Source organism: Heterodontus francisci, chromosome 29, assembly GCF_036365525.1.
Source record: "Heterodontus francisci isolate sHetFra1 chromosome 29, sHetFra1.hap1, whole genome shotgun sequence".
Lineage (NCBI taxonomy): Eukaryota > Metazoa > Chordata > Chondrichthyes > Heterodontiformes > Heterodontidae > Heterodontus > Heterodontus francisci.
The window spans coordinates 30822011-30882958 of NC_090399.1; the positions used below are offsets into that span (position 1 = coordinate 30822011).

Consider the following 60948-nt stretch of genomic DNA (forward strand, 5'->3'; position numbering starts at 1 on the left):
TCTTGCTTAGCCTGTTTGTGTTGTGCGTTTGTCATAAATTGCAGTTTGCGCATCTGAAATGGAAGTAAAATGCATTCTTATTTGCCCAATATACATCAAAAACTGAGTGTATAACTGTTAATTGTGCAATACTTTTCTCTCATACTGCATTACTTACTATATTTGCATAAATTTTTTCTATCACAAGGTATAGAAGCATTTAAAATAAATGGAATTTAATGCACAATTGAATTTAAGTGTGTTAAGCATTGTGCTGACGAAAGAAATTGTCCTGAGAACGCACTGGGCAGGAAACCCACGGGATGAGGTGGAACACTGGTTTTACTCCCCACCCAATATTAGTCTCCACTGACTCGGTCAGTTTCCTGATGAGTCATTTAGGTTAATTTTCCCTCATTTCCAGTGCATATTCATTTGAGGCAAGTAGTTATTTATTTATTTTATTTACAGATACAGCACTGAAACAGGTCCTTCGGCCCACCGAGTCTGTGCCGACCAACAGCCACCCATTTATACTAACCCTACAGTAATCCCATATTCCCTTCCACCTACCTACACTAGGGGCAATTTTATAATGGCTAATTTACCTATCAACCTGCAAGTCTTTGGCTGTGGGAGGAAACCGGAGCACCCGACAAAAACCCACGCGGTCACAGGTAGAACTTGTAAACTCCACACAGGCAGTAACCAGAATCGAACCCGGGTCCCTGGAGCTGTGGAGCTGCAGTGCTAACCACTGTGCCACCCTTGTTATTGTACTGTTAAAGACTGTAGCCTGAGATGGAAGCCTCCTGAAGATTTGAAACAATGTAACTTTTACTGTTACTGTGAACAACAGCATTCCTAATTAGATTGTGCTTGTGTGAGCCAATTACCTTGTTAAGACCAGGTGAGAAAGGGGTCTATGGGTTCCCTCTCAGCCTTTGTCTGGTTTAACTATAACAGGGTTTAATTTTAAAAACACCGTGTTTTAGCTCCCCCTCAGTGAATCCTTGTTCACTGCTTTCCAATTGTAAGGCAAAGAAATCAATCAGACAGGTTTTCTCAGATTTAAATAAGAAAGGTGGAATTTTATTAATCTTAAACTCTAATTTGGTTAACGACTATGAATGCATGCTGCTAGCATGCATACGCGATAAACACACATGCAGATAGAGACAGAAAGAGTAGAAAAGAATAAAGGGGAAAAGGTTGAGGCAATAGCTGGGTTGTAATTACTGTCCTTTGAGTTCAATGTGGAGTCTTTGGTTGTCAGTAAGTCTTGCCATTCGTCGGGGCCCAGTGCACGCTTTAATTTGTTTTGATGTCGGAGTCTTTTCTCTCTTGAGGTTTAAGTGACTTCAGTCCAGAGGTTTGTGAGAGAGCGAGAGAGAGCCAACCAGAAGAGAGGCTCACTTGTTCCAGGTTCAGTTGCAATCTGCAGTCTATCTTCAAACTGTCCTGTGAGCACAATTCAAACTCCAAGTTGGGCAGGAGGTTAGTCATGTGACTAACGCCTTATTTGGGAACAATCACTCCTGTGGTTTGTGGGGGGGATGTAGTGCTGTCTCTTATGCCGACAAGATGTGGATCACCATTGCCCAGCCCAATCTCTGTTAATTCAATCAGTGAGCAGTTCTTTTGTCTCTCCAAGCACTGTCTCTTAGCATGCAAATGTTCTCCAGCCAAATGTCCGGTGATCTCTTTAAACAAGTCATTTCTTCACTCCATCAATATGCCTCATTCTTGGCAGGTGGGGTTCTTCATGCTAACCTGGACTGAATGTGATTTAAATGGGCAGAAAAGGGATGTGTCAATAGGTGTTAGGTGCTGAGAAGGTGGTGAGATAGAAATTTGTCCTGGGTGGCAGTGTAAAATGGATGATATTGAATCGGTTGCCGGTTATATATCCCAGCTCATTTTCCTTACCAATGACTTCGATGGAACTGAATACCTGCAGAGGTGTAGAACAGCCTGCTTGTACAATACTGCCCGTTTAACGTTTCCACCCCCCCCAAGTCAAATTTCTACCCGGTATCTGAGTTTGTGATGATTGAGTAATGCAGGGATGGCTCGCGACTAAGGCCAAATTATTTATGTATTCTCCAGGCTTCAAAAGCTGCAGGCGGGATAGAGGGGGATGTAAAAGGGGTGGGGTAGTTGCATGACTGGTTAAGGAGAATATCACAGCTGTACTGCGCGAGGACACCTCAGAGGGGTCATGCAGCGAGGCAATATGAGTGAAGCTCAGGAATAGGAAGGGTGCAGTCATGATGTTGGGGGTTTACTACAGGCCTCCCAACAGCCAGCGGGAGATAGAGGAGCAGATATGTAGACAGATTTTGGAAAGATGTAAAGGTAACAGGCTTGTGGTGGTGGGTGATTTTAACTTCCCCTATATTGACTGGGACTCACTTAGTGCTAGGGGCTTGGATGGGGCAGAATTTGTGAGGAGCATCCAGGAGGGCTTCTTGAAACAGTATGTAGCTAGTCCAACTAAGGATGGGGCCATTCTGGACCTGGTATTGGGGAATGAGCCCGGCCAGGTGGTTAAAGTTTCAGTGGGGGAGCATTTCGGGAGCAGTGATCATAATTCCATAAGTTTTAAGGTACTTGTGGATAAGGATAAGAGTAGTCCTCGGGTGAAGGTGCTAAATTGGGGGAAGGCTAATTATAACAATATTAGGCAGGAACTGAAGAATTTAGATTGGGGGCGGCTGTTTGAGGGTAAATCAACATCTGACATGGAGTCTTTCAAATGTCAGCTGATTAGAATCCAGGACCAGCATGTTCCTGTGAGGAAGAAAGACAAGTTTGGCAAGTTTCGGGAAGCTTGGATAACACGGGATATTGTGAGCCTAGTCAAAAAGAAAAAGGAAGCATTTGTAAGGGCTGGAAGGCTAGGAACAGATGAAGCACTTGAGGAATATAAAGACAGTAGGAAGGAACTTAAGCAAGGAGTTAGGAGGGCTAAAAGGGGTCATGAGAAGTCATTGGCAAACAGGATTAAGGAAAATCCCAAGGCTTTTTATACGTATATAAAGAGCAAGAGGGTAACCAGGGAAAGGGTTGGCCCACTCAAGGACAGAGATGGGAATCTATGTGTGGAGCCAGAGGAAATGGGCGAGGTGCTAAATGAGTACTTTGCATCAGTATTCACCAAAGAGAAAGACTTGGTGGATGATGAGCCTAGGGAAGGGAGTGCAGATAGTCTCATTCATCTCATTATCAAAAAGGAGGAGGTGTTGGGTGTCTTGCAAAGCATTAAGGTAGATAGGTCCCCTGGGCCTGATGGGATCTACCCCAGAATACTGAGGGAGGCAAGGGAAGAAATTGCTGGGGCCTTGACAGAAATCTTTGCATCCTCATTGGCGACAGGTGAGGTCCCAGAGGACTGGAGAATAGCCAATGATGTTCCTTTGTTTAAGAAGGGTGGCAAGGATAATCCAGGAAATTATAGGCCGGTGAGCCTTACGTCAGTGGTAGGGAAACTATTAGAGAGGATTATTCGGGACAGGATTTACTCCCATTTGGAAACAAACAAACTTATTAGCAAGAGACAGCATGGTTTTGTGAAGGGGAGGTTTTTTGAGGAAGTGACGAAGGTGATTGATAAAGGAAGGGCAGTGGATGTTATCTATATGGACTTTAGTAAAGGCTTTGACAAGGTCCTGCATGGCAGACTGGTACAAGAGGTGAAGTCACACGGGGTCAGAGGTGAGCTGGCAAGATGGATACAGAACTGGCTCGGTCATAGAAGACAGAGGGTATCAGTGGATGGGTGTTTTTCTGAATGGAGGGATGTGACTAGTGGTGTTCCGCAGGGATCAGTGCTGGGACCTTTGCTGTTTGTAGTATATATAAATGATTTGGAGGAAAATGTAGCTGGTCTGATTAGTAAGTTTGCGGACGACACAAAGGTTGGTTGAGTTGTGGATAATGATGAGGATTGTCAGAGGATACAGCAGGATATAGATTGATAGGAGACTTGGGCGGAGAAATGGCAGATGGAATTTAATCCGGACATATGTGAGCTAATGTATTTTGGAAGGTCTAATGCAGGTGGGAGGTACACAGTAAATGACAGAACCCTTAGAAGTATTGACAGGCAGAGATATCTGGGCGTACAGGTCCACAGGTCACTGAAAGTGGCAACGCAGGGGGATAAGGTAGTCAAGAAGGCATCTGGCATGCTTGCCTTCATCGGTCGGGGCATAGAGTATAAAAATTGGCAAGTCATGCTGCAGCTGTACAGAACCTTAGTTAGGCCACACTTAGAATATTGCGTGCAATTCTGGTCGCCACACTACCAGAAGGACATGGAAGCTTTGGAGAGGGTACAGAGGAGGTTTACCAGGATGTTGCCTGGTCTGGAGGGCATTAGCTATGAGGAGAGGTTGGATAAACTCGGATTGTTTTCACTGGAACGACGGAGGTGGAGGGGCGACATGATAGAGGTTTACAAAGTTATGAGCGGCATGGACAGAGTGGATAGTCAGAAGCTTTTTCCCAGGGTGGGAGAGTCAGTTACTAGGGGACATAGGTTTAAGGTGAGAGGGGCAAAGTTTAGAGGGGATGTGCGAGGCAAGTTTTTTACACAGAGGGTGGTGAGTGCTTGGAACTTGCTGCCAGGGGAGGTGGTGGAAGCAGATACGATAGCGACGTTTAAGAGACATCTTGACAAATACATGAATAGGATGGGAATAGAGGGATATGGGCCCCGGAAGTGCAGACGGTTTTAGTTTAGGCAGGCATCAAGATCGGCGCAGGCTTCGAGGGCCGAATGGTCTGTTCCTGTGCTGTACTGTTCTTTGTTAGTATAGATAGGGCTGGGGTAGCCACAGATGGTTAGGGTGGGTCTAGGGTAAGATGAATTCTGGCTCACACATACATGTTCCCTGGGTCAGTTAATTTATGCCCAATCGGTCCGTGATGCTGTAACTGAAATTTATTGGCTGAAACGTCTCCACGAGTGTGATTATTTCTGCTGTCCAATGTCAATGATTCCACAAACAGGCACTAATTTCATCAAGAGATACGAGTAATCTCACATTGAGAGCATTAGACAGGGCTGTTTGCGCACATCTCAGGATGGATTTTATTTTTTTAAATTTTATTTAGAGATACAGCACTGAAACAGGCCCTTCAGCCCACCGAGTCTGTGCCGACCAACAACCACCCATTTATACTAACCCTACAGTAATCTCATATCCCCTGACACCTACCTACACTGGGGGCAATTTACAAAGGCCAATCTACCTATCACCTGCAAGTCTTTGGCTGTGGGAGGAAACTGGAACACCCGGCGAAAACCCACGCGGTCACAGGGAGAACTTGCAAACTCCACATAGGCAGTACCCAGAATTGAACCCGGGTCCCTGGAGCTGTGAGGGTGCGGTGCAAACACTGCGCCGCTGTGCCGCCCCTAATTGTGTCTATCCATTTAACCTCAATCCATCTTGAAAAGTCATCGACTACAATTAGATAGGATTTTCCATCAAAGTTGAATACATCCATCACCAAACGTTCCCATGGGCTGGTTGGGAATGAGGTTGAGATAAAAGGTTCTCTTTGATCCTGTCTGTGAACTGCACATGCATGACAATTTGAAATCAGTTCTTCTATATTTTTCGATATTCTTGGCCACCACACAGATGCCTGAGGCCCTGCTCTACGTTTAGTTATGCTGATACGAGTGCTTCCATCTTTTTTGTTAAATTATGGCGATTTGTGTGTTAAAACTGAAAAAATGATTCCATAGATGCTGGAACTTTGTGTTTTTGAGAAAGAGGTCACAGGAGTTCAATGCATTGGGGCCAGATCTCCATTATACAAACTTTCCCTCATCCCCTCACCCCAATATTCATTTCCAAGGATCCTGCCACTCTCCCGCTGGAGCTTGGATGGGAGACCCGGAGAACTCCTGCAGAATTTTGGGGCCACTGTATTTGCTGAGCGAGGTTGAAAGACATTCACAGAATGGGGCAACACCAGAAAGGCTGGCCCTTTAGGGAGGCTGAGAGTAGGTTCACTATCAGTGAAATGTTTCACATATGACTCTTATACACAACAAATGCAAGGTTCTTCACTTCTCTTAATAATACGCCTGAAATTGAAAGTAAAATTATCACATTCACCGAGAGAAGTGAGGAGAATGGCTGCTTTGAGAAGTGGAAATCTCACACTGACAGGTGTCAACTGCGACTCAGTTGCACTCTCGCCTCTGAATCAGAAGGTTGCAGATTTAAGTTCCCACTCCAGAGACTTGAGCACAAACATCTAGGCTGACACTCCCAGTGCAATACTGATGGAGTGCTACACTATTGGAGGTGCCGTCTTTCAGATGAGGTATCTGCCTTCTTAGGCAGACTTAAGAGATCCCACAGCACTATTTTGAAGAGCAGAGCAGCTCTCCCTGGTGTCCGGGCCAACATTTAATCCTCAGCCAAATAGATTATCTGGTCATTTTTTCACTGCTGTTTGTGGGGCCTTGCTGTGCACCAATTGGTTGCAGTGTTTCCGACAAAACAATGGTGACTACACATCATGGGCGACAAAGCACTTTGGGATGTCCTGGGGTGCTAGAAATAATACAAGTTTTCTTTTATCAATATTGGCCCGGATTTTCGGTTGCAAAAGCAGCAAGCATTGTTTCAGAAACTTCCGGCCTGTGCACATACGTATGCTAACTCCAAATTCCAGAAATTGCTGTAGCAGAGAATTCACTCCTCCGGAGTCGCTACTGTTTTGCAGATTTGCAGTTTAAAATGGCAGGGATCTGTAACCTGGCGAATTTCGGCGAATTGCCCACAAATTGAGCTGATTTTTTTGTTGTTGTTTTTGTTAGGGGTGCTTTTATCAGGCATACAGCCAGCTCCCACATTCCAGGGAGGTACCGGCATGAGCAGAGAGGAAACTTCAGAAGTGAGTGCAGGCATTTTAAATGTTATTTGTTAATTGTATATAATTTTTAAGCATGGCTTATCAGTCTTTTAAAATGGCTTTTATTTATCTGATTTTTTAAAAAAAGATTAAAGTGGCTTTTAAAGGATCTTTACATATACACATGGCTTTTTAATCAAGATTTATCTGACTTTTAAAATATTTGTACGAATTTTTAAAATCCCACTTACATGTACATTGTTACAAAGATTTTTTGTGTACTAAAACTTAGGATTCTGTGTTTTTTAAAACTGAAAAGGATTTCAGTGGACAATGAGTCACCTGCAAATAGTTAAACTTTATGGATGTTTTGAAAGGAAGTTCAACAAAAGCTGAACTGGTAAACAAGGACTGGAATGCAGGTAATTTCAAGGAAACCAGCAGGGGGTGACCTCAGAGCTACCCTCTGTAATGACAAGACAGAATTTCTAACTGGGCATGTGACCTGTTTCAGAAAAGTTTTGGTTTCTTTTTGGAACTTTAAAAAGCCAGTGAGTTTGGACAAAAATCAGGCATTTGAAATTTGATTTTGACCTGCCTGGAGATCAGAAGATGACCCAGAGAAAAGTATTACCTCTCTGCCAAGGAATCCTGCATCTTATGAGAAGAAACCCCATATTTCAAGTATGGCAGATTCCTATTGCCTCCTGTCTCTAAAGAATCCCTGCATCAAGTGTGTTCCTGTTGCCTCCTGGGTTTAAGAAGTCCTGAATATTGGAGGAAACGTTTTACTGATATACTGCTGCTGTAAGACCTAAGAAGATGCTTGTTGCTGCACACCTGATGGAAGACCTATGTGAAGCCTTCTGCTGTTGAAGTTCTTTGAACGCCTACCCATCACAGACTGTTCATCAACCTCATCTGGAAAGACTTCAAGTGGCATTCGACTATTTGACTTTGGGACACCTCGCCAAACCAAAGAACTGCCTTCTAGATCATGGCAGTCAAAGTTTCTTCCTATGAAACAGTTGTAAACCAAAATCTTGTTTTCTTCTCAGTTCTATGGACATGTGCATGAGGGCTAGGGAAAATAAGGGGCTTTAATATCTCAATTCATATATAGATTTACTTCATTATTATTTAAGATTTGGTTTTTATCATAAACAGTTACTTTTGTTGTTGATTTAAGAAACCTGGTTGGTGTGCTTTATTCAGGGACACATGGAGTATCTAATTAGCTGTTTCAGTAAGTGGGAAAAATGTATTGATATGCTGTGACCCGTGGAGAAGTGGGACTGAATTAACAGTGCACTCTCTGCCTCAGTTGTAACAATATGACATTGTAAGAATGATTTCAAAATAAGTAAGAGTGGCAAAATCCCCCTCCCCCCAGGAAATCAGACAAAATAACAGTTCAGATCAAAAAGGAAACAAGCGACCGTTTATTTTTGCAGCAAATGCTCACTGCAAGACTTTTGCAGTTGTTATTACATAATAATGCAAACCTGAGGTGCTTAGTGCAAGACTTTCAATGCAACTTGTATTAAATAGCTATTTTTCTACTTTGTAAACTGTTGTAACATTAAAATGGTTCATGTGTATAAAATTATTTTGTACAGTTTAAAATGACTACAGGCTAATGTGTAAATACAACAATAGAATAAATTGAAAAAACAATAATTTATAAATGTAACTCAATAAACACAACACCCATGTTTGTCCAAAATGAAACAACAACAAAAATCCCCCCTCATAGTGCCTTAGGGTCGCGATCACAAACAACTGTGAGTAAAAGAAGTTTGCTCTACAAGAACTTGCACCTCACTGCCTTCTGCTTCCTCCCTGTCGCTGTGACCTGACCCCTTTTGTGCCAAAGACTTTTTTTCTATAAAAATATAATTTATTCATAAAATTTGTAAAAATACATTGCATAACAGTTCAAATTTGACATTACATAAAGTGCAAAAGAGTTCAGTTTCTTTCAATGCAGTACATGAGGTGCCTCACTACACTTGCTATTACAGATTATACTTACTGTCATGCAGGCCCCCACCTGCCAAGAATGAGGCACATTAATTTCGCCACATGGACATTAAATTTCAAATTGTTGCTGGGAAGATAAGGAGGCCTATTACAAGGGGTTGCCAAGCCCCCAGCTGGAAGGACATTTTTGCATATTAACAGACACTGCCTGGAACAAAGGACCATTCCCTGACCCATCCAATACATAAAGCCAGAAGTGGTTATACCAGTCACGTGACTACCCTGCTGACCAACTTGGGGAGTTTTAAATTGTAGAGACAGTGTTTGAACTGGCAGAAAGCTCTGTGCTCCTGAATTGATAAGACCTCCTCTCCTCCTGTCTGCTCCCATTTCTTTCTCATGGAATTGAAATCCATTGAAGACACATGAACCCCAAGAGAGAAAAGTCTCCTACAGTGAACAACGTTTAAGAAGAATACTGGGCCTCAACGCAAAGGAAGATCAACCTACAAAAGGACTCTACAGTGAGCTCAAAGAACCATAACAAACTCTTCAGATATTGCCTCAAAACTTTTCCACTTTATTTTTCTTCAGCTCTTTTCTGTCTCTAGTTGCATGTGTGTATCACGTATGCATGCTAACGTGGGTGCGTCGTGTATCCGTAGGCGTCAACAGAATTAGAGTTTAAGTTTAAGTTTTAACAAATTTCACCTTTCTTCTTTAAACCTAAGAAAGCCTGCTTGTGCTCATTTCTTTGCCTTATAGTTGGAAAACGGTGAACAAGGATTCACCAAGAGGGAGCTCAAAACACGGTGCATTTAAAATTAAACCCTGTTATGGTAAGACCACGTGGAGGCTGAAAGGGATGCCGAGACACCTTTCTCACCTGGTCATAACATTTACAATATACATTTACATTTAATACCGAACATTCTCTGGTGCATACATACCGAGGGGTTTTACACGGGTTCCAGCCCCACAGTTCACTATGGCGGGAGGGCCTTACACAGTGGCCTTTCCCCATTGAGCCTTTGCAGTGGCTGCTCCAAGCTTTCGTGCGTCCCTCAGCATGTAGTCCTGGACCTTGGAATGTGCCAGTCTGCAACACTTGGTCATGGACAACTCTTTGCACTGGAAGACCAGCAAGTTTCAGGCAGAGCAAAAAACGTCTTTCACTGAGCTGATGGTCCTTCAGCAACAGTTGATGTTTATCTGGGTGTGCGTCCCTGAGCACTGAGTCCTGAGTTATGGAGCTACTCAGGATGACCCTCGACAAAAACCACTGCACCTTTTTCCAGACTTGTTTTGCAAAGGCACATTCCAGAAGGAGGTAGGCAACGATATCTTCTCCCTGCAGCTTAAGAGAGCGCTGAAAAAATGTGGCTGCCTTTCAGCTGCAGACTGACAATGGGTGTGTCTGCAGCTCTCAACAGCATCAGTGAGAACTTTCTACTCTGTCAAATTGTGCTTTTATTTCCAACATTGACATTAAAAAAAAAGCAGCTCTAACAATGTGTAACAATATGTTCAAGATGGTCTGTGTGCCTACTAATCCCTCTGACATCAATCATAGACACCAGACTGGAAGAATGCTTCTTCAGATGAACTTCCAACTATAATATGTAAATGTACACAATCACTTTTCCCCGTCTTACAATTTCCAGGGACAATCACATTGTCCAATGTGGGTAAGCCTTAAAATCACAGGACGGTGCTTAACTCAAACCGGGACTGGCCACTTCAATACCATCAAGCCCAGGCTACTAGTTTTGCAATGTTTGAAACCTGATATACGCGTCTGATACAATAGCAATCACGATACCCAGGGGTGAGCTATAAATCAGTCCTTGCCTCCATGTAACCTTCTTTAGTGAATTTTTTTTTTTGTTAGTGGATGTGGGCGTCGCTGGCAAGGCTAGCATTTGTTGCCCATCTCTAATTGCGTTTGAACTGAGTGGCTTGCTCTGCCATTTCCAAGGGCATTTTAAGAGTCAACCACATTGCTGGTGGGTCTGGAGTAGGCAAGACCAGGTAAGGGCAGCAGATTTCCTTTCCTAAAGGACATTCGTGAACCAGATGGGTTTTTAACAACAATCGACCATTAGATTAGCTTTTAATTCCAAATTTATGAATTGAATTCAAATTGCACCATCTGCCATGGTGGGATTTGAACCCATGTCCCCAGAGCATTAGCCTGGGCTCTGAATTACTAGTCAATTGACATTACCACTATGCCACTGCCTTCCCAGAATTCTGGGGGATGGGGTTGATACCTGCAAATTTCAAATTGAGGTTTTAGACTGCCTCTCATGTAAAAATGCTGCTAATGGTCTCAAGTATGGCTCAGCAATGTTGAGTTTAGGTTCTAACTAACTCACGAAGCAATAGTTTAACAGATTCTTTATTGGACAAAGTCCATGACAAACTAACCATTTCATCACTAGACAGTGAACAAGAGTCTATCAGACCTATTGTAACACAGGCCGAGATTAATCAGCTGACTACATGCTCATGCTTGGGACACTTGGCTGGATTCAAATGATGTTTCTTGTTGCCCCAAAATGACACACAGCAAGTCTTCTTTCTCCCTTTTATAGTCATTTGATTTGCCATATAACGTCTTACTTCGCCAGCTACAGGAGAAATGCCGCGAACAACGGATGCCCCTTTACATTGCTTTCATAGATCTCACCAAAGCCTTTGACCTCGTCAGCAGACGTGGTCTCTTCAGACGACTAGAAAAGATCGGATGTCCACCAAAGCTACTAAGTATCATCACCTCATTCCATGACAATATGAAAGGCACAATTCAGCATAGCGGTGCCTCATCAGACCCCTTTCCTATCCTGAGTGGCGTGAAACAGGGCTGTGTTCTCGCACCTACACTGTTTGGGATTTTCTTCTCCCTGCTGCTCTCACTTGCGTTCAAGTCTTCAGAAGAAGGAATTTTCCTCCACACAAGATTAGATGGCAGGTTGTTCAACCTTGCCCGTCTTAGAGCGAAGACTAACGTACAGAAAGTCCTCATCAGGGAATTCCTCTTTGCTGATGATGCTGCATTAACATCTCACACAGAAGATTGTCTGCAAAGACTCATCGACAGGATTGCAGCTGCCTGCAACGAATTTGGCCTAACCATCAGCCTCAAGAAAATGAACATCATGGGACAGGACATCAGAAATGCTCCATCCATCAATATCGGTGACCACACTCTGGAAGTGGTTCAAGAGTTCACCTACCTAGGCTCAACTATCACCAGTAACCTGTCTCTCGATGCAGAAATCAACAAGAGCATGGGAAAGGCGTCCACTGCTATGTCCAGACTGGCCAAAAGAGTGTGGGAAAATGGCGCACTGACACGGAACACAAAAGTTCGAGTGTTTCAAGCCTGTGTCCTCAGTACCTTGCTCTACGGCAGCGAGGCCTGGACAACGTATGTCAGCCAAGAGCAATGTCTCAACTCATTCCATCTTTGCTGCCTCCGTAGAATCCTTGGCATCAGGTGGCATGACCGTATCACCAACGCAGAAGTTCTCGAGGTGGCCAACATCCCCAGCATATACACCCTACTGAGCCAGCGGCGCTTGAGATGGCTTGGCCATGTGAGCCGCATGGAAGATGGCAGGATCCCCAAGGACGCATTGTACAGCGAGCTCGTCACTGGTATCAGACCCACCAGCCATCCAAGTCTCTGCTTTAAAGACGTCTGCAAACGCAACATGAAGTCTGGTGACATTGATCACAAGTCGTGGGAGTCAGTTGCCAGTGATCGCCAGAGCTGGCGGGCAGCCATAAAGGCAGGGCTAAAGTGTGGCGAGTCGAAGAGACTTAGCAGTTGGCAGGAAAAAAGACAGAAGCGCAAGGGGAGAGCCAACTGTGTAACAGCCCCGACAACCAATTTTATCTGCAGCGCCTGTGGAAGAGTCTGTCACTCTAGAATTGGCCTTTTTCGCCACTCCAGGCACTGCTTCACAAACCACTGACAACTTCTATGCACTTACCCATTGTCTCTCGAGACAAGGAGGCCAAAGAAAGAAAGATAATGTCCTGTTTTTAGCTTTTGCAATTCAACACTTGGGTCATTTTGTTTTAACCTGTGATCTTTAGGTTTCTGGGAGTTCTTTGACTCAGTGTGACAATGTGAAAAGGGTGATATTGGAGGCATTATCTGTTAGACACCTGTCACAATTTTCATTTCCACTGGGAGAGGTGTCTAATGAGTGGCTGATTTGTTCTCCCTCATTTTACATCATCACCCAATGTCAGAATGTACCCATTGAGTTTAACATCTTTGCTTGTCTTATGCATATGTCTCTCCTCTTGTCCGTTCCAAAATAGCTTCTTGCACAGATTGTAAAGTGAATGATTTAAAAAATAATAAACTTCTACGTTTGCCTCTGTTCAGGATGGTTTGCTTTTCTGGTTACGCCTGACTTTGCTAAAATGCTTTACTTTGAGGCGTTACCCAGGGGTCTGCGACTTTACCCATAATGCCTTGTCTCCAGCCCTGTTCTGCCTTTTATCTTCATTTCATATAAACTGTAAAACCCCTCTCAAAGCTAAACCTTTATACATACACACATATACATCCACACATGCAGATACACATACACACATTTCCACACATACTGCTACATGCACACACAGGGCTGAATTTAGTCGAGTGAACAGGAGTCCCGGCACCAGGCTGAAAAGGTGAGAGGAACTCTACCTAAACCCTTCAGAGCGCACTCCCCCTGAACCCCAGAGAATTTCAGCGAGGGGGGTGTTCACGGAGGGCCATCTTTGTATTCGAGGCCCGCTGTGGGCCACAGATTGCCCACAGAGGAAGGACACTCCAGCACACCCGCAGGGAAGCCGCCTGGTTTCACTAGGCAATCTCCCAGCTTGGCAGAAGTCCCCCCCGCAACCCCCCCACCACTGGCTGCCACAGTTTTAATTCCAGAGGCAGCGGGAGGAGGCCCTTAAGTGGATACTGATTGGGCACTTTAGGGCCTCAGTTGGCCTCTGGGTGGGAAGGCCGTCTTTGGTCTTTCCTGCCTTGGACTTAATCACGCTGCAACAGGAAGGTGGCAGGCCCTTTGCACCTCCCCACCCCCACCCCCTGCCTCCTAATGCAATTCTATGGGCTCCCCCCGCACCTCCTAGCTCATCTTCTGGGGGCCCATTAAATTCTGCCCACAGAGAAAGACACACATATGCACATGGACACACACAGGAAAACACATATAAACACACACACACACAAACCCACACATGCACACATCAGACCCATAGGGGAGAAGGAATACAGTGACTGTAAAGAAATGAAGTGGAAAATAGGATTCATAGAAACATAGAAAACAGGAGCAGGAGTAGGCCATTCGGCCCTTTGGGCCTGCTCCCCCATTCAAAAAAGATCACGGCTGATCGTCTAATTCACCCTGTTCCCGCTTTCTCCCCATATCCCTTGATCCCTTTGGCATTAAGAAATATATCTATCTCCTTCTTGAATATATTTAATGACTTGGCCTCCACTGCCTTCTGCGGTAGAGAATTTCACAGGTTCACCGCCCTCTGAGTGAAGAAATTTCTCCTCATCTCGGTTCTGAATGGCATACCCCATATCCTGAGACTGTGACTCCTGCTTCTGGACTCCCCAGCCATCGGGAACATCCTCTCTGCATCTAGCCTGTCTAGTCCTGTTAGAATTTCATAGGTTTCCACAAGATTCCCTCTCATTCTTCTAAACTCGAGTGAATATAGGCCTAGTGGACTCAATCTCTCCTCATACGTCAATCCTACCATCCCAGGAATCAGCCTAGTAAACCTTCTTTGCACTCCCTCCATGGTAAGAACATCCTTCCTCAGATAAGGAGACCAAAACTGCACACAATGCTCCAGATGTGGGCTCACCAAGGCCCTGTATAACTGCAGTAAGACATCTTTGCTCCTGTACTCCAAGTCAAATGTCAGAATTTATATAAACAAGAGATGTAATGAGAGAAAGCAAAGATACATACAAGACACCTCTAGCGTATCCTTCCAATGGTATAACCCATACTGGGCAGAGGAAATGCAGGTTAATGGCACTACCACACTGCTACCTTGTGTAGGTGAAAGCTAGATCAATGAGACTGCCATCCATTGTTTAAAGCCTAGCACAACATGGTTGTTCCACTAAACTGCAGGACACCCTTCCTGGCCCCGGTGTTAGCTCATATTGTTAACTGTTCCCTCTCCTCTGATACTGTATCCCTCACCTCCAAACCTGCTGACATCACCCATCTCCTCAAAAAAATCCACCCCTGACTCCTTTGTCCTTGTAAACTACCGTTCAATCTCTAACCTTCCTTTCCTCTCTAATGCCCTGAAAAATGTTGTCACCTCCGAAATCCACGCCCATCTTTCTCACAACTCCACATTTCAACCTCTCCAGGTTTCTGCCCCTTATCAGAATCACTATGTGACTGTGACCGTGGTAAACTTTCCCTCCTCCTCCTCCTCGACCTGTCTGCAGCCTTTGACATGGTTGACCACACCATCCTCCTCTAACACCTCAGCTCCTGGGTGGGACTGCACTCACCTGGTTCCATTCCTATCTATCCCGTTGGATGTCGAGAATCTCCTGCGACGGCTTCTCTTCCCACTCCCGCACTGTTACCTCTAGAATCCCCTAATGACCTATCCTTGGACCCCTTCTAATCCTCGTCTATATGTTGCCCTATCATCCAAAAACAAAATGTCAGTTTCCACATGTATACTGATGCCACCCAATGTTACCTCACCACCACCTCGTTTGACCTCTCCACTGTTCTCACACTGCTTGTCCAACATCTAGTACTGGACGAGCAGAATTTCCCTCCAATTAAATATTGAGAAGACTGAAACCATTGCTTTCAGCCCATGCCCCAACTCTGTTCCCACGCCATCAATTCCACCCCTCTCTCTGGCCACTGTCTAATTACGGACCAGATTGCTCACAACCTTGGCGTCCTATTTGTCCCTGCGCCGTGCTTCCGACCTCATACCCTCTCCATCACCAAGACCACCTACTTCCACCTCCGTAACATCACATGACTCCACCCCAGCCTCTGCACGTCCGCTGCTGAAGCCCTCACCCGTACCTCACTACCTCTGGACTTGACTCTTCCAATGCTCTCTTGGCTGGTCTTCGAATTTCCAAACTCTATAAACTTGAGCTTATCTAAAACTCTTCCCTCCATACCCTATCTTACACCAACTCCCGCTCACCCATCACCCCTCTGCTCACTGACCTACATCGGCTCTTGGTTAAGGGACACCTCGAAGTTAAAATTCTGATTCTTGTATTGAAATTCCTCGTACCCCTCTCCTTCCCTGGGCTGAATTGTCGGGCCCCACCGAGGGCGGGAACGGAGATGGACGGGGTGCCCGAAGGCCAGCCAGCATGTTGGCTTCCCAACCCTGTTCCTGATGTTGGCAATTTTGGCTGAGGTGGGTTCGAGGCCCAGGAAGGACACGCGCCACCAAGAGGTGGGCAGGCAATTAGGATCGGTAAGAACCTTGTTAACCAAGGGCTGAGGAGGCCCATTGGGATTTTCCAGTCAGCCTCCACGCTCCTGATGTGATGGGAGGCAGATCCTTGCTCCAGACAGGCCTACAGGCACTCCCTGCCTACCTGGGTAGGGATGCTGCCAAAGGCCGCCCAGTGGAGTGTGTGAGGGTGGCTGTGGAGTGTGCATTGTCTCATTGACCCTGCTATCTCAGTGGGTAGCAGTAAACTCTGTGACTTCCCCCATTCTCAGTACAGCTTTCACACTCTCCGCCAGCTGTAAACAGGATGCTCGGAGGGAATCTGAAGTTCAGCTCTGTGACTTCCTTCAAACTCAGCACCTCAGCCTCGCAACACAAAAATCAGCGGCTGGCCCAAAGACACGGAGCGGATCACACTGGAACACCCAAATTAGAGTGACAAAACTTTATGTCGTCATTGTCGACAGGAATAGTGCCGGAAGACTGGAGGATAGCAAATGTTGTCCCCTTGTTCAAGAAGGGGAGTAGAGACAGCTCTGGTAATTATAGACCTGTGAGCCTTACTTCGGTTGTGGGTAAAATGTTGGAAAAGGTTATAAGAGACAGGATTTATAATCATCTTGAAAAGAATAAGTTCATTAGCGATAGTCAGCACGGTTTTGTGAAGGGTAGGTCGTGCCTCACAAACCTTATTGAGTTTTTCGAGAAGGTGACCAAACAGGTGGATGAGGGTAAAGCAGTGGATGTGGTGTATATGGATTTCAGTAAGGCGTTTGATAAGGTTCCCCACGGTAGGCTATTGCAGAAAATACGGAAGTGTGGGGTTGAAGGTGATTTAGAGCTTTGGATCAGAAATTGGCTAGCTGAAAGAAGACAGAGGGTGGTGGTTGATGGCAAATGTTCATCCTGGAGTTTAGTTACTAGTGGTGTACCGCAAGGATCTGTTTTGGGGCCACTGCTGTTTGTCATTTTTATAAATGACCTGGAAGAGGGTGTAGAAGGGTGGGTTAGTAAATTGCGGATGACACTAAGGTCGGTGGAGTTGTGGATAGTGCCGAAGGATGTTGTAGGGTACAGAGGGACATAGATAGGCTGCAGAGCTGGGCTGAGAGATGGCAAATGGAGTTTAATGCGGAAAAGTGTGAGGTGATTCACTTTGGAAGGAGTAACAGGAATGCAGAGTACTGGGCTAATGGGAAGATTCTTGGTAGTGTAGATGAACAGAGAGATCTTGGTGTCCAGGTACATAAATCCCTGAAAGTTGCTACCCAGGTTAATAGGGCTGTTAAGAAGGCATATGTTGTGTTAGCTTTTATTAGTAGGGGGATCGAGTTTCGGAGCCACGAGGTCATGCTGCAGCTGTACAAAACTCTGGTGAGACCGCACCTGGAGTATTGCGTGCAGTTCTGGTCACCGCATTATAGGAAGGATGTGGAAGCTTTGGAAAGGGTGCAGAGGAGATTTACTAGGATGTTGCCTGGTATGGAGGGAAGGTCTTACGAGGAAAGGCTGAGGGACTTGAGGTTGTTTTCGTTAGAGAGAAGGAGGAGGAGAGGTGACTTAATAGAGACATATAAGATAATCAGAGGGTTAGATAGGGTGGATAGTGAGAGTCTTTTTCCTCGGATGGTGATGGCAAACACGAGGGGACATAGCTTTAAGTTGAGGGGTGATAGATATAGGACAGATGTCAGAGGTAGTTTCTTTACTCAGAGAGTAGTAGGGGCGTGGAACGCCCTGCCTGCAGCAGTAGTAGACTCGCCAACTTTAAGGGCATTTAAGTGGTCATTGGATAGACATATGGATAAAAATGGAATAGTGTTGGTCAGATGGTTTCACAGGTCGGCGCAACATTGAGGGCCGAAGGGCCTGTACTGCGCTGTAATGTTCTAATTCTAATTCTAAAAACCCAGTGCGTTTGTACAATATCCCTCGCTGAAAAAAGAGTGAATCATCGAATCATTGACTGTCACTGCACAGAAGGAGGCCATTCAGCCAATCGTCCTGTGCTATCTCTTTGAAAGAGCTATCCAATTAGTCCCACTCCCCTGCTTATTGCCCACAGCCCTGTAATTTTTCCACTTCAAAGATTTTGTCGAATTCTCTGATGGAAGTTATTACTGAATCTGCTTCCACCTTTCAGACAGTGCATTCCAGATCACAAAAACTCAGTGTAAAAAAGGTTTCCTCATCTCCCCACCCCGATTCTTTTGTCAGTCACCTTCAATCTGTGTCCTCTGGTTACTGACCCTGCTGCCACTGGAAATAGTTTCTAATTATTTACTCTATCAGAACCTTAGTTATTTTGAACAGCTCTATTCAATCTTCCCCCTTTCCCTTCTCTCGCTAAGGAGAACAATCCCAGCTTCTCCAGTCTCTCCACATAAATGAAGACCCTTAACTCCAGGCCCATTCTAGTAAATCTCCTCTGCACCCTCTCCAAGGCCCTGACATCCTTCCTATAAATTGCAGCCCCAAATTGAACACAATTCTCCAGATGAGATCTAGCCAGTGTGTTACAGAGGTTTAGCATAACTTCCTTACTGCTCTGTTCTATTCCTCTATCAAAAGAGCCAAAATGACTCTCCCAGTCTATATCAGGATAATTGAAATCCTCCATTATCACTAGGCGGTAGTGCAGAGGAAGAAAGAAAAAGAGAGCGGAAAGAGAGAGAGTCATGCATTTATATAGGACCTTTCACAACCTCAGGACATCCTAAAGCTCTTTGCAGCCAATCAAGTACTTTTGAAGTGAAGTCACTGGTGTAATGAAGGAAACACAGCAACCAATTTGCACACAGCAAGATCCCACAAACAATGGGGAAATAAATGACCAGATAATCAGTTCTAGGTGTTTGTGGAGGGATCAGATTGAGGGACACGAATGGATTTAGGCTCCACCTTGTATCTCCAAGTACCTGGTTACCAGGTTAGACGGGATGGAGGGAGGGCCATGTCAGTGGCCTGAAAATAAGACTGTGCGCCAACTCCTTTAGCTCCGCGTGTGAGGGAAAAAGGAGAAAAACATTTGCTGAAAACTAAGATTGAAGAAAGAGTCAGTACTTTCAGGATTGGAGGGAACGGGAACAAGTGGGGAACTGCACTCTTCAGGGATAAGGTATACCACTGCCATCTGCTGTAATGAGACTGTACTGCAGTTCTGATGAAAGCTCATTGACCTGAAACATTGGGCTGAGTTTAGTCAGCCCTCTGTGGACCGGAAATGGCCGGCATTCCCAATTGTCACATGGATGGCCGCCCAACCGCGATCACGCAGCGGGGCAGCTGTTTTACATACTGGAGGCCCGGGGCCACCCCCAACTATGTGGCAGGGGCGGGAGGCGAGACCCCGAATGCGGCATCAGGTGACCCCTGAGCAGGTGCTGGCGCCATATTTAAAGGCCTGCATTCACTCCCCGCCTGCTTACAAGAGTGACGCTTGCTACCCCAGGACCCCTTCTGCTGCCTGATTGTCAAGGAGCTGTGCCTGAGACTGCAGTGACCACGGCAGAGGCAAAACACAGGGTGGCCCAACGGTTTAGCGTGGCTTCCTTCAAGACTCTTCCAGGCTGCAAAGGAAAGGCGGGAGGCCCTCATCCCCAGCCATGGCAGGAAGAGGTCCTGCCGCCTGGCCAAGCGAGCCTGGATGGAGTTTGCCGAGGAGGTCAGTCGCCATGGGGGCTCACTCCCCCAGACATGGGTTCAGGGCCGCAAGATGTTCAATGATCTCCTTCATTCCACCAAGGTGATTGCTGCATACCTCCCTCCTTTTTTAGGGATGGCATGACACCATGCAGGAGGAAGCAGGACATGGGAAGGGAGGCACCACAAAAGCGCGGTCAAAGGGGGTTAAGCATCACCTTCTCCTGCCAGATGAATGGCAGGAATCGGACTCAGGCTACCCTCTTTCACCGTTCACCCCCATTTACTCTCCTGAGAGCGAACGGGAGGATGAGTTATTTAGGAAACCCCAGTAGGGGACGAGGGGCTGCCACTAGCAGAACTGTCATGTTGATCTCTCTGCAATGTGTGACTATCTCCCTCTATCCACCTACAGGACAAGAAGGCCCATAACAGCAGGGAGACTTCCCGAACTGGCTCCCAGACATCAGGCCTCTTTTCATGGATGAGGAGGAGGCACTGGAACTAGCGGGCACCCAGAGCGGCCACTCAATAGTGGATGGTGAGACTGGAGTCTCCGCACAAGAGAGTGAGGATTGTCTTCTATTGACGTACAGTTCACCTCTGGAGACCCCCTGACTCATGGTTGGCATGACGAGATCTGCACAGCCTTACTCACACATGTTTGTGTTCTCTCGTGCAGGTCGGTGTCTGTAGGGGACATAATTCCACCTCTGAGGAGGATTCGCAGCCAGAGGATGCACCATCCCATGACTGTCCTGCATCTTCCACCAGTGCAGATACATTCACCTTGGTGGGTTTCCGCTCGGCTGTACAATCAGGGTCACAAGCTGGTGAGAGCACCACACACGCACCCGAGCAGCTGGCTGAGGCTGAGACAGCCGAGGCCTCTAGACAGTCGGAGGATGGAGAGTCAGTCCTGCGGGTGGCCATGCCCATGCTGAGCCCCCAGGCTCATGACAAGCCTCTGGTGTTGACAGCACAGGGCATGCTGGAGCTGCAGAGAGAGGGAAGGCAACATCTGGCAGAGATGCCAGAGGCCATGTGCAGCAATGTGCAGACGATGGAGGAGTCCATTCATGACGTGACTACTGCCATGTCTCAGATGTGTGAGCGCATAGCTTTCTCCATCGAGAGGTTGGCAACCCTCATGAAGCACCAGATCCCACCAATGCGCAGAGACCTGCACACCATCGCCTTGGCCATGAGCTCTACGCAGTACTGGCAATGCCAGAGAAGGACAAGGCCGCTGGAGTCTTCTCCCACTCCTCGTCCTTCTCTGGTAAACAGGGAGGTTCAGGTGAGTCTTGAAAGGGAGGAGGAGAGGCTGTCCTCCACAGTTGGGCGTCCCCCTCAGGGTGCTCTGAGTGTGGACAGTGGCTCCTCAGCCCCTCCACCAGTGAGCCCAGCTCCAGCAGCCGAGATGCCTGAGAAGAGTCCTGCACCAATGCAGGGCTCAGGCAGCCTCAGCCTTCCAGGCCTCAGGCAGCCAGAGAACAGCTGCCGAAATCATCCCAGGCCAAAGGGGCAGCCTGATCAGCAGCCTGTCTCCAGCCCAGCTGCTGGCGCTGGGATCACACCTCGTAGGAGGGCCCGCAAATGTATAAAGAAAAACACCTAGCCACACGTGGGGAGATACTGGCCTCTGGCTGCCAGCTTCAAACCCAGCCCTGGCTGATGGATGGAACATTAGTCTTCCTGTCGAGCTGTAAGTCTACGGATAAAGTATCTGCTGTTGATTCAATCTGACTCTAAACTCAGCACCCAGTCAGTGCCGCAGGGGAAAAGAGAAATGCCGGTGAGGAAACTATGGCCCGGATTTTGGGGTTCCCAATAGCAGCGAACACGGAGACATTCGCTGCTATTGAGGGTCACAACGACACAACTTCCAGCGTGCGCACATGCACAAGTGTGCGGCAAAAACTGGAAGTTGCGGTAGGTGAGAATACGCTCCGGGTGAGCTTCTGCTGGGTCCCGCCGACCTGCTCCGTAAAGCAGCAGGGATCCGTACTTTGTCCATTTGGGCTAATTGCCCACAACTAACACTGACTTTTACATGGAGAGCTGCTGTTATCAGGTGCAGAGCCTGCTCGGCAGGGGTTACTGTTGTTTTCAGTGGCGCCACAATTCCAGGAGGACCCCAGCAGCAGCACGTAAGTGCAGAGACTTTAAATGTTGAACTTCATTTATTAATTGTTAATATAACTTTTTAGCATGGCTTATCAGACTTCTTAAATGGATGTGATTTATCCGACTTTCTTTTTACAAGATTCAAGTGACTTTTAAAAATGTTTAAATCCTGCTTATAGAGGAACATAGGACTTAGGAGTAGGATTGTAGGCCATTCAGTCCTTCAAGCCTGCTCCACCATTCGATAAAATCATGGCTGATCTGATCGTGGTCTCAACTCCACTTTCCTGTCTGCCCCCCCACAACCCTTGACTCCCTTGTCTAGCAAAAATCTATCTGACTCAGCCTCTATCAACAATCTATCCAACTCAGTATAAGTGCATATGACATTGTAACATGACTTCAAAAGACCGAGACCACCTTTCCAATAGGCACTGCAATACCTTAAAGATTAAGCCTTGTGAGGGAGGGCAAAACATGCCTTTTCCACTGTGAGCACCCATTTCATGTGGTTTCTGGTTTACGACAACTCAATACAGTGATCGACAAAGAGTCAGGTACCGTGTCCATAGACTGATCTGGAAGCAAAGGAGTGACTCTCCACCCACAGACAAGATTGTACCAGAAATGGGTGAAATGGCCGATGCCAACATGGATGTCACTGGAGCCACATCTCCCAGTCCACCTGAGGAAGTTCCGGCTGCACCCGCCAGGGCGGCTAGCCAGTAGCTGGTGGCTGATGGATTTGAACATTGAGAGTGGCAAAATCCCTCTTCCTGCCCCAGGTAATCAGACAACAGAACAGTGTAATAAAAAACAGAAAGTGCTGGAAATACTCAGCAGGTCTGGCAGCATCTGTGGAGCGAGAAGCAGAGTTAACGTTTCAGGTCTGTGAGCTTTCATCAGAACTCCAGGAAGGATTAAATTCTAAATCTAACCCTCAATAATCTAAATCTAAACCCTCACTGCCTGACCGTCTCTTCATACTCATTAAGATCCTTCAGGAAGGTCAAATCGTCCCCCATCAATGAAAGCACCCAGGCATTATATTCTGAACGGACTTGCAAAATAACAGAACAGTGGAGCTGGAAAGTGAAAAATTGACATTTTATTTTAGTGACAATGACTCGTTGCGAGATACTTGAGGTAGCTATTGCTGAACTTTCTGTAAACTTCAGGTGCTGAGTGCAAGACTGGTTAATTAGCTGATTTTTTTTACTTTGAAAACTGTTGTAATGTTAAAATGGTTCTTGTTATTAGAATAATTTTTAATACATTAGAATGACTACAGGCTAATGTGTCAAAAAAACGGTAGATTCAAACAGTACGCAAGCAGCAATTTAAAAGCTAACTCTCAATAATAAACACAACACTGCCTGGCCATCTCTTCATACTCATTAAGATCCTTCAGGAATATCACAGCATCCCCCATCAGTGAAGGCCCCCAGGCATTATGCTCTGATCAGACATGCAAAATAAATATGACCTTGTGCTTCTTTGTAGGTTTGGGTAAGACTTGTTGTGTGGTTTGGAGACAGTTTCACTCTTCCACACTGTGGGCTGCAGGTAAGAGATATTTGCATCACTCAGGAAGTCTTGTCTCCAAAGGCAACAGAATTTTACTTTACCTCATCTAACTCCGATCAGCCCACCCACACACAAAATCTTCGCTTCATAATCTTTTAAATCTTAAATGAAAAAAAATCCAACAACTTGACAAACACAGGCGAGATCGTGTTAAACATTTGATTTCCTCCATAATCCGTGGAGCATTGCTGTTAGCAGACATTTTTTAAAATTCTTTTCATTGGGATGTGGGCGTCGTCGGCCAGGCCAGCATTTATTGCCCATCCCTAATTGCCCTTGAGAAAGAGGCGGTGAGCTGCCTTCTTGAACCGCTGCAGTCCATCTGGTGCGGGTACACCCACAGTGCTGTTAGGAAGAGAGTTGCAGGATTTTGACCCAGCGTCTGGACGGTGTGTGGCTTGGAGGGGAACTTGCAGGTGGTGGTGTTCCCATGTGTTTGTGTCCTTGTTCTTCTAGGTGGTGGAGGTCGCAGGTTTGGCAGGTGCTCTCGCAGGAGTGTTGACGAGTTGCTGCGGTGGTTCTTGTAGATGGTACACCCGGCTGCCGCTCTGCGCCAGTGGTGGAGGGAGTGAATGTTTAAGGTGGGTGGTTGGGGTGCCGATCAAGTGGCCTGCTTTGTCCTGGATGGCGTCGAGTTTCCTGAGTGTTGTTGGAGCTGCCATCAGTCTAGCTGAGTGTGAATTTTTCAGCGTGGTCAATAGTGAAAACCGGCACTTGGCCACTGACTGCAAAACTAAAACCACTGTTTTTTTTTTCAGACACGCTTTGCTGCCTTTCTCAAAATCATTTGCATTGTCTCTATTTGCATAAGTTCTGTAACCACAACCAAATACTGTACAGAATGCGTCTCACACTGACACTTCCCAGGCATTCAGCTTCAATTTCTTGATTTAAATTCTCATTTTATTTCACATTTATCTTTCTATGTTTCCAGAAAAAGATGATTCCTGCTGGGTACAGTATCACTGTCCCCTGCTGGGGTACAGTATTACTGACACCTGCTGGGATACAGTCTCACTGACTGCTGCTGGTGTACAGTATCAGTAACTTTTTGGGATATGGTATTACTGACTCCTGCTGGGGTATAGTCTCACTGACTACTGCTGGGGTATGGTATCACTGGCTCCTGCTGGGATACAGTATCAGTGATTCCTCCTGGGTACAGTATCAGTGACTCCTGCTAGGATACAGCAGCGCTGACTCCTTCTAGGATACAATATCACTGCTTCCTGCTGGGGCACAGTATCACTGACTTCTGCTGGGATACGGTATCACTGACTTCTGCTGGGATACAGTATCACTGACTCCTGCTGGAGTACGGGATCACTGACTCCTGCTGGGATACAGTGTCAGTGATTCCTCCTGGAACAGTGTCAGTGATTCCTGCTGGGATACCGTAGCGCTGACTCCTGCTAGGATGCAGTATCACTGACTCCTGCTGGGGCATGGTATCACTGACTTCTGCTGGGATACAGTGTTCTGAAAATGGAAATTACTTTCATTATGTGCCTGTTTTGGTTTAATTAAATCAAATCTGAAGGAATGGCAGGCAGCCTCATGGGTTAGAAACACAAAAATTTAATCCTGTGGAATTGAGCCCAACAGCCCCTCGAGGACTCTCCGCTCCTGCTGTTCTGACCTCTTGTGCATCCCCAATATTCTTCACTCCACGATTGGTGGCCATGCCTTCAACTGCCTGAGCCCTAAGCTCTGGAATTCCCTCCCTAAACTTCTCCTTAAAACCTACATCTTCACCTGTCCTTATATCTCCTTATGTGGCTCAATGTCAAATTTAAAAGCAAAATTCTGCAAATGTTGGAAATCTGAAATCGGAAGCAGAAAATGCTGGAAATACTCAGCAGGTCTGGCAGTACCTGTGGAGAGACAAACAGAGTTCACCTTTCAGGTCAATGACCCTTTTCACTGAAGATTAGTGGAAATCTAGAACTCTCTTCTAAAAGTTTGTGATGCTGGGGAATCAATTAAAATTACCAAGACCGAGATCGATATATTTTTGTTGGGTATGGGTAGGAAGAGATGTGGTGAAAAGGCGGGTAAATGGATTTGAGGTGCAGATTGGCCATGGTATCGTTAAATGACAGAACAGACTCGAAGGGGCTGAATGGCCTCCTCCTTTTCCTATCTCTTTAATGGAACTAGAAAGGGAGGCGGGAATGGGGGGGGAGAGAGTTTAAAACAAGGCAGTGAGCGAGCCTCTGGGAGTAAAACTATAAAATAAACAGCCAGCAGATGCTACTGCAAGGAGAATAACTGAACGCTGAGATCTGTTCAGCTGATGGAATAGACTGACCATCCCATTACAGTAAATGTTGACACAATTTGGGAGTTCAGAAGCAAATTGCTCAGAGTCCTCACTCATCAAGATGTCAGTTTAGGAACGCGCACAATGGTGGATAAAATCCATCCATTCAGCTTCGAGAATGGGAGCCATTTAGGTCAAGGAAAGGCACCTGTCCCATTCCCACCTTGTTTTCATTTGGAGTCAATCCTTAGATATTTTTGGCAAAGGAGAAAGTCTTCCACCCTGCCTCAACAAGCACCTCCTGGCAGTTATAGTGCTCAGAAATGTTCTTCTCTCTGGACTTAGGTGGGATCTGCTTAAGTCTCCATGACCTGGATTTTGACATCAAGGCAGCATTTGACTCAGTATGTCATCTCGGGGCCCTAACAAAACTGGCGTCAATGGGAATCAGGAGGAAAACTCTCCGCTGGTTGGAGTCGTACCTAGCGCAAAGGAAGATGGTTGTTGGAGGTCAATTATCTCCAGGACATCACTGCAGGAGTTCCTCAGGGTAGTGTCCTAGGCCCAACCATCTTCAGCTACTTCATCAATGACCTTCCTTCAATCATAAGGTCAGAAGTGGGGATGTTCGCTGATGATTGCACAATATTCAGCACCATTCGTGACTCCTCAGATACTGAAGCAATCTGTGTAGAAATGCAGCAAGACCTGGACAATATCCAGGCTTGGGCTGATAAGTGGCAAGTAACATTCATGCCACACAAGTACCAGGCAATGACCATCTCCAGCAAGAGAGAATCTCACCATCTTCCCTTGACATTCAATGGCATTGCGATTGCTGAAACCCCCACTATCAATATCCTGATGGTTTACCATTGACCAGAAACTGGAGTAGCCATATAAATACCGTGGCTACAAGAGAAGGTCAGAGGCTGACAATTCTGCGGCGAGTAACTCACCTCCTGACTCCCTAATGCCTGTCCACCATCTACAAGGCACAAGCCAGGAGTGTGATGGAATACTCTCCACTTGCCGGGATGGATGCAATTCCAACAACACTCAAGAAGCTCGACACCATCCAGGACAATGCAGCCCACTTGATTGGCACCCCATCTACAAACATTCACTCCCTCCACCACTGATGCACAGTGCAGCAGTATGTACCATCTACAAGATGCACTGCAGCAACGCACCAAGGTTCCTTCAACAGCACCTTCCAAACCCGCGACCTCTACCACCTAGAAGGACAAGGACAGCAAATACATGGGAACACCACTTCCCCTCCAAACACCATCCTGACTTGGAACTATATCGCCATTCCTTCATTGTCGCTGGGTCAAAATCCTGAAGCACTGTGGGTGTTCCTACCCCACATGGACTGCAGTGGTTCAAGAAGGCAGCTCACCACCACCTTCTGAAGGGCAATTAGGGATGGGCAATAAATGCTGGCCTAGCCAGCAACGCCCACATCCCAGGAGCGAATAAAAAAAAACTTCTTCTTACAGCATGTCTTGCCGACAGGTTCCTTCAGCAGAGCATAACTCTGGTGAAATCATGCTCACTGATAATGTCAAGAGCTGCAGACACACCCTTTACAGTCAGTCTGCAGCTGAAAGGCAGTCAATTCTTTTACTAGTACTCTCTCAAGCTTTTAAAAACTTTTGAAGTAATTTTAAAAGTTTGTGAAGCCTTTGAATTAATTTAATAAACCTGTGAAAACTTTAAAAACTTTAAAATAAATGGGAAAGTGCATTGGACAGTCTGTAAAATGTTGAGTTAAGTAAAATTAACAGTTTTTTTGAAAAGCATTTAGAAACTTGCTTCCAGAACAGAAGATGCCAGTGTAACAGGCAGATGAGAGGAAGTGCTGTTGTAACTTTATTGATGAAGGCTTCAACAAACTTCTCAAATAGGTGGAGCTGCAACTTCACTGGCTTATCAGTAACAATAAGCCCAGAAAAGTTCACATCTTGGTGTGGAAGGAGGCTGCAGAGGCTGTGACTGTGATCAGCACCATTCCAGGGACCACGGAGAAAGGTGGCAAGAATTTCACTGATTTAACGCAATCTGCCAGGGTTTGTAGAGATGTTGGAAAATTTTCTATTTGTGATTTGAAAGGTTATGAAGCGAAGATTGCTTGTGAGTGAAGTGTTCAAGGGTTTGATGAGGTCAAGTGAACATAAAATTCAGTTGCCTTTGGTGAAAGGCTCACTTATCTGCATCCAATAGAGCTGAGGTGTGAGTTTACTTTCAGTGAATGATAACTGTATCCAACCACCCAACAAATCTTACCCAAACTGACAAAGAAGCACAAAGTAAAGTATTTATTCTGTATGTCTGTTTAGGGTGAGATGACTCAAAATGCCTGGGAGAGTTCATTGACTGGGGATGATGTGGCCTTTCTAAAGGAAATGAACGAGTATGGAGAGTGCCAGGCAGCTGCTGGACATGTCTTTGCCTCATCGCTAGAACATCCAAACAAGTTAGTGGCTAGGCTGGTGGCTGATTTATAAATAGATTTAATAAATCCAGCTGAATTTATCAGTGAGTATTTTATACGTAAGACCTTAGGTTTTGTTTAGAGATACAGCACTGAAACCGGCCCTTCGGCTCACCGAGTCTGTGCCGACCATCAACCACCCATTTATACTAATCCTACACTAATCCCATATTCCTACCACATCCCCACCTGTCCCTATATTTCCCTACCACCTACCTATACTAGGGGCAATTTATAATGGCCAATTTACCTACCAACCTGCAAGTCTTTTGGCTTGTGGGAGGAAACCGGAGCACCCGGAGAAAACCCACGCAGACACAGGGAGAACTTGCAAACTCCACACAGGCAGTACCCAGAATTGAACCCGGGTCGCTGGAGCTGTGAGGCTGCGGTGCTAACCACTGCGTCACTGTGCTGCCCTGTAGTGTAGTGAGGCACCTCATGTACTGTATTGAAAGAAACTGCTCTGTATTACACTTTATGTAATGTCCAATTTGAACTGTTATGCATTGTATTTTTACAAACTTTATGAATATATTTTTGGAGAAAAAAAGTCTTTGGCACACAAGGAGTCAGGTCACAGGGACAGGGAGGAAGCAGAAGGCAGTGGGATACAAATTCTTGTAGAGTAGACTTCTTTTACTCACAGCTTTTTGTGATAGTGACCCTCAGGCAAGATGAGAGGGGATTTTTTTTGGTATTTCATTTTGCAGGAACATGGGTGTTGTGTTTATTGAGTTATATTTATAAATTATTATTTTTTTCTATTTGATTCTGTTGTGGACTACATCAGCCTGGAGTCATTTTAAAATAACTTTATTAACATGAACTATTTTAATGTTACAACAGTTTACAAAGTAGAAAAATAGCTATAGAACACAAGTTGCATTGAAAGTCTTGCACTAAGCACCCCAGGTTTGCATTATTCAGCAATAATGACCTCAAAAGTCTTTCGATGAGCATTTGCTGCTAAAAATCAAAGGTCACTTGCTACATTTTCGATCTTGACTGTTATTTTATATGGTTTCCTGGGGGAAGGGGGATTTTGCCACTGTCAAGTACCTCATTTATTTTGAAATCATTCTGACAATGTCATATGCATGTAAGCAAGATTTTAAAACCTCATACAAAAATTTTAAATGTTAGATAAATCTTGATTAAAAAGTCATGTGTACATATAAAGATCCTTTAAAAGCCACTTTAATCTTGATAAAAGAGTCAGATAAATAAAAGCCATTTTAAAAGTCTGACAAGCCATGCTTAAAAATTACATACAATTAACAAATTGCATTTAACATGTCTGCACTCGCTTCTGAAAGTTCCTCTCTGCTCATGCCGGTGCCTCCCTGGAATGTGGGAGCTGGCTGTATGCCTGATAAAAGCAGCCCTAACAAAAACAACAACAAAAAAATCAGCTCAATTTGTGGGCGATTCGCCAAAATACGCCAGGTTTCACATCCCTGCCATTTTAAACTGCAGATCGGCAAAACAGTGGTGACTCCGGAGGAGTGAATTCTCTGCTACAGCAACCTCTGGATTTTGGAGTTAGCATACGCATGTGCGCATGCCGGAAGTTTCTGTAACAATGCTCGCTGCTTTTGCAACCGAAAATCTGGGCCAATATTGATAAAAGAAAACTTGTATTATTTCTAGCACCCCAGGACATCCCAAAGTGCTTTGTCGTCCATGATGTGTAGTCACCATTGTTTCGTCGGAAGCACTGCAGCCAATTGGTGTACAGCAAGATCCCACAAACAGTAATGAAAAATGACCAGATAATCTATTTTTGCTGTGGTGTTGGCTGAGGATTAAATATTGGCCCGGACACCAGGGAGAGCTGCCCTGCTCTTGAAAATAGTGTTGTGGGATCTCTTAACATCAGCCTAAGTAGGCAGATACCTCATCTGAAAGACGACACCCCCGACAGTATAGCACCCCATCAATACCGCACTGGGAGTGTCAGCCTAGATGTTTGTGCTCAAGTCTCTGGAGTGGGAACTTAAATCTGCAACCTTCTGATTCAGAGGCGAGAGTGCGACTGAGTTGCAGTTGACACCTGTCAGTGTGAGATTTCCACTTCCCAAAGCAGCCATTCTCCTCACTTCTCTTAGTGAATGTGATAATTTTACTTTCAAACCAGGCGTATTATTAAGAGAAGTGAAGAACCTTGCATTTGTTGTGTATAAGAGTCATATGTGAAACATTTCACTGATAGTGAGCCTACTCTCAGCCTCCCTGAAGGGCCAGCCTTTCTGGTGTTGCCCCATTCTGTGAATGTCTTTCAACCTCGCTCAGCAAATACAGTGGCCCCAAAATTCTGCGGGAGTTCTCCGGGTCTCCCGTCCGAGCTCCAGCGGGAGAGTGGCAGGATCCTTGGAAATGAATATCGGGGTGAGGGGGTGATGGGGGTTTATATAATGGAGATCTGGCCCCAATGCATTGAAAATCCATCCTGAGATGTCCTCTTACAGCCCCGTCTAATGCTCATCATGTGAGATTACTCTGACCTTTTGATGAAATTAGTGCCTGTTTGTGGAACATTGGACAGCAGAAATAATCACACTCGCAGAGACTTTACAGTCAATAAAATTCAGTTACAGCATCACGGACCGATTGGGCATAAATTAACTGACCCAGGGAACATGTATGTGTGAGCCAGAATTCACCTTACCTGAGACCCACCCTAACCATCTGTGGCTACCCCAGCCCTATCTATACTTACATTGAAGAAAACATAAATGATCTGGCATTAGTCGAGGTTAACCCAAGAGCCATCCCTGCATTCCTCAATCCTCACAAACTCAGATACCAGGGTAGAAATTCAGCTGTGGGAGGAAACGTTAAACGGGCAGTATCGTATGGACAGACTGTTCTACACCTCAGCTGATACTCAGTTCCATAGAAGTCATTGATAAGGAAAATCGGCTGGCGTATATAATACATTGACACATTTTTCTTCTTGCCACCCCCCACCCCCCCCCCCCCCCACTGCCTTTCACTTGCTCAAAGCCCATTACATTTCTAACTTTTTCCAGTTCTGATGAAAGGTCACAGACCTGAAACGTTAACTCTGTTTCTCTCTCCACAGATGCTGCCAGACCTGCTGAGTATTTCCAGCACTTTCCCATTGGATCCCTGTCCGGTGAGTTAGGTTAAAATTCACTTTGTGTCTGTTTCTGCCGCAGACGGACTTGCTGGGGGTAATTTAAAATTAGGGATGATAGTGTAAAGTGGGCCATATTGAATGGACCGTCTATTATCCACATCGCCTGACCTTTCCTTCTATTGACTTCCTTTGATATCTAATTTGTTATCATTCATTTTAACCTATCGCCCACGGTTAAAATTACCCCAGGTGCATTTCCAACATTTTGATTTTTGTTGGAAATATATTTATTGACAAAGATTACAGACAGCACTCCATTTGTACTGTGCTGTTACTGGGAGGGGACTGATGATATTAATCTGTTCTGAATATTAAGTAATTGAGCCAGTCTCTCAGCCTGTCTAAGCTCTCAGCACAAGCAGTGATTTTTGGATAATGACTCTATACATGTAAGGCGGTTAGTTTTAGTGATCCCCCTTTGCAAGCAGTCCAGAAGAAAGGGCAGAGTTTCTCAGTGAAGGTGTCAGTGAAGGTGTAAAGGTGGGACATGTCGCCAGCGTCACACAGAGACACCTGCCCTGCCGCGTAGTCCAGGTAAACGCCCAGCTTCCTGGGTCTGACTTTCAGGAGGAGATGGGTGGGAGGCGAGGTCAGAGCTTGGTACCTCCAGAACAACAGCTCCAGGGCCCAGAAACCGTTCTGGGGTTTCAGCGTGAGATCCTTCTTCCTCTGGATCGACTCTTTGGCAACACCCACGATCCAGGCTGTGTTGTCGCCCACCTCCACCTCCCAGTAGTGTCTCCCGGTTGTGAATATCTCCGCACCCAGGGCACAGAGGCAGGTACTGAATCTCTCCATGTTGTCCAGGACATCCCGTTGCTTCTCCGCCAGTCTCACCTCGGTCCGGTCGTCAGACACTTCCAGGAAGGGATTGGCCGTTCTCGGATCCAGGGTCAGGGAAGCTGGGACTGAAACAGAAGGAAAAAAATGAAAGCGTTGTGTTCTAGTTTTTTGTTTCAGCCGTTTGAGCTCATTCACATCAACAACTGGCAGCAACGAAGAGCATCAGGGGATATGGAACAAAGGCGGGTAAATGGGGCTGAGATGCAGATCAGCCGTGATCTAATTGAATGGAGGCACAGGACAGGCTGGAGGGGCTGAATGGCCTCCTCCTGTTCTGAATGATCCTATGCAGCAGTTGCGAGTGTGCACATGTGGGAGTGACCTGTCACGGTGTGACTGATTCACCCGTGACGCTAAATGGTAATCAATGTCTCATTTACTGATAGTTAAATCAAACATGTAAAAGGGTCAAGAAATGCGGCAATTATAATAATCGAGAGACTGGGACAACATTAGACACCTTCACCAATATAAGTGATGAAAGCCGGATAATCCAGTTTGATCTCAGGGCAGATGTCACAATCAGGCTGGTGGAGTGAATGCTTCAAGTTTTCCGACAGCTAGGCAGTCTGCAGCTAGTTGGGTGTTCTTCAAATAGCTGGCTGCTCTTGTCTCTGACCTCTGCCCTGAGCTTATAAAATGCTGGGTCTTTCTGCTCCCACTCCCCAGCATCCCACTGCCACCCTCTCCATCTGGGCAGATTCCTCACACCATATCTGGGGTTGTTATTGACAAGACCTTTATTAATAATTCATTTTCTAATGAATTCAAGCTTACTTTCATAGAATTATAGAATGGTTACAGCACAGAAGGAGGCCATTTGGCCCAGTGTGTCCATGCTGGCCCTTTGCAAAAGCAACTCTGCTGGCGCAACTCCCCTACCCTTTCCCCATAGCCCTGCAAATGTTCGACTGTTCCATCTGTGTGACAGTTTGAAAGGTTATTTCTCAAGGTTGCTAGACTGTCTGACAGCACTTGTCCAGCTCTCTCATCTCTGTCCTGCTTTTATGGCTGTTTTTAGATTATTGTTCTGCTTTTGGGGCACCTGTTCCTCTTTTATCATGTAACTGCTTTGACACACAGTGAGGGTAAAGGTCAGTCACAGGCTAACAATTTGAAATTCAGCAAAATAGGCCAGGCAAGTGGCAATGACCATCTCCAACTCGAGACAGTCTAACCATCTTCCCTTGATATTCAACGGCATTATTATCATCGAGTCCTGCACCATCAGCATCCTGGGAGGTTACCATTGAGCAGAAACTGAACTGAAGCAGCCACAAAAATACTGTGACTGCAAGAGCAGGTCAGAGGCTGGGAATTCTGTGGCGAGTAACCCACCTCCTGAGCATGATGGTTAAAAGCATTAAGAAAATTATGTCAATTTACCCCATTTCCAATATTCTAACAAATATCTAATTGCTCTGTAACGTTGAACACAGCAGCTGCTTTGACCAACATCTGCCATTTGTGGGAACTGAAGGCTTCCACTACCCGTGTAGCTCAATGTCCTGGGCTATCTGTGGGATCAGCACATGATAAGTTAAAGCAAATTTCTGATGAGCATGGGATGCATTGCCTAAGTGGGCCGAAGGCAAGTGTATCTTCTTAAGGTTAAGGGGCTGATGGAATGTGTGAAACTCACTCATTCACATCTTTGATGGTCTGGAAGATGTTATTCAGATCACCTATGTTTATAATAACCTGATCCTGAAGAGTTAAGTGTCTTCATGTTGTTATTCTGATGTCACTTTTATGTATCTTTAATGTACTGTGATTAGGTGGTAGTATGCATAGAATTTTGTGATCAAAGGTAGAATTAGTTTAAGAGTTGTGAGTGAACAACTGTACTATAAATATATAAATACTATAAACATACTATTTGCTATACACATACTGGATTGAGGAGTGTGATATATCATTACTCATAGCTGAATCATGAAGTGTGATGTACCTGAGTCCTCATATTGGATAGTGTATGAGCTCAGTAAAGACCCATACACTCATACTGGAATTGTGAAGTGTGATATCTCAAAGAAGACCTGGTTCTACATCATTACAACTGATGTGTGAATTAGGACATTAAAGTAATCCAACAGCTATTCAATAATGATTAACCAGCTTTATCACAAGTCACCATGTTAACAGCTGCTACGGGCATTTCTGTTGGAATTTTTTTTGATTTGAATGGAAATAAAATTCGAGAGCGGGAAATGGGGGTGGTGGGGGTAGTTGGTGGGGGCGGGGGGGTGGTGGGGGTTTGGTGGGGGAGGGGATGTAAAACGGATGGCAATTTGTTATCACTCAAAGTCACACTCTCACATAAAGTCTAAATTACCCCACTCCCCAGACAGAGCAACCAATACTGTCACAAAATAATCAAGGTTAATCAATTGGAACTATTGAACTTAATTCCACTGCAGAACTCTCCATCCGTGTGAGAAGAATCAGTTTTATTCGAAGGTGTTTGTTATGACTGATGGACTGTTTCACTGCAAGAATGGAGGCAATTTTAACCCAATCTGCCTGTCGGGAAACTGACGGGATCAGATGCAAGGCTGGTTTTACATTGAAAAACAGGTGTAAATCAGATCTTCCACCCAATCCCATGGATTTCTCGTCTAGCCAGGCAGATTAAAATTTCCCCCATTGTTTCCCAATGAGGAAGGTTACTGTTCACCGTTTTGATACCATTCTGGCAACTGGAAGCCCAGCTTTACCTGGATTGATAATTCCCAGCATTCGTTTCCAGACTGTGTACTGCAGAGGCCCATTGAAATCACCCAGATTCAGAATGACAGACACTTTAGTGGGTGGCTTGAAAGTGACGCCAGACCTGAACAAATATCGAGATTTGTACAATTGTAATTAAGAAAGAACTTGTATTTATACAGCAGATTTAATGACTTCAGGATGTCCAAAGTGCTGCACAGTCACATCAGTAATTTTGATGTCTAGTCACTGTAGTAATGGGGGAAACCCGGCAGCCGGTTCATGCACAGCAAGCTCCCACATACAGCGATGACACAATGGTCAGATCAGGCATTTTAATGATGTTGGTTTAGGAATAAATATCAGCCCAGACACTGGGGATAACTCCCCCTGGTCTACTGTGAGAGGGCGCTTTGATGGTCAACAGGGCCTCAGTTTAATGTCACATCCAAAAAACGGCATCTCCGACAGTGCAGCACTCCCTCAGTACTGACCCTCCAACACGACAGCACTCCCTCAGTACTGACCCTCCGACAGTGCAGCACTCCCTCAGTACTGACCCTCCAACATGACAGCACTCCCTCAGTACTGACCCTCCGACAGTGCAGCACTCCCTCAGTACTGACCTTCAGACAGTGCAGCACTCCCGCAGTACTGGCACTCCAACAGTACAGCACTCCCTCAGTACTGACCCTCTGAGAGTGCAGTACTGACCCTCTGACAGTGCAGCACTCCCTCAGTATTGACCCTCTGACAGTGCAGCACTCCCTCAGTACTGACCCTCTGACAGCGCAGCACTCCCTCAGTACTGACCTTCAGACAGTGCAGCACTTCCACAGTACTGGCACTCCAACAGTGCAGCACTCCCTCAGTACCGCCCCTCTGACAGTGCAGCACTCTCTCAGTACTGCAAAGGGTAAGTCAGTCTGAATAATGGGATGTGAACCCACAACCTTCAGGCTCAAAGGCAAGATTGTTATACATAGAGACACAGATGACCCTCTGGACATCCGGGTCTTAATCTTTCACTGTCACTGTCGTTTTGTTGCAAGACCAGTTTCTGTGCTTTTGGTGAATTCAAATATTTACACTGGAAAAAGATGGGGACGAATTTGCAAAAACTTGGATGTTAATTATTAAGATTATTGATTGCAATTTTGCTGGTACAAAGCACTCACTATCACAAGAAATCGCTACTACTGAATATGATAAGAAATGATTACACACCTCTCAATGATAGTGTTGATGTCCTAAAGCAAAGGCAGGTGAGAAATAGGAAGGAATATTAAAATTTTCACAGTGACATGGAAACAAACTTAGCAAATATGGGTGATAACAAAGCACATGACAATTCCTCATCGCCACTTCAAATCATACAAGCTGTCTATTTAATGTTCAATTGAACAAGAAGATCTCATTTTGAATCTTTAATATTATTGTCCCCTTCGTGTAAATATGCAGATCAAAAATCATCAGCTCTTCAGATTGATTTATATTGGAGGCAAAAATAATCCCCAGTTATTCTGGTGGCAGGATAATTTGTGTTCTTAATCTGAGAATTTACATCGAAACTCTGTGGCCTTCCTCCATTTGTCTTTGAACCATTCCCTTCCTTGCTCATGCTCATGCTTAAAATGTAATTCAATTATTAATTACATTAAAGCTCTGGATAATTATCTGCATGGACTAATATGAGCCATTTTTGGAACTTATTACCTAGAATTACATTGGATTTCCAGCACACTCACACAGGCCATTCAGTCCTACATCGAGCCTCCTCCCACTCGACTTCGTCTCACCCTATCAGCATAATCTTCTATTCCTTTTCCCCCCACCCCCCATGTGTGTATCTCATCCTCCCTTAAATGCATTTATACTGCTCACCTCAGCTGCTCCTCACAGCATCAAGCTCCACGTTCTCACAGCTCTCTGGGTGAAGACGTAGCTTCTGAATTCCATATTGGATTTAATGTTTATCCTATATTTGTGTGCTGCTGAAAATAGAGACATGTTGTCGAAGCTTTTTGTCTTGCACTCATCAGGACAATCCGCAACAATAACCAATGTAAGAGAAAACAACAACTTATACTGCGGGCTGGGAAAATAGACTAAGCGGAAGGTCAGTGGATGAGCAGTGGCAGACATTTAAGCAGATATTTCATAACGCTCAGTAAAAATTTATCCCCGTCAAAAAGAAGGACTTGATGAGAAGGATGAACCACCCATGGTTAACAAAGGAGAGTATCCAATCAAAAACTAAGGCATACAAAGTGGTGAAAACTAGTGGTAGGGCAGAGGATTGGGAATTTTTTAGGAACCAACCGTGGATGATTAAAAAGCTAATAAAGAGGGAGAAAATTGATCGTGAAAGTAAATTGGCAAGAAATATAAAAACAAACAGCAAGAGCGTCTACGGATATACAAAAAGAGATAGCTAAAGTGAGCGTGGGACCCTTGGAGGATGTGCCTGGAGAATTGATAATGGGGAACAGGGAAATGGCAGATAATTTAAACCAATATTTTGCATCGGTCTGCACGGTGGAGGACACTATAAACATCTCACAGATATCAGATAAGCAAGGAGCTATTGGGAGGAAAGATCTTGTAACAGTCTCTATCACGAGGGACAAAGTATTTGACAAACTAATGGGACTAAAGGCGGACAAGTCACCAGGACCTGATGGCCTACATCCTAGGGTTTTAAAGGAAGTGGCTGCAGAGATAGTGGAGGCATTGGTCGAAATATTCCAGAACTCACTGGATTCCAGGAGGGTCCAACGGATTGGAAAACCACTAATGTGATGCCCCTGTTCAACAAGGGAGGGAGACAAAAGGCAGGAAACTATAGGCCAGTTAGGCTAACATCTGTCATTGGGAAAATGTTAGAGTCCATTATTAAGGAACAAATAGCAGGACATTTAGAAAAGCTTAATGCAATCAAACAGAGTCAACATGGTTTTGTGAAAGGGAAATCATGTTTGACAAATTTGCTAGGGTTCTTTGAGGAAATAACAAGCAGTGTTGATAAAGGGGAACCAGTAGATGTAGTGTATTTAGAGTTCCAGAAGGCATTCAATAAGGTGCCACATAAAAGATTATTGCACAAGATAAGAGCTCAGGTTATTGGGGGTAATGTATTAGCATGGATTGGTTAACTCACAAAAGACAGAGAATCGGGATTAATGGGTCTTTTTCAGGTTGGAAAGATAGAACTAGTGGAGTGCCACAAGGATCAGTCCTAGGGCCTCAATTATTTATGACCTATATTAATGACTTGGCAGATGAAGTTTAATCCGGACAAATGTGAGGTAATGCATTTTGGAAGATCTAATACAGGTGGGAAGTATACAGTAAATAGCAGAACCCTTGGAGTATTGACAGGCAGAGAGATCTGGGCGTACAGGTCCACAGGTCACTGAAAGTGGCAACGCAGATGGATAAGGTAGTCAAGAAGGCATACGGCATGCTTGCCTTCATCAGTCGGGGCATAGAGTATAAAAACTGGCAAGTCATGCTGCAGCTGTACAGAACCTTAGTTCAACATCCTAGGGGCTACAATTGACCAGAAACTGAACTGGAGTAGCCATATAAATACCGTGGCTACAAGAGCAGGTCAGAGGCTAGGAATCCTGCGGCGAGTACCTCACCTCCTGACTCCCCAAAGCCTGTCCACCATCTACAAGGCACAAATCAGGAGTGTGATGGAATACTCTCCACTTGCCTGGATGGGTTCAGCTCCAACAACACTCAAGAAACTCGACACCATCCAGGACAAAGCAGCCCACTTGATTGGCATCCCATCCACAAACATTCACTCCCCCCACCACCGACGCACAGTGGCAGCAGTGTGTACCATCTACAAGATGCACTGCAGCAATGCACCAAGGCTCCTCAGACAGCACCTTCCAAACCCCCGACCTCTACCAACTAGAAGGACAAGGGCAGCAAATGCATGGGAACACCAGCACCTGCAAGTTCCCCTCCAAGCCACACACCATCCTGACTTGGAACTATATCACCGTTCCTTCACAGTCGCTGGGTCAAAATCCTGGAACTCCCTTCCTAACAACACGGTGGATGTACCTACCCCAAATGGACTGCAGCAGTTCAAGAAGGCAGCTCACCACCACCTTCTCAAGGGCAATTAGGGATAGGCAATAAATGCTGCCCACATCCCATGAATGAATAAAAAAAAACTATTATCTAAATGGAGAGAGACTTCAAAAAAGTGCAGCACAGAGAGATCTGGGTGTTCTTGTGCATGAAACACAAAAAGTTAGCATGCAGGTGCAGCAAGTAATTAAGAAGGCAAATGGAATTTTGGCCTTTATTGCTAGGGAGTTGGAGTTTAAAAATAGGGAAGTCTTGTTACAACTGTACAGGGTGTTGGTGAGACTGCACCTGGAGTACTGTGTACAGTTTTGGTCCCTGTATTTAAGAAAGGATGTACTGGCATTGGAGGCAGTTCAAAAGAGATTCACTAGGTGATGCCTGGGATGAAGGGGTTGACTTATCAAAAACGGCTAAAAAGGTTAGGCCTTTATTCATTAGAGTTTAGAAGAATGAGGGGTGATCTTACTGAAACGTACAAGATTCTGAGGGGGCCGACAGGGTAGATGTTGAGAAGATGTTTCCGCTGGTGGGGGAATCTCAAACTAGGGAACATAGTTACAGAATAAGGGGACACTCATTTAAAACTGAGATGCGAAGGAATTTCTTCTCTCAGAGGGTAGCGAATGTCTGGAATTCTCTATCTCAGAGAGTTGTGGAGGCTGGATCACTGAAAGTATTTAAAGAGGAGGTAGATAGATTTTTTAAATATCGGGGAGCTGAGGGCTATGAGGAGCTGGCACGAAAGAGGAGTTGAGGTCTGGGGCAAATCAGCCATGATCTTATTGAATGGCGGGGCAGGCTTGAGGGGCCGAATGGCCTACTCCTCCTCCTATTTCTTATGTTCTTATGAGAAGAGAGTGCTGACAGGCTGGCACGTGAAGTCTGATTGGTAGAGGCGTTGCCAAGGGGAATGCACCAGTTTATGGTGACTGACAGTTAACTGCCAAGTTTTGTTTGCAATTTCAGCTGTTTCAGCTGAACAAAATAAGTGACAGCCATTCGCTGGTTCATTCCTCGGGGCAATGCCTTGGCCAATCAGAGTCAAGCTGCCTGGTTTAAATTGCAAACAAAGCTTGGCAGTTAATTGTCAGTCACAGTAAACTGGTGCATTCTCCATGGCAACGCCTCGACCAATCAGAGTTCACTTGCCAACCAATCAGTACTCTCTTCTCATGCAGTATAAGTTGTTGTTTTCTCTTATATGTATTATTCTTGCATGTTGTCCTGATGAGTGCAAGACGAAAAGCTTCGACAGCATGTCTCTAGTTTCAGCAATTCTCAAGTTCTGTTCTACCAAACAACTATTATATTTGTGTCTTCTCGTTCTGGTCTCCCCCGCAAGTGGGGACATCTTCACATTGTCGACCTTATCAAACCCCTTCTTAATGTTAGAGACCTCGATTGGATCAACCTCAACCTTCTCTTTTCCAGAGTCGCTGAGTTACTGTCCCATTTGGAGATTTGGTTTATTTGTCTTGTTGTCCTCGGAGGGATTTGGGGGATGGATTTGTGTTACGTTGCTTCTGGTTTGTGAATGATGACATACTCATCCTCCATGAACTTGGAGAGAATGGGAAGGAAATGCATCTTGCACGGTGGTGTTAAGTGTCTGGTATTTCATTGGCTGCCAGATATACACAATGATATTCAGCTCTATTGAAGACAATGAATATCAAACAGGCCGTCTAACAGGTGTCGATCCCATCGTGCCTACTTCGTGTTACTGTCCAAAAGACAGTTCTACCTCAGTAACTTCAGATTATTGCCTGATCCCCCACAATGTCATCTGAACCCTCTTGTGACCCTAAGCAATGAACCAGCTGAGTAACACGAATCACCATGGAACCCGATTAGTCATTCGTGAATCATGTGCAGATATAAATGGAGGCATAGCGTACAAAAGTGAGGAAGTTATAATGAACCTTTATAAAATATTGATTCGGCCTCTGCTGGAATTCTGTGTCCAGTTCTGGGCACCACACTTTAGGAAGGACGTGAAGGCATTAGAGAGGGTGCAGAAAAGATTGACGTGAATGGTTCCAGAGATGGGGGACTTCAGTTACGCGAACAGATTAGAGAAGCTGGGGTTGTTCCCCTTAGAGAAGAGAAGGTTGGGAGGGGATTTGATGGAGGCTTTCAAAATCATGAGGGGTCTGGACAGAGTAGATAGAGAGATACTGTTCCCATTGGTGGAAGGGTCAAGAACCAGAGGACACTGATTTAAGGTGATTGATAAAAGAAGAAACAGTGACATGAGGAAAAGCCTTTTTACGCAGCGAGTGGTTAGGTTCTGGGATGCACTGCCTGAGAGTGTGGTGGAGGCAGATTCAATCGAGGCTTTCAAAAGAGAACTGGATAATTATCTGAAGAGAAAATAATTGCAGGGCTACGGGGAAAAAGCGGGGGAGTGGGACAAGGCGAGTTGCTCTTGCGGAGAGCTGGCACAGTCACGACAGGCCGAGTGGCCTCCTTCTGCACTATAACCATTCTATGATTCTATGATATATACTTGCAGCAACCCCGTTTCTTGGCGGGACAGCTTTTTCTGTATAACTGCCATCATCACTCGGATTGAGGCGATTTCCAGCGAGTTTTTCCTCATGCTCTCCTCTATTTGTCCGGAGATGGTCTGCTCCTCCCGTTTCAGCCTGGCCCTCAGGGTCTGCTCCTCCTCACTCAGGAACCAATGCAGTTTAGCAAATTCACACTCGATGCTCCTCCGCAGACCCTCAGCCTGGTTCTGTTGAGAGAAGCCGAGAGTTTCTCAGTCCTGGGGGAACCGTCTCGCTGACATGCTGAATATTATAGGACCGCTTAGAACAAATGCGAATGAAAGGTTTGTGAGTGCGAGTGTTCTCCAATGGGTTGACATCCTGATTCAGGCTCGGGAAGGGCAGTGGGTGGAGCTGAATTGTAGTTGACCTTGGGGTGTTTTGTATTCAAAACTGCCTAGTGGAAACATCTCTCCATCTACTCTATCAAACCTTTTCATTATCTTAAAGACAGCACTGTGGGTGTTTTTTAAAATTCGTTCTTGGGATACGAACGTCGCTGGCAAAGCCAGCATTTATTGCCCATCCCTAATTGCCCTTGAGAAGGTGATGGTGAGCTGCCTTCTTGAACAGCTGCAGTCCATGTGGGGTAGGTATACCCACAGTGCGCAGCTGGGAATAGCTCCACTCTTACTGCCAATGAAGAATGCACATCTGTCCGGAGGGTTCACTGTTCTCGTTCAAGGATGCCCTTCACCACATCATCTCCCTTTTCCTGTTCGCTGTTGAAGAATGGGAGCGCCCATGTCCAGCGTCAAGTGTCAATATTGACATGACGTGGATAAATAGAAAAGGTCCACACTCTCCGGCACTGGGCCCCATTCCTCCTGACTACACTTTGTCTGCTCACATTCCCAGCCACCTCTATCCATGACTGCTTGGTTTGGGAGGCTGGCCTTCCCCTACAACCGTCCGGAAAGAGGACCTCCCTCCTCTCCCTCACTGCTTCGAGTTGGACCTCCAGGGCAGTGCCTGCGAAGCGGGGGAAAGCCCTGCCCTGGGTGCCGACCCCCTGCCTGTCTTGTGGAATCCCTGCTGCTTGCATCTTTAAAGGCAAATGACAGCTACATTAATGTAACAAATTAAAAAAACGCACCCATTAATGGTGTTTAAATCAGGCCCACACTCACTCAGTCCCGCCTCCATTCCCACCAACCAGCCAATGACAATCAGGGCCTGTGACTGCTTCCAGCTCAGGGCGGGATTCGGACTCGGAAACGATCCCAATGCCCCTTTCCTGATCCCGGAAGGGATATCAGGCCTGTAGTCACTTGAAACAACATAGGGGCAGGGGTAGGCCATTCGGCCCCTCAAGCCTGTTCTACCATTCCATCAGGTCTGGACTCCATCCCTCTCCCTGGCAACTGTCTGAGGCCGAACTAGACTGCTCACAACCTGGGTGAAATATCTGACCCCGAGCTGAGTTTACAGCCACATATCCACACCATTGCTAAGACTGCCAATTTCCATCCCCGTAACATCACTTAACTCCTGATTTCCACTTGCCCATTCAGCTCTGGCTGATGCTGGGAGCCAACCAACGACTGCAGTAAAATTGTAAATGAATCGAGTTTCTCCAATGATCCGTTAACCCCCAAATTTACCCCAAGGAGCAAGATCCAGAATGAATGTAACTTTCAATACAATTGCATCCTGTTGCACAACATGTCTTCGAAGAGAAAACAGGCCTCAAATTATAACTGGAAGAAACCGATGCTTTCACTAACCGAATACAAATTTCTTGCAGACTCGCCTTTCAGTGACTTGAATTCCCCTTGAATACTGTCCAGGAGCACCAGCTTTGCTCGCTGTGTTTTGAAGAGTTGGTTAATGTGTCCAGGAAGGTTTCCTCCGCTTTGTACTTCTCAACAAACTGTGAATGTGGCGGTAAACTCCGAGGGTGTGACAAGCGGCGACGCATACTTCCGCAACACATTTATCCATCGCTACCCACAGTAACTCTGCCCTCCCCTCCCTTAGCGCTGACTTTGTAAAACGTCTCACCTTCAGTGTCACCACATTCGCTGCTTCTTCCTTTTGGCTTTGGGAAAGTTCCTCCATTTGTTTCTGACAACAATCCAGGGCATTTTCCAATTGTTTCTGAAAGGAAACGAATCCCATCAAAAGGGGCAAGTGGGTGGGGGTCAGCACTGACTGTCAGTGACACTTTCCAAATACTCCCTAGGCTGCCTGGTCACATGGACAGAGGGGAAACACTAAACGTTGCCATTGTCATGTTGGAGACACACTGGTTCATACAAAAGAATAGCATTGAGCTAAAGAGGAGCTTTCTGCTTGGGTTCTTACATTGAATGTTCTTCTCCAGTATTGGCACTGCAATGTGTGTTGTTAATCTTATGAATGCCCTTGGCTGAACTTGTCTGTCAGTGGGATATTGAACAGTGCGCTGGTGAATCATAGAGGTGACAGATCCTGTCCTTATGAAGTCGAGATGGTGCACGGTCTAACAGGAGCCTCTGCCGTGATTCTGCCTCTGATATCACCATGTGGGTATAAACATGAGAGCCCGGGTGCATTTTTCCTGGCTTAGGTTAATCCCTGGTAACCTAGACACGCTGAAACACTCCATTGCTGACTCAGTAGCTCAGTGAACTATCGGAAATATGTATGAATAGAGATCATTGTTAAGTGAGATGCGGGTGCACATTTAAGTTGTGCAATAGAGCACCTTGTTTTTTTATTCGTTCGTGGGATGTGGGCGTCGCTGGCTGGGCCAACATTTATTGCCTATCCCTAATTGCCCTTGAACTGAATGGCCTTTTCAGAAGGCACTCAAGAGTCAACCACATTGCTGTGGGTCTGGAGTCACATGTAGGCCAGACCAGATAAGGACAGCAGATTTCCTTCCCTAAAGGACATTAATGAACCAGATGGGTTTTTACGACAATTGACAATTGAATTCAAATTTCACCATCTGCCGTGGTGGGTTTTGAACCCATGCCCCCAGAGCACTAGCCTGGGCCTCTGAGTTACGAGTCTAGTGACATTACCACTGCACCTCCGCCAACGCCTGCCCCTAGTGGGGGGCTGTTTCAGTGACCTTTCGAGGTGAAATTGGACATGGTTGGGGAGAGAGGACACTAAACATGCATCCCGCCTGTCATAGGACAGGCCTGATCTCCGGTTCGATTGAAATCACTGGAACTGAAAATTGGGCGGAGCACTGACACCTGTAGCGTTTTGAGATTGTTTTGAGATTGCGTTGTGCATTTTGTCCGCTTGAGGCTGCTGTACAGCACACATGAGCCAGCAAAGGGAAAGTGAAAGTGAAAGAGAATAAAGCAGAATCCACTGTTTCAACAGCGTTGCTGTCCCTGTCTCATATCTCTGAGTAAACCTGGTTAAACCCCACTCCAGACCCGAGAATGTCACAATGCCCGCCTAACTTCATTCCAATATTATGGCTGCTGCGTAAATCTGACAGAGAGCTCCCCCATTACTGTCACCAACCCGTTTCACCACCTCCTCCTGCTGCCTCTCCCATCGGAACGCCGCCTCTCCCTGGCATTGGCTCAGGATCAGACTCCGGACGCTCTCCACCAGGTTGGACACACACCAGTTTGAGCGGACACGTTGCCGTGGAAACGACTCCCTGCACTGTGGGCAGGAGACGTCGTCCCCTTCTATCACCGTCCAATATCTCAGGATGCAGCTCCGGCAGAAGTTGTGGCCGCAGTCAATGGTCACCGGGTCTCGGTAAAAATCCAGACAGATCGAGCAGGTCACCTCATTTCTCATCTTCTCCATTTCCCGTCCGGATGCCATTTTAACCCAACAGCCGTTTGTACAGCTCCTCTCACATAACAGTTTCTAGCACAAAGAAACCAGGGAGATATTTCACCCTGAGTGGTTTTATTCTTTCTTCACCCTTTGGTAGGGACAGCGTCCAGAAAATGACGGATTTGCAAAGTAAGTACAGCGCGGAAATAAGCAGACGATTGTGAGGTGACTGGATAAGGCAGCTGAGACAGTACATGCCATTGAAGCAGGACATAAACTGCAACAATAACAAACAGAGCCTGTTCGAGGTTACACTAAAGAACCAGAGATCCTGTCTGCGCAATGAAAGATCTGTTTGTTCTCTGGGGGAGCAGAATGATAAGAAAGTAAGAGAGTTTATACAGAGTCTTCCACAAGCTCTGAATGTCCCAAAGCTCTTTTGCAGTCAATGCTGCTCGAACAGTGAACAATCCCATCCACTGATCTGCTTTCCAATAGGATTTGCAGAGCGGAGTTGTGATGATCTGGAAGTCACTGCCTGAAAGGTTGATGGAAGCAGATTCAATATTAACTTTTGACGTGGGTAAATACTTAGCAGGAAAAGAGATTACAGGGAAAGAACAAGGGGAATGGTGGAAAAAGACAAAAGATCAGTTCAGGAAGGGACAGGCGGATTTGGCAGTGGACGTGAAAACCCTAACACCATTTCAGGAGAGCCGATTGCCGCAATGAGGAACTTTTCTCTCTAAGTTAACAAGGGGCCAAATGGTCTCTTCATCAAACAGGATTATTGATTTTGTGATTAAAACGATACAGCACCATCCTCTGCTGGCGGATGGTGGTACTACACACATAGCGGGCAAATCATCAGGGATTCACAGGAGTCAACAGGAGGGCAGGAGCACCTCCTGGGGGAGGGGGAGGCGTCAGCCCCAACATCTGAAAGGGGCCCTTCACCACCAGAACAGTCCCAACTTCTTAAAGGGATCCCGCACTGCCAGAACTGTCCCTTAGCTTTAGGCTTCGAACTCATTTCAACATTATAGACACATAGAAACATAGAAAATAGGAGCAGGAGTAGGCCATTCGTTATCTGTACGAAATCCTCCCTGTGTCAGCTCATTTCACCAACCTTTCTATGTCTTCCCGAAGTCTGTTACAACCCTCCTCACCGTTCACTACTTTTCCGAGGTTTTGAAAAAAATTCGCTCCTGGGATGTGGGTGTCGCTGGCCAGGCCAGCATTTATTGCACACCCTAATTGCCCTTGAGAATGGTGGTGGTGAGCTGCCTTCTTGAACCACTGCTCCATGTGGAGTTTTGTGCCATCTGCAAACTTTGAAATGACGTGATGTGGCTCATTGTCAAATGTTAATTGAATGGTAAAATAATAGGAATTTACAGTGCAGAAGGATGCCCTTCAGCCCATCATGTCCAGGCCAGTCGACAAGGAGCCATCCAGCCTAATCCCACTTTCCAGCTCTTGGTCCGTAGCCTTTACTGTTGCCAGCCCCCAAACCCCCACTTATTGGTTCCCACCACCAATTCCCCATTTAATGGACCCGTCCCAAATCACCCCCATTTACTGGTACCCTCCCAATTCCACATTTACTGGTGCCCTCCCCAATTCCACATTTACTGCTACCCTCCCCAATTCCACATTTACTGGTACCCTCCCCAATTCCACATTTACTGGTACCCTCCCAATTCCACATTTACTGGTACCCTCCCAATTCCACATTTACTGGTACCCTCCCCAATTCCACATTTACTGGTGCCGCTTCCCCAATTCCACATTTACTGGTACCCTCCCCAATTCCACATTTACTGGTGCCCTCCCCAATTCCACATTTACTGCTACCCTCCCCAATTCCACATTTACTGGTGCCCTCCCCAATTGTACATTTACTGGTGCCACTTCCCCAATTCCACATTTACTGGTACCCTCCCCAATTCCACATTTACTGGTGCCTCTTCCCAAATTCCACATTTACGGGTACCCTCCCCAATTCCACATTTACTGGTGCTTCTTCCCCAATTCCACATTTACTGGTACCCTCCCCAATTCCACATTTACTGGTGCCTCTTCCCCAATTCCACATTTACTGGTACCCTCCCCAATTCCACATTTATTGGTACCCTCCCCAATTCCACATTTACTGGTACCCTCCCCAATTCCACATTTACTGGTGCCTCTTCCCCAATTCCACATTTACTGGTACCCTCCCCAATTCCACATTTACTGGTGCCTCATCCCCAATTCCACATTTACTGGTACCCTCCCAAATTCCACATTCACTGGTGCCTCTTCCCCAATTCCACATTTACTGGTACCCTCCCCAATTCCACATTTACTGGTGCTTCTTCCCCAATTCCACATTTACTGGTACCCTCCCCAATTCCACATTTACTGGTGCCTCTTCCCCAATTCCACATTTACTGGTACCCTCCCCAATTCCACATTTATTGGTACCCTCCCCAATTCCACATTTACTGGTACCCTCCCCAATTCCACATTTACTGGTGCCTCTTCCCCAATTCCACATTTACTGGTACCCTCCCCAATTCCACATTTACTGGTGCCTCATCCCCAATTCCACATTTACTGGTACCCTCCCCAATTCCACATTTACTGGTACCCTCCCCAATTCCACATTCACTGGTGCCTCTTCCCCAATTCCACATTTACTGGTGCCTCTTCCCCAATTCCACATTTACTGGTACCCTCACCAATTCCACATTTGCAGGTGCCACTTCCCCAATTCCACATTTACTGGTGCCTCTTCTCCAATTCCACATTTACTGGTACCCTCCCCAATTCCACATTTACTGGTGCCTCTTCCCCAATTCCACATTTACTGGTACCCTCCCCAATTCCACATTTACTGGTGCCCTCCGCAATTCCACATTTACTGGTGCCTCTTCCCCAATTCCACATTTACTGGTACCCTCCCCAATTCCACATTTACAGGAGCCTCTTCCCCAATTCCACATTTACTGGTACCCTCCCCAATTCCACATTTACTGCTACCCTCCCCAATTCCACATTTACAGGAGCCTCTTCCCCAATTCCACATTTACTGGTACCCTCCCCAATTCCACATTTACTGGTACCCTCCCCAATTCCACATTGACTGGTGCCTCTTCCCCAATTCCACATTTACTGGTGCCTCTTCCCAATTCCACATTTACTGGTACCCTCCCCAATTACACATTTACTGGTGCCTCTTCCCCAATTCCACATTTACTGGTGCCCTCCTCAAATCCACATTTACTGGTACCCTCCCCAATTCCACATTTACTGGTGCCTCTTCCCCAATTCCACATTTACTGGTGCCCTCCCCAATTCCACATTTACTGGTGCCTCTTCCCAATTCCACATTTACTGGTACCCTCCCCAATTCCACATTTACTGGTACCCTCCCCAATTCCACATTTACTGGTGCCTCTTCCCCAATTCCACATTTACTGGTATCCTCCTCAATTCCACATTTACTGGTGCCTCTTCCCCAAATCCACACTTACTGGTGCCCTCCCCAAATCCACATTTACTGGTACCCTCCCCAATTCCACATTGACTGGTACCCTCCCCAATTCCACATTTACTGGTGCCTCTTCCCCAATTCCACATTTACAGGTGCCTCTTCCAAATTCCACATTTACTGGTGCCTCATCCCCAATTCCACATTTAATGGTGCCTCTTCCCCAATTCCACATTTAATGGTGCCTCTTCCCCAATTCCACATTTACTGGTACCCTCCCCAAATCCACATTTACAGGTGCCTCTTCCCAATTCCGCATTTACTGGTACCCTCCCCAAATCCACATTTACTGGTGCCTCTTCCCCAATTCCACATTTACTGGTACCCTCCCCAAATCCACATTTACTGGTGCCTCTTCCCCAATTCCACATTTACTGGTACCCTCCCCAAATCCACATTTACTGGTGCCTCTTCCCCAATTCCACTTTTACTGGTGCCCTTCCCAATTCCACATTTACTGGTGCCCTCCCCAATTCCACATTTACTGGTGCCCTCCCCAATTCCACATTTACTGCTACCCTCCCCAATTCCACACTTACTGGTGCCTCTTCCCCAATTCCACATTTACTGGTGCCCTCCCCAATTCCACATTTACTGGTGCCCTCCCCAATTCCACATTTACTGCTACCCTCCCCAATTCCACATTTACTGGTGCCCTCCCAAATTCCACATTTACTGGTGCCTTCCCCAATTCCACATTTACTGGTGCCCTCCCCAATTCCACATTTACTGATGCCCTCCCCAATTCCACATTTACTGGTACCCTCCCCAATTCCACATTTACTGGTGCCCTCCCCAATTCCACATTTACTGCTACCCTCCCCAATTCCACATTTACCGCCACCCTCCCCAATTCCACATTTACTGGTGCCCTCCCCAATTCCACATTTACTGGTACCCTCCCCAATTCCACATTTACTGGTGCCCTCCCCAATTCCACATTTACTGCTACCCTCCCCAATTCCACATTTACTGGTGCCCTCCCCAATTCCACATTTACTGGTACCCTCCCCAATTCCACATTTACTGGTGCCCTCCCCAATTCCACATTTACTGGTGCCTCTTCCCCAATTCCACATTTACTGGTGCCCTCCCCAATTCCACATTTACTGCTACCCTCCCCAATTCCACATTTACTGGTACCCTCCCCAATTCCACATTTACTGGTGCCTCTTCCCCAATTCCACATTTACTGGGAACCTCCCCAATTCCACATTTACTGGTACCCTCCCCAATTCCACATTTACTGGTGCCTCTTCCCCAATTCCACATTTACTGGGAACCTCCCCAATTCCACATTTACTGGTGCCTCTTCCCCATTTCCACATTTACTGGGAACCTCCCCAATTCCACATTTACTGGGAACCTCCCCAATTCCACATTTACTGGTGCCTCTTCCCCAATTCCACATTTACTGGGAACCTCCCCAATTCCACATTTACTGGTGCCTCTTCCCCCAATCCACATTTACTGGTGCCCTCCCCAATTCCACATTTACTGGTACCCTCCTCAATTCCACCATTACTGGTACCTCTTCCCCAATTCCACATTTACTGGTGCCCTCCCCAATTCCACATTTACTGGTACCCTCCCCAATTCTACATTTACTGCTACCCTCCCCAATTCCACATTTACTGGTGCCCTCCCCAATTCCACATTTACTGGTGCCTCTTCCCCAATTCCACATTTACTGGTGCCCTCCCCAATTCCACATTTACTGCTACCCACCCCAATTCCACATTTACTGGTACCCTCCCCAATTCCACATTTACTGGTGCCTCTTCCCCAATTCCACATTTACTGGGAACCTCCCCAATTCCACATTTACTGGTACCCTCCCCAATTCCACATTTACTGGGAACCTCCCCAATTCCACATTTACTGGTGCCTCTTCCCCAATTCCACATTTACTGGGAACCTCCCCAATTCCACATTTACTGGTACCCTCCTCAATTCCACAATTACTGGTACCTCTTCCCCAATTCCACATTTACCTCTTCCCCAATTCCACAGGTCTCTCTGACCCTCTGTACTTCCTATGATCCCACCATCCATTGTATATTCCCTTGCCTTGTTCGTCCTCCCAAAATGCATCACCTCACACTTCTCAGGATTAAATTCCATTTGCCACTGCTCTGCCCATCTTACCAGCCCATCTATATCGTCCTGTAATCTAAGGCTTTTCTCCTCACTATTTATGACACCACCAATTTTCATGTAATCTGCGAACTTACTGATCATACCTCCTATATTCACATCTAAATTATTAATGTGCACTACAAACAGCAAGGGTCCCAGCACCAATCCCTGCAGTACACCACTGGTCACAGGCTTCCAATCGCAAAAACAACCCTCGACCATTACACTCTGCCTCCTGCCACTGAGCCAATTTTGGATCTAATTTGCTAAATTGCCCTGGATCTCACAGGCTCTTACCTTCTTCACCAATCTCCCATGCTGGACCTTATCAAAAGCCTTACTGAAGTCCATGTAGACTACATCAACTGCCTTACCCTCATTTATTTATTTATTTATTTATTACACATCTAGTCACCTCCTCGAAAACCTCAATCAAGTTTGTTAGACACGATCTCCCCCTGACAAAACCATGCTGACTATCCCTGATAAACCGGTGCCCTCTCTAAGTGGAGATTAATCCTGTCCCTCAGAATTTTTCCCAATTGTTCTCCTACCACTGATGTTAGACTCAGTAATTACCTGGTTTATCCCTGCTACCCTTCTTGAATAATGGTACCATATTCGCTGTCATCCAATCCTCTGGTACCTCTCCTGTGGCCAGAGAGGATTTGAAAATTTGTGTCAGAGCGCCTGCTATCTGCTGCCTTGCCTCACATAACAGCCTGGGATACATCTCATCTGGGCCTGGGGATTTCTTCACTTTTAAGCACGCTAAAACAGTGAATACTTCCTCCCTTTCAATGCTAATTTGTTCAAGTATATCAAGAAACTGAGTGCAGTGAGACAGGGACACCAGCAAATGGAGATGGTGACAAGGGTGTGTGAGTGCAGTGAGACAGGGACATCAGCAGATGGAGATAATGCGAAGAGTGAGTGGGTGATGTGACACAGTGACACCAGCAGATGGCGATGGTGAGAAAGGTGAGTGGGTGCAGTGAGACAGGGATACCAGCAGATGGAGATGGTGAGAGACAGAGACAGCAGCAGATGGAGATGGTGAGAAACAGAGACAGCAGCAGATGGTGAGAGGGGTGCGGGAATACAGTGTTACAGGGACACCAGCAGATGGAGATGGTGAGCAGGACGAATGAGGGCAGTGAGACAGTGATACCAGCAAATGGACATAGTGCGAGGGGGTGAGGGAATGCAGTGAGATAGGGATACCAGCAGATGGCGATGGTGAGAGGGGTGAGGAAATGTAGTGAGACACCGACACCTGCAGATTGAGATGGTGAGGGGGTGAGTGAGTGCAGTGAGACAGGGACACCAGCAGATGGTGATGGTGAGAGGGCTGAGTGCAGTGCAGTGAGATAGGGATACCAGCAGATGGGGTTGGTGAGAGGGGTCAGTGAGTGCAGTGAAGCCAGAGACACCATCAGATGGAGATGGTGAGAGGGGTGAGGGAATGAAGTGAGACCGGGATACCAGCAGATGGAGATGGTGAGCGGGCTGAGGGAATGCAGTGAGACCGGGATACCAGCCGATGGGGATGGTGAGACGGGTGAGGACATGCCGTGAGACAGAGACACCAGCAGATGGAGATGCTGAGAGGGGTGAGTGAGTGCAGTGAAACAGAGACACCAGCACGTCCCTGTCTCTCTCTCTCTCTCTGGTTGTGTCTATGCTGTGTTTGAAAAAAGAACTACCAGTGACATCAAGGGAAATCTGATTGGTTGGTTACGCCTCTGTAAAAATCTTTAAAAAATCAGAGAAAAAAAGTTATTTTCCAAAAAACCTCAAATAACTGCCTTGTAAGTGATAAGGTTAGAATGGCTAAGGTTTTAATTAGTGTAATTTATTAACTAATTGGAATAGTGCTGTTTGGACAGAGTGAGATTGTGAGTTGTGTGAGGGATTTTACTGAATCGGGGAAGCAGGTGCTCTTTGCAGTCTTTTCTTTTCTGCCTTTTCAAACTCCACGGTACACAGGAAGAAGCTGATTGGCAAGTAACTGGTAAGTTATTCTACTTATTACACGAATGGAGCTAAGTCATGGTTGGGCAGCTTGGCCGAGCAGAATGTGTCTCCTGTGGTATCTGGGAAGTCGTGGATGCACCATGTGTCCTTGACAAACACATCTGCAGGAAGTGTCACCGGCTGCAGAAGCTTGAACTCCAGGTTTCAGAACTCGAGCGGCAGCTGGAGTCACTGTGGTGCATCCACTAGGCAGAGAACCATGTGGATAGCACATTTCAGGAGGTAGTCACCCTGGAGCTTAAGAGAGCAGAAGCAGAGAGGGACTGGGTGGCTGCCAGACAGACAAGAAGGTCAAGGTAGGTAGTGCAGGAGTTCAGATAGGGTATCCCACTTTCTAACCGGTATTCAGTTCTGAGTACCGATGGGAAAGAGGGTTCCTCTGGAGAGTGCAGTGAAAGTCATGACCAGAGCACCATGGGTGGCTCAGCTCTGCAGGGAGGGAGGAGAAAGGACAAGAGAGCAATAGAGATAGGGGATTCTATATTCAGGGGAACAGATAGGCATTTCTGTGGTCGCAGATCTGATTCCAGGATGCTATGTTGCCTCCCTGGTGCAAGGGTCATGGATATCACTAAGCAGCTACAGAGCATTCTGGAGTCGTGGTCCATATTGGTACCAACAATATAGGAAAGAAGAGGGATGAGGTCCTGCAGGCTGAGTTTAGGGAGTTAGGAACGAGATCAGCAAGAAGGACCACAAAGGTAGTAATCTCCAGATTACTCCCAAGGCCACGTGCTAGTGAGTATAGAAATAGAAGAATACACTAGATGAATGCATGGCTGGAGAGATGGTGTAGGAAGGAGGGCTTCAGATTTCTGGTGCATTGGGACCAGTTCTGGGGAAAGTGAGACCTGTTTAAGCTGGACGGTCTACACCTGAACAGGACTGGGACAAATATCCTTGCAGGAAGGTTTGCTTGTGCTGTTGGGGATGGTTTAACTAGCTTGGCAGGGAGTTGGGAACCTGAGAGAAGTTTCAGATAGGACAATTTCAGGGCAGGGAATGGGAGGCAGAAAATTAGCGAGTGACTCTGAAAGACAGAAGACGCAAAAGTTAAAAAGAGTGCAGCACAGGAATTTGGCAGTGTTAAAGAGTATTTATTTAAATGCAAGGAGTATAGTAAATAAAGCCGATGAACTGAAGGCACAGATAGACACATGGCAACACAATATCATTGCTATAATGGAAACTTGGCTTAAAGAGGGGCAAGCATGGCAGCTCAACATCTCTGGATATCGAGTTTTCAGACGAGGTAGAGAGGGGGATTAAAAAGGAGAGTGTGTAGCATTATTAGTTAATGAATCAAATACAGCTGTGAGGAGGGATGATATGCTAAATGAATCATCAATTGAGGCCAAATGGGTGGAGCTCAGAAATAAAAAAGGGGCAGCCACACTACTAGGAGTGTACTATAGACTCCCAAATAGTGAGAGGGAGGTAGAAGAAGAAATATGTCGGCACATTTCTGAGTGCAGAAAGTATAGGGCAATAATATAAAAGCAAAATACTGCAGATTCTGGAAATCTGAAATAAAAACAAGAAACGCTGGAAATACTCAGCAGGTCTGGCAGCATCTGTGGAGAGAGAAGCAGAGCTAACTTTTCAGGTCAGTGACCTTTCATCAGAACTGGCAAAGGTTAGAGATGTAATAGGTTTTCAGCAAAAAAAATAGGGGTGGGGCAAGAGATAAGAAAAGGGAAGATGTTGATGGGACAGGGTCACAGAGAATAACTGACAAGAATGTCATTGAGCAAAGGCAAATGGTATGTTAATGGTGTGCTGAAGGATAAAGCTTTAGTGCAGAGTAGGTGTTAATTGACAGAAAAATGAACAGCCCTGGCCCAAAGCCTAAACATGAAAAAAAAACAGTGGGCAGGCACATGGTAAAAAAATGAATGATGAAACAAACTAAAATAAAATAAAAAGAAAAAGGAAAAAAGAAAACTAACTAAAAATAAAAAGGGGGCCGACATGCTCTGAAATTATTGAACTCAATGTTCAGTCCAACAGGCTGTAATGTGCCTAATCAGTAAATGAGATGTTGTTCCTCGAGCTTGCGTTGATGTTCACTGGAACACTGCAGCAATCCCAGGACAGAGATGTGGGCATGAGAGCAGGGGAAGGGGTGGGGGTGTGTTGAAATGGCAAGCAACCGGAAGCTTGGGGTCATGCTTTCAGACTGAGTGGAGATGTTCCACGGAGCAGCACCCAATCTGAGTTTGGTCTCCCTAATGTAGAGGAGACCGCATTGTGAGCAGCGAATACAGTATACTAAATTGAAAGAAGTACAAGTAAATCGCCGCTTCGCCTGAAAGGAGTGTTTGGGGCCTTGGATAGTGAGGAGATAGGAGGCAAAAGGGCAGGTATTACACCTCCTGCGATTGTGTGGGAAGGTGCTGTGGGAAGGGGACGAGGTGGGGGTTATGGAGGAGTGGACCAGGGGGTTGCAGAGGGAACGATCGTTTTGGAATGCTGACAGGGAAGGAGAGGGCAAGACGCACTTGGTAGTGGCATCACGCTGGATGTGATGGAAATGGCGATGGATGATCCTTTGGATGTGGAGGCTGGTGGAGTGGAAAGTGATGACAAGGGGAACCCTGTTGCAGTTCTGGGAGGGAGGGGAAGGGCAGAGGTGCTGGAAATGGGTCAGACACCGTTGAAGGCCCTGTCAACCACGGTGGGTGGGGGAATCCTCAGTTGAGGAAAAAGAAAGACATATCAGAAGCACTGTCATGGAAGGTAGCATCATCAGAGCAGATGCATCAGAGATGGAGAAACTGGGGAATGTAATGGAGTCCTTATGGGAGGCAGGGTGTGAAGAAGTGTAGTCGAGGTAGCTGTGGGAGTCAGTGGGCTGAAAATGCATATTAGTAGACAGCCTATCCCCAGAGATGGAGACAGAAAAGTCGAAGAAGGGAAGGGAAGTGTCAGAGATGGACCGTGTAAAGGTAAGAGAAGGGTGGAAATTGGAAGCAAAGTTGATAATGTTTTCCAGTTCAGTTTGGACCACCCCATACCTGGGGAGGGCGTCTCCAGGAGGAGGAAGCCTTGAGCTGCTTGGATGAGCTGTGAGCTGTTTGAGTGACAGGCCTGGGGCTATATTAGAACTGTTTGAGACACCATTCCCTCTTTTCCATGTGGGAGGTCTCTAAATTGTCCTTGATTAAACAGTGCCCTAAAATATTTCAGTCTCACTGTTTAAAATAACAAGTCACATTTCTGTGGCATCGTCTGTATCTTGAAGAATCAATTTGGGGCTCGAAATCTGTCAGTTAAAGCTAGTTGCTCATCCTGAAAAATGTTAACGGCTGTATTTGGAAAAGGCTGTTTCATACGACCATACGAATTAGGAGCAGGAGTAGGCCACTTGACCCCTCAAGCCTGCTCCACCATTCAATAATTTCATGGCTGAACTGATTACTCCACATTTCCACCTACCCCCGATAATCTTCAAACCCCATGCTTATCAAGAAACTATCTACATCTGTCTTAAAAATATTCATGGAACACCACCACCCCTTCAAGCCATGCACCACCCTGACTTGGAACTATATCGCAGTTCCTTCACTGTCACTGGGTCAAAATCCTGGAACTCATCCATCCAAACCTTGCTGCATCTTGGAACTATGTGTTCTCTTTGCAGAGACAAGAAATGGGCTGGTTGAATATGAGGTATTGCTTTTGGTTGATCAAATTTGTTTTTATTCATTCATGGGATGTGGGCATCGCTGGCTGGGCCAGCATTTATTACCCATCCCCTAACTTTTTAAAAAATTCATTCATGGGATGTGGGCATCGCTGGCCAGGCCAGCATTTATTGCCCATCCCTTATTGCCCTTGAGAAGGTGGTGGTGAGCTGCCTTCTTGAACTGCTGCAGTCCATGTGGGGTAGGTACACCCACAGTGCTGTTAGGAAGGGAGTTCCAGCATTTTTGACCTAGCGACAGTGAAGGAACGGCGATATAGTTCCAAGTCAGGATGGTGTGTGACTTGGAGGGGAACTTGCAGGTGGTGGTGTTCCCATGTATTTGCTGCCGTTGTCCTTCTAGTTGGTAGAGGTCGCGGGTTTGGAAGGTGCTGTCTGAGGAGTCTTGGTGCGTTGCTGCAGTGCATCTTGTAGATGGTACACACTGCTGCTACTGTGCGTCGGTGGTGGAGGGAGTGAATATTTGTAGATGGGGTGCCAATCAAGCGGGCTGCTTTGTCCTGGATGGTGTCGAGCTTCTTGGGTGTTGTTTTTTTTTCGAGATACAGCACTGAAACAGGCCCTTCGGCCCACCGAGTCTGTGCCGACCATCAACCACCCATTTATGCTAATTCCATATTCCTACTACATCCCCACCTGTCCCTATATTTCCCTACCACCTACCTATAATTTATAATGGCCAATTTACCTATCAACCTGCAAGTCTTTGGCATGTGGGAGGAAACCGGAGCACCCGGAGGAAACCCAGGCAGACACAGGGAGAACTTGCAAACTCCACACAGGCAGTACCCAGAATTAAACCCAGGTCACTGGAGCTGTGAGGCTGCAGTGCTAACCACTGCACCACTGTTGGAGCTGCACCCATCCAAGCAAGTGGAGAGTATTCCATCACACTCCTGACTTGTGCCTTGTAGATGGTGGACAGGCTTTGGGGAGTCAGGAGGTGAGTTACTTGTCTCAGAATTCCTAGCCTCTGACCTGCTCTAGTAGCCACAGTATTTATATGGCTACTCCAGTTCAGTTTCTGGTCAATGGATGTTAATGGAAGGGAGTTCCAGGATTTTGACCCAGCGACAGTGAAGGAACAGTAACATAGTTCCAATTCAGGATGGTGCGTGGTTTGGAGGGGAGCTTGCAGGTGGTGGTGTTCCCTTGCATCTGCTGCCCTTGTCCTTCTAGGTGGTAGAGGTTGCGGGTTTGGAAGGTTCTGTAGAAGGAGCCTTGCTGAGTTGCCACAGTGCATCTTGTAGATGGTACACACTGCTGTTACTGTGCGTCGGTGGTGGAATGTGAGTATTAGATTGTGTTCCTTGCAGATAAATGGATTTGAGGCATTTACACTGAATACCCTGAGAGAATGAAATGCATAACCAATGTCTGACTAACTTTAAGGTCTTCAGCATTTGAAAGAACAAGAAAACAATATACAAAACCTGCATCAGACAACAGCAGTTTTATTCCAAAGGCCTGAGCTGATTGAAAAAAGCAGGAGTTCAATCCCACACTGACCTATTGTGAATTTAAATTCTATATTTTCTAAAACTAAAAAAAAATCTGCAATTAAGAAAAACCTCCAAGATGCAATAATTCACTCCCATCTGCTGCTGTTGCTTAAAGAAGAGAAAGTTGAGGAGATTTGATCGAGGTTTTCAAAATCATGAGGGGTCATCCCTCTGTGCTGTAACCACTCAAGAATTTTAAAATAAGTATCTTGTATGTCTATTCTTCCTGCCAAAGAAATGCCCTCACATTTCTCAACAGAATATTCCATCAGTCATTTTCTTCCCTGTTCACTGAACCTGCCCAAACTCCATACCCTCTCTGTGTCATCGTTACAGCTTACTGTCGCATCTGAATTTGTGCCATCAGCTAATTGAATACATTATATTCGATCCCTTCATCTACATCATTGATATAGATTGTAAATAGCTGCAGGTCTAGCACTGATCCTTAAGGCTGCCACTAGTACCAGCTTGCCAACCTGAAAATGACCTGTTTATTCTGACTCAGTTTTCTGTCCTTTATCAATCCTCACATTAAATCATCTTTACTCATCACAGCTGTGCTTGCTGATGTACATTGGCTGCCAGTTCAACAACACCTGGATTTTAAAAATCTCCATCCTTGTGTTCAAATCTCTCTCTGGCATTGCCCTTCCCGATTCCTTTAAATATATAATATTATATATTAACATAGATAGATGATTGGTTAACAGGCAGAAAGCAAAGAGTAGGCACAAATGGGGCATTTTCAAGTTGGCGGGCTGTGACTCGTGGAATGCCACAAGAATCAGTGCTGGGGCTTTAGCTATTTACAATCTATATTAATGGCTTAGATGAAGAGACAGAGAGTAATGTATCTAAGTTTTCTGATGATACAAAGATAGGACAAAGGCAAGCTGTGAGGAGGACAAACAGACACTGCAAAGAGATATGGCACCAGTACTGGGGAAGGAGGGAGCTGTTCCGATGGGACGACCTGAATCATGCTGGGGCCAGAGTCCTGGCGAATTACATAACTAGAGTTGTAGGTAGGGCTTTAAACTAAATAGTGAGGGGTGTGCGGGGGTGGGGGGGGGGGGGTGGTGGTGGTAGGCGGAGCGTTCAGTTGCATGGAAAATTAGGAAGTCAAAGTTAAAGAAGGTAGGAGTGCAGGTTACTGATGAGGCTGATTGTTACCAGAAAATAAAGGGAAGGGACAGAATGTGTGAACGTCATATTGCACCAAGGAATCATACAAGAGTAGGGAAAGATGATAATAGAAGAAACTTAAAGGCTTTGTATCTGAATGCATGAAGTATTGCAGGAAAACAAGTTTTGGGAATTGAATATCCAAGGGTACTCAATATTTCGCAAGGATAGGCAGGAAGGAAAAAGAGGTGGTGTAGCTTTGTTAGTAAAAGAAGAGATCAATACTGTAGCGAGAACCGATATAGGCACTGGAGATCAAGATGTAGAATCAGTCTGGGTAGAAATAAGATATAGCAAGGGAAAGAAATCCCTGGTGGGAATAATCTATAAGTCCCCAAACAATAGTTCTGCAGTGGGGCACAGTATAAACAAGGAAATACTGGGGGCTTGTAAGAAAGGTATGGCAATAATCATGGGTGATTTTAATATGCATATAGACTGGATCAATCAAATTGGCAAGGGCAGCCTCGAGGGAGAGTTAATTGAATGTATTAGAGATTGTTTTTTGGAGAAATATGTTGTGGAACCAACCAGGGAGCAGGCTATTCTAGATTTGGTATTGTGTAGTGAGGTGGGATTAATTAATGATCTCATAGTTAGGGATTCTCTAGGGAAGAGTGATCATAGCATGCTAGAAGTTCAAATTCAGTTTGACGGTGAGAAACTGGAGTCCCACACTAGTGTTCTGGAGTTAAACAAAGGTAATTACATAGGCATGAGGGCAGAATTGGCCCTAGTGGACTGGGCAGGAAGGCTAAAAGGTAGGACAGTTGATGAACAGTGGCAGATGTTTAAGGATATATTCAATTCCTCCCAATTAAAATATATTCCAGAGAGGAAGAAAGATTCTAAAAGGGAAAAAACATGGCTAAGCAAGGAAGTTAAGGATAACATAAAGACAAAAACTAAGATATACTATACTGCAAAGGCCAGAGGCAGGCTGGAAGATTGGGAATCTTTTAAAGATAACAAAGGATTACTAAAAAAGTAATAAAAAGAGCAAAGGTAAATTATGAAAGAAACCTAGTGCAAAATATAAAATCGGAGAGCAAAAGTTTCTATAAGTATATAAAAGGGAAGAGAGTAGCGAAAGTGAATGTTGGTCCTTTGGAGGATGAGACTGGGGAGTTCATAGAGGGGAACACAGAAATGGCGAAGACACTAAATCAGTATTTTGCCTCAGCTTTCACAGTGGAGGACGCTACTACCATCTCAATAGTAACAGGTAATGCAGAGGTTATAGAAAGGGAG

The 60948-nt window shown here is 45.8% G+C and overlaps 1 protein-coding gene and 1 long non-coding RNA gene across 2 annotated transcripts; both read right to left on the bottom strand.

Moving 5' to 3' along the window:
• Window positions 1-31508: 31508 nt before the first annotated feature.
• Window positions 31509-37136, bottom strand: LOC137346233 (E3 ubiquitin-protein ligase TRIM39-like). The gene is made up of 4 exons (XM_068009666.1): window positions 37063-37136; window positions 36406-36428; window positions 35187-35302; window positions 31509-32534 (listed from the first exon to the last, which is right to left on the bottom strand). The coding sequence occupies exons 3-4, from the start codon at window positions 35206-35208 to the stop codon at window positions 32008-32010; spliced, it is 549 nt and encodes a 182-aa protein (XP_067865767.1). The 5' UTR covers window positions 35209-35302; window positions 36406-36428; window positions 37063-37136; the 3' UTR covers window positions 31509-32007.
• Window positions 37137-41912: 4776 nt separating this feature from the next.
• Window positions 41913-45422, bottom strand: LOC137346235 (uncharacterized). The gene is made up of 3 exons (XR_010968685.1): window positions 45315-45422; window positions 43848-43943; window positions 41913-42031 (listed from the first exon to the last, which is right to left on the bottom strand). It is a non-coding gene; the product is annotated as an uncharacterized lncRNA (long non-coding RNA).
• Window positions 45423-60948: the final 15526 nt, after the last annotated feature.

Coding starts and splice junctions, on each gene's coding strand:
- LOC137346233 (XM_068009666.1), bottom strand. CDS start 35,208: ATGCTGGGAATTATCAATCCAG. Junction 32,535..35,186: donor GCTGGGAATTATCAATCCAG/GTAAAGCTGGGC, acceptor CTTCTGTTTCAG/TCCCAGCTTCCCTGACCCTG.